This window comes from Stegodyphus dumicola, chromosome 5 (genome assembly GCF_044657685.1).
Source record: "Stegodyphus dumicola isolate Sdum_Otavi_A_Nest chromosome 5, ASM4465768v1".
Taxonomy (NCBI): Eukaryota; Metazoa; Arthropoda; class Arachnida; order Araneae; family Eresidae; genus Stegodyphus; species Stegodyphus dumicola.
Window position 1 is genome coordinate 186,503,981 of NC_140772.1, and position 50,964 is coordinate 186,554,944.

The window sequence follows — 50,964 nt, forward strand, 5'->3', positions numbered from 1 at the left end:
TTAAATCTTGAGAAAATTCAACCTAAGACTGATATTAATTTATTAGAAAAAATCTTTGGTGTTCGACAGAAATTGGTACGAGAAGCCCCTTCTTGAAGAAGCAAAAATATCAAGCGCATAATAAGCAAGAAACAATATACAATTTAAGCCAAAATTAAGGAGAATATTAAAAACTGAGCACTAAAGCACATACGTTTATGTCATTATAAGGAAAATTAATAACTCTTCTATCGCTAAACATTACTGAAACTGAAATCATTCTTTCCATTTCCATTAAAAATTACTCAAAAAGCTTCTTCGTTTGGCTAATCGATTCTCATGACGTTTCCTACGCTCATAAAAATCTGCTAACTTTAATTTTTATTTAAATTCTGCTCTTTCAAAACCATTCATAAGCAGCTTTATCTCGTACCTTTTTAACCACTTCACTTGTATTTTCTTGTACAGATGACATTATAATGGTATTGTCTGTCTTTAATTAATTGTTTATATCTATCTTTAATTTAAGTAATATACTATTTCCAGTTTATGACACAGAATTCACTGAAGGTAGGGAGGGTTAATAGAAGTAAAGAGATCTTATTCTAATTTCTTTTGAAATGCACAGTTTTTTCCCTATGAAATGCGAAATCCACATAAATCTAAAATTAAGTTTATTTTAAATTTAATACTGGCATGCTTTTGTTCCTCATCTTATGCTTCCATTATTGAAATATATCACAGATATGAAGTTTTTGAATAGGAAGTAAGGAATTTTATCTATTTCTTACAATTCACATTATCATACTCGAAATAATTGTGAGTGATAAGCAACTATCCACATGGCTTTCAAAAATTCCAACGAAAGTTAAAGACTTAAGTCAATAAGATAAGTCATATTATAAACATGTCACTTATTTGTTCACATGAATTTATTCACAATAAGTAGCAAGTTCTTTTAAACAATCAACATTCATCTATTGGTAAATCCCAAAATTATTGCAGCAAATGCATATTTTTAATATCCACAAGTAGTATTTATTTGAAAAGGTTAGTTTCGTACAAGATCAGTATTTGTTACAAATCGACGGTCGAGTTCTAAGATCTTTCATTTGACTGTAGTTCATTTGACTTTGTAGAAGAGAATCTTCATTTACAGTATAATTAAGTTTTCTTTGCTAATAAATAATCTAAGAATTGTTTTATGTGTATTTTTAATAATATTTTGCTAGATGTGTTGCTTTATACCAGAATTTCTTAAACTGGGGGTTGCGGGATCTACAGCATGGGGTCGCCAAACATTTTAGCAGTTTTGATATTTCTTTGACTTATTATAATAATTTTACAATTATTAAATATTTTTGCACAATGTATCTGAAAATAGATAAAGACAAGACAATACAGACAAAGAAAAAACGAAAACGTTTCGACGCACTCTTTTTATAATATAAACGCTCATTTTACTTGCTTTGCACATGATGCTCTCATTTCATCTGTTACTTACTTAAAATTTTCACATCGTTCTGTGTCTTAAAATTAGAAATTAAAGTTATTGACCTAAACTGCAATAGTATATTTACAGTACAAGTGAAAAAATTATCAGTTTCACAAACGTATGTGTCGGATTTGCGCAATGCTTATGGGGGGAATTGCACGATGTTCCACAAAATTTTCGTAAATATTATGGGGTCGAGAAAAAAATTTTAGTAATAAAAAATGGTCGCGACTGTTTAAGAAGCCCTGCTTAATATAACAAATAAAATATGCTTTTAATAATTGACTGCTACATTTCTAATTTATCGTTTTGTGTCTGCAACAAATATAAAATCTATCGGCAATGAAGAAATTTTACAGTTTTTTAATATTTTATTTTATTCTTCTCACAAACGGCAATACACATTTTTATAACTTGATTTTTTTTTCTATTTGTGTGTTTCAAAGTCAGCAATCATAACTGCTTTTTAAAAACGAATTTCTAACTTTTCATAGGCTGTTCGGAACCTCTTCTAGTTGCTCACTTGAGATAGTGCTTCACTTGCCTCATCCTTGACCTTACTTTGCTTTCAACTGTGGCTCCCACTAGAACCTTATAAGCTATTAATCTTATCTATAACTAGTATATTTGGTATGCACTCTATAATACCTACTTCGATTTACCAATGACCATATTAATTTACAAACAAAAACTGATATCTATTAGTTACAATATTACAAATTTAGTTTTACAATATGCTCTTTTGAAAATCTGCCACTCTGACTTCTGGCTAGGGTTGTCCCATTTCTTCCACTTCCTTCTCTAACTATCTAATTAATAGTTCACTTAATATCGGTTGACTATTCCCCTCGTGGTGAACAACTAAATCTCATTAATTGCATAGTATTTTCAGACCAAGTAGCAAAGATTTTCAGACTTAATATTTCATGTCTCAAAATACCAATGACTACCAACAACTTTCACTTGTTACAATCACTGCATTCACTAAACACTTCATAATATTAGTTCATTAAGTTATGATTCTGACAGAAGTTTTGCAAAGCTATCAGCAATTAAAACAATATCTGTCCACTTACAAATTAATATGCAAAGCAAAGAAATTTCTTTTCTTAGATCACAACTTCAGCAAAATTTTCCAAACATTTTTTAGGATATCTTAAAATGGCAGGAACAAAATGCCCCTCTTTCAGTACCTCAAATTTAATCATTGATGCAGAATAGGGATTCTTAGAATTTTCTACCTTATATTGAAGTTGGTACATCAACAGTATAAATTAACTTGCTTTAAAGATAATGTAAACAAATAATAACATTACACAATATGTAATACAAGGGGAAAAGCTCAGAATAGTCCAAATTTTTTCCCCTCCTGAGTTCTTCATTCTAAGTCCTTTTATTTTCAAAAATCTGAATAAAAGAATATGGATGAAAGTTTATGTTGTAAAGCTTATTCAAATTATTTTCTTTTCAAAACTAATATGAAAAATTATTACTTATTTTATACATTAAGAAAAAACAAAAGAAAACTTTTTTTGGGCATTACTAAGAAATTTTCTCAAATCTCTAAGTGATTCTGAAATTTCAAACTTCAGCTGCTCTTGTTGAATGTTACTTCAGTTAATTTGGTTTTTATAGAAGTCATTTCATTATCTGCAACAGAAAGTATTATTTTCAATTGCTTAACTAATAATTTCCACAGAGTTTTTGGTCACTCTATAATAATTTCTGATGATAATGCAGTTTTAAATATTATTCTAATATGAAAAGTTTCCCCCTCAATCCCTCTGATATCAACAGCAGAAGCTTTTTCTCAGTTTAATATTTTTTCGTTACTATTCAGATTCTTTATCTGTTGCTGCATATTATGTGTATGATTTTCTAATATGGTATAGCTAAGAACTTTTGGCAGAAGATTATGAAAGAAAATTGTACCATCATAATTTTTAACTAAATTGATACGTAAATTACTGCATCTGTAAATTACTGTATAAAAATGATCTGTCTTTTGTCACAATGATGTTATTAACTGAAAAACTCCTTTCAGATTATATTAGCTGCAAATCATAAAATCAAATATGCAATGACAGAAAGATATGGATAGTTCATATTACATTAAAGTTGCCATTATTAAATGAATCATTTCATCCTCAACAGATATTCAATGTCTGCCAAGAGATTGAATACTTTCTTTTTCAAGTTTCTAAACATTTGCATGAAGGATCTGTAAATACATTCAGATTCTCAGAAATCTGCACAACAAGGAATTTCAAAATCATTATAAAATAGTGTCTCAGACATCCAGAAACTTGGTGCCAATACCTATGGCATCCTAGTTTCTTAGTTTAATAAGAATGTCATATGCAGTGCAGTTTCTCTCTCCTAAACATCATAAAATATCATAATGAATGCAACTATTCGACAAGCATCCATGTTTTTTTAATGGCCTGATACTATCATTAAATGCCAACTAACCAAAAGAATATTATAAAGCTAAGCTTCCAAATGAACATTTTTAAGATATCTTTTTAAATGTACATGGGTGATGTAAAAATGTGGAATTTTAGCACCACTGAAAAACTAGGTCAGTTTAAAATATTTTCACAAAATTTTAGGATTATTAGGACAACTTTAAGCTTTTACACCTACCTTTCTCATCATCATATTAACTCTCAATTTTCAAAAGTCCATTTAAAACATTTTTGGTAAATTTAGGTTTTGAATCTTCACTGCCAATCTCTTTCTTATCTCACCTACTTCATGTTGCTCCTTGTAATTTATTTTTGAACATGGATTCACAAAATTTTTTCATTCATTGTAGATATTCCTGCATAACTAATTTCAGATAGTGGTCCAAAATTTCAAAGTTTGGATTTGCACAATTGTAAATAAAATTTCCATACAGAATTTAATAAATTACTTCATAATCTAGCTAATTCTGCATATAAATAATAATAAAAAATAATTTCAATGAAATAACTACAGATGTGCAATATAAATTTATTTATAATAAACATTCATACAAAAACTCTTAACCAATATCCAAGTCATAAATAATACATAGATATAGAGCAATAATAAATTTTAAACTTAGATATACAGCATTTTGAACTCATCGTTTCTCTAAACTTTTAAACTTTGCCTCTGAAAGAAACACATAAAAATTAATTAAATTAACTAAAATTAATAATAAATTAAAAAATATGTGTATAACTTATAACAACTGAGTGCAGAAATCCAACAAAGGGACTATATTTACTAATAAGCTTAAAACTGGATATTCAAACTTCATTTTCTAAATTAACAAGATACACATATATTACACAACATACTGTTTAAAACAGCTAGGACAGTGGTCAGCAAACTCATCAGTCAACACCCACACACACACATATATACATATATATATGAGAGAGTCGGAGTCAGCCATTTTCCCTACTGACTCCACAACCCTGCAGGGAACGAGATCATTGATGAGCTGGCTAGATGGTGTTGTGATCTCCTCGATTCCAGTACCACTCTCTTATGTCCTTCGGAAATTCAATCCTTCCACAGAGTTAAAGTGAATTCAACCTGGCAATCTCTCTCCTGTTTCCTACTGATATGCACTGCAGAGTCCCAGTCTCTGCAGTGCAGGAGAACTAGGGCACTCCATATGGCTTGGGCACAACTTTGTAGCAGACACCTTCATTGTATGAGCTTTGTTCAGAGGAAAAAATCTATCTCTGCTTGTATTTGTTCCCTCCCTGCTTCTCCTGCTCATCTCCTGAGCTGTATGTGCATTTCTCCGGGACAGTTAATGACAGAGCAAAATTTTGTTTGTGATCAGGGTTCATAGCCACATTTCAGTTAAAAAAATAAGCACCTATAAGCACTTTTCAAGCACATTTTAAGAAAAAAAAAAAAAAAAAAGCACCTGTCTTATTACATTATACACAACTACATAACCTTAAAAATGAGACTTGTAATTTAAAATATGAGAAATGCAGTATTTATTAAGAGGGAATAATCATTACCTCAACCATGGAAAATAATTGCTTTTTTTTTTAAATTTTAAATAACAGTTAAATTTACAGAACTAGATTACAATGAGAGAAAAAAAACTATGCAGGACTAAACTATATTACAAGATTTAATGATGAAATTTCAGTTCAAAATACAGAAAATAAATAATAACGCATATTTATTGTATTCGCTTGGAACCCAATAATAAATACAATTTATTTTTCCACTCATATTGATATTTAAATGATTTAAATCTAAATTCTGAACATTTTCTAAATTTTCATAGTATATCAGTTTTCCCTGAACAGATATTGAAAGCAAAGTAATTTAAGTAAAAAAGAGGAACATTTCTGAAATCAGAAGACAAATTTGCTTCATGCAGTCATCCTTTAATAGTAAAAGCTTAACTAACCCGCATACTTTGAAAATTGATGAATATTCGAACAGTTGAGCGTAACTTGAAAAAAGAAAGGGGGTAGACTGTAGCCGTTCTTTAGATTTTTCCGCTAAATAACTGCTTTTGACATTTTGATATGTGCATCATATAAAAAACCGGAACTGAAAAATATTCTGCTTAGCAAGCAACTCTTTTAAGTGTTCATAAACAAATCTCAAACTGAGCATCAAAATTAATTATCTCTGCAAAATATGGCAAACATTATTGCGCAATAAGTGCACGTAAGTCTTCCCTACCTGATATTACACAATCCAAATCAATAGCTGCTGGTATTGGGAGAATAAAGAACTAATAAAGGAAAAGAAAGAGACTTACAAATCTGGGATGTTTTTCATTAGACTGCGTTAAATTTCCGGAATAGAATCATTCTTCACTTGGGTTGGTAGACCGCAGAACTTTTAGTCCTATTCAATCCAGATTGGAAAGTGACAAAAAAAAAAAAAGTCCGTTGTTTTCCAGCGAACTGTAACTGTTTCAATATTCGAGATTTTGCGGAGAAAGGGGAGAACCTCCCAACCTTCGTACTGTATAATATATTGGCCAAAAAAAATGAAATTATTTTGACTATTTGATTACTTTCCCTTTATTTAACCCATTCCAAATATTATTGCCCAGCGGTAAAGTCTCTGAACACTGGTAGTTCGGTCCGAGGTTCGAATTCCGCGAACAGGCTGGCTGCATGGGTGTTTTCATGGTTTTTCCCATGTGTAACGTGTATACAAGCTAGTTTCACTTAGAAAGTCCTCCACGAAGGCATCCCTTCCCTTAGGCAGATAGCCCTAGTGTGCTTTGCCATAATTAAATACACCAACACCGAATATTATTCCTTAGAAAGCTAATCTGTGTTAAAACACAACCATTTTTGGAAGTTTACTATACTTCAGCAGTTACTGCATCTAATTTATTATAAACATTCCTACATATGCTCATAATATAAGCAAAACGATCATAATAAACACGAATATGAACTGACCAAGCGGAACGAGAATGCAAATTATTAAGATCTTGATAGAAATTCAAACGTGTGTAGTACTTGGGTGGGAGGAAAAGAATGCTGAATGTACGGGAATTTTCTACCGCTTTCGCAATTCTTTGCCCAATAGAATGACGGGCACCAGTCTGCACTCTCCGCGCACACCAAAGCTTATGTTAATGCAGAGAAAGGGGGGAAAGCTATTTCCGGGTGTATGATTCACCATCTGACATTCCATATTAGGAAGAAAAGTTGTTTATTTACGAGGCGTATTCGGAAACTAAGTACCGTTTTGAAAAAAAAAAAAAGTAAAACAAATTTTTTGAATCCAATTTTATTTTTACATGAAAATACATGTCTTAAACTATTTTTCAACATAGTTTCCGCCAATGATCAAACACTTGTCATAGCAGTTGACCAGTTTTTGTATACCATCGTCAAAGAAACTTCCCGCCAGTTTCGATAACCACGACTCCACAGTATTTTTCGTGTCATCGTCAGATCCAAAGCGCTTGCCACCAAGCTCGTGCTTCATGTGCAGGAACAAGTGAAAGTCAGACGGTGCCAAGTCCGGGCTGTACAGTGGGTTATCGAACTGCTCCCAATGAAACTGTCGAATTAACGATTGAGTGACACCAGCAGTATGAGGCCGAGCATTGTCATGGAGCAACACAATTCCTTTACTGAGCATTCCTCTTCATTTGTTTTGAATGGCACGCCTTAGTTTTATTAAAGTCTCACAATATCGTGCCGCATTAATGGTTTCACCTCTGGGAAGAAATTCAGTAAGCAAAACGCCTTTCCTATCCCAGAAGACAGTGCACATGATCTTTTGTGATGACATTGTCACTTTGAACTTTTGTTTTTTCAAAGAATGAGTGTGTCTCCACTCCATCGATTGTTGTTTCGATTCTGGTGTGAAATGACACACCCAAGTTTCATCACCTGTCACAATTTGGTTTAAAAAGTTTTCTGCCTCATCACTGTACCGCGTGAGAAATGTCAGGGCACTACCAAGTCGCTTTATTTTGTGAACATCAGTGAGCATTTTTGGAACCCATCGGGAACACAGTTTGCGATAATTCAAGCGGTCAGACACAATTTTGAACAAAACAGTACGTGAAATTTGTGAAAATGCCTCTGAAAAAGTTGTCATTGTGAAGCGTCTGTTCTCATGAATTGCTTCATCAACTTTCCTTACCAAATCATCGGTGACAACAGAAGGCCCACTCCGAGCCTCGGCGTGGACATTTGTTCCACCTGCATTAAACATTCTTACCTACTTTCTCACCATTCCATCACTTATCGCGTATTCACCATAAACTTCTGTCACTTGATGATAAATTTCGGACGGTTTAACATTCCTCGCGTTTAAAAATTTAATCACGGCACGAATCTCACAGTCAGCGGAAGAACTAATTGTCTTAAACATTTTGAATGTGGACATCAAGCTGAAAATACAACATAGAGCAACCAAAATGGTGACAATTGAAAGTCAGTGAACAAGAAAGACTAGTGTGCATGCGCGGGACGCCTACCATAGCGCTGCAACGGCGCTAGAATGAAACGGTACTTAGTTTCTGAATACGCTACGTAGTTTCGGCTTTGGTATGGGGGAAAATTGCTCGTTCATTAAAAAAATGAGCACTAAAAACAAAAACATAAGGGCTTTAAAGAAAAAATTAGCCCCTATAAGCGCCTTTATATTTTATTTTCAAATATAAGGACTTATAAGCACGTATAAGGATCGCTACGAACCCTGGTGATTCTCTATTGCAAAACTGTCATTTGGACTTGCTATAGGCTTCCCCACCACCATTAGGGGATTTGGAAACAATAACAAAAGTTCATTTAGTTTTCTTACAAGGATATTTCAAATAATAATACAGTACAAATTCCATAATCCGGACGTCCATTACCTGGAATGGTCTATAATCCGGACCTCAAAGCCACAAACTTTTTTTTTTGTATGCTTTACACATGCGTAAACACATAACGGTTTAATGTATAACAGATGGTATAAGCTAGGCTAAAATTATCTTTACCGATTCTAAGGCATTTCAGCTAGTGTTGCAGATTGCACTGTTCCTTAATCTTCTAATTGGATCCGGCTTATTATTTTTTGCAGACTGTTAAAGCAATCTTATAAAAATTAAGCTTGAACTTTCGATTATGTCAAAAAGACTTTCCAATTCTGGAGCTGCCAAAGGATCTACAAAGCGAAAGCATGTTTTGATGTATCGCTTCCGATACTGAAAAAAATGACAGAGAGGTTATTGAAAATGAAAGAATTTCCAAGTTTGGTATTCTCGACACAACAATTACAGGACTTGAACAGTGGAACTGAACAAGAAATTATGTCTGTTTATAGAATTAAAAAGAAAGTATTAGCACAAAAACGAAACAACTTACATTGAAAGAAATGTTTAATAAAGTAAACAAATAAATATTAAGCTTTTTTTGTAAATTTTGATACCCTTTAGATCATAATTGCTCTTTATTTCATAATTATGGTTTCATATTTGTAAATTTTGATACCCTTTAGATCATAATTGCTCTTTATTACATAATTACTGTTTCATATTTTTAATTGTATAATTTCTGCATGCCATCTTACCAGAATTAAATTGATGATCTATAATCTGGAAAAACCCCTAATCCGGAATTGCTGAAGTCCCGACGAATCCAGATTATGGACTTTGTACTGTAATAATAAAAGGCTTGCTCAGAGGGACATTGGAGGTAAGCTAGACTACTGGTATGTTGTGAATTTTTTTTATAATAGCAGTGCAGCACCTAATGTCTGGATGTGAGGCAAAATGCTACCGGCAATTTTTACAAATCATTGATACGTTGTAAAACCATACATTCTACTCATAGATAAATTGTGCTAGAAATTACAACTACTTAGTGAAGAACTCAGTCACATTATTTTTTGCTTAACATCAAAATATGTATGTCAGTGTTTCTTTGATATTCAAATAGTTTAAAATTTAAACACAATTGTAGTTAAAATTTTAGGACAGTTTTTTTTTTTTTTTTTTAAATATACGTGCATCACTAATACTGAAGATATATTAAATCACATATATATTTTTACTGTGTAATTATGCAATTACAACTAGATTATTATACTTGTAAAGATCAGCAATTGCTAATAAAAAGTACTTACAAAATGAGTTTTAAATAAATTATGAAGTGCCAGTACATTTGTATTACTAACATATATATAATATTTACCTAATCGCTTGGAATAGGCATCCATCATGTAAGCCACAGCTTCGAGCTTTGCAGTACTTTCATTAATTGAATCTACCATTTCTAGGTATGGTTTTAGGGCTGCATCTGAAACAAGAAATAGTTTAAAGATCAACTATCAATGTATCAAGCAAGTGAAAAGCCCAGGTGAAAAGTTAAAACACTTTTATTGTATATGTTTGCTTTTATGAAGTAATTTATGGTTTTAAAAGATTCCCCCCCCCCCGCTTTCAAAGATCAAAATTTTGGATCTTTAATCAGCAAAACATGAAAAACTGATATACTAGATGCACTTTTTTCTTTCTTTTCTCCGCTGGCATTCAAAACCAGGCCCTTTGGTTAGTGGTTAGGCTCCCCTAACCACTAAACCATATGGGCAGCCAGTTTGTTGTGGCCTTCATATGCAAGCTTGGGACTTGCATGAAAAGGGTTTTAGTGTTTGAGTCTATAGCTGCCTATTTTGCTATTTCACTGACTCTTTCATTACCGAAAATCCCAGTATGTGCACAAATGCGTTTGAGTTTCAGTCTCATGTTCTTCAGCATGGAGAACAGTAGTCTCTGAATCTCTTTCACTGTTTGAATTTTGCATTGTTAGCCCTGGATGGCCTGGAGACTGAATCACTATATATTGTTAAGGGCTGTTCTGTCTGGATGCAAAATTGTACCCTAGTAATTCACAGAGCCCGCTGCCTCTACTTTGCTCTCCTTTGGAGCCATATGTATACAAAGCATAATTTTCCAGTGTGGGTGATGGTTTCGGGTCAACTTGAATGTTAAATTCCGCTGGATGCCAGAGTGTTAACATGATATTTGATTCATAGTCTCTGTAAAATTAACTACAGTTCCACAGTGTTGTGTTGCATTTTAACCTCTGTGGCCAAACTACTGCACATTGTCTTTGCATCATGAGATAAAAGGGAGCAGCCCAGCCACCACATTCAAAGCACAAATGGGAGACATGGTATCCCCGACAGATGCTTAGTAAAAACTGTCATTATGTCGATCTAAGTTGTTTTATCATATGTGAACCTCACATGGAAACCTTGTGCAATGCTACTCTTTCTGCTATTACAGAATAGGGCAAATTTTGAGCATTGGGAGGATCCCCCCCCATTTATCTGCTTTTGCTCTGAGCACTGAATTCAATGATTTATTCAATCTTTACTCATTGTAGGAAATCTGCTGATGCTACATGAGTTTGTCATCTATAATTACATGTAGGTATCTGAGATGTTGAATGATTTTAATTTTAATCCTGCCTACTTTAATTCCTGGAATACAATTATATCTTATTATTATTATTATCACTAGTCTCCACATTTCAGCCATTAAAATTATGAGTTTGTGATCTCCTGACAAGTTGATAAATTTATCAACTGCATATTGGGCACGTTTTATATTTTCGTCTGCTGTGACCTCTGGCTATCAGCAAAAAGTTATCTGAGTAAGCAAGTATTTTAATGTTGTTGCTGTCATTGAAGAGCTCGAGAGCAGAATCAGTTACAAGGTTCTGAAGAAATGGTCCAAGGTATGACCCTTTTGGAAAGGTTTTGTTAATGCTTGAAGGACAGATGTCTTTGCCTGTTGTTGCCTAAACATGCCTGGTGCTTAGATAGATGTAAATTAAATAGTAAAGTGCTTTTGGGCATTCCATGTCCTTTATTGATTATTATTTAAAATCTCTTAATTATATGGCATAAAATATGAGGACTGGAGTTTTCAGTATTTCATAGAAGTTGGTCTCTTTATAATAAAGCCTTGCGAAATGCATTTTAGTATTCATAATGGAAAGCTGACAGGTACTCATCAAGTTAGCAACATTTCAGTTTCTTCTGATTATTCAGGAAGTTTGAACAGTGTTTATTTAGGCGAGTCTTCAGTTTTTAATATTTAGTCCTATAGACCACATCACAAATAGTATTATATATTGTGAAATTAAAAAATAAGAGCCTTATATAAACTTAAATTAACTTTCAGTCAAACTACACAAGTGTGGCTAGCCCCGCTTAATTTAACTGAAATTTAACTTTACTTCTCCATATCTGGTCCTTGACTAAGATAAGATTTTATCCAATTAAAAAGAATCCATAGATACTCAATAACTTAAATTCTCCACATTATATACAAGATGTTTCTGAAATTCATACTTTTCTCAATGCATTTAGTCTTTTTTATATGCATTCATTGTTTCCTAAAAAAAGAGCTAAACATTTTTACCACTATCCTCTTTGTAATTGACAAAAAATGCAAGCAAAAACAATAAGTATGTAGAGTCATTAGGTTTTCTGATGCTGGAACATGAAAAATGTGGAGTGCCCTTGCTGTGCTCAAACCCTAGACCTTTCGAATACACATCGAGTACACTTCCAATTACACTAGAAAGGCATATGGAAAGGAGGAAGAAAATAACCTTACATATTCCCCTTTTAATCGCAATTGGGGATTAGAGGACCCAATCGCCAAATCCTAGGTGTAACATATTATTGTCCAACAACTTTTAGTTCAGGGGCCACTTTAGAATAATTAGTTTATTTTGAAGGAGATGTGAAAAATGTGGAATGTCCTTGCTAGGATTGAAACTCTGGATGTTTTGAATATGCTTCCAATTACTCAATGAAGGCATGAGGTAAGGAGGTAGAAAAAACCTCATATGTAAAAAACTGTCGATGTATATATGTTTCTTGCAACAGTCACAAAAATCCATAGCACACATGAAGCAAAAGGATGAATCAGCTTTCCCCCAAAATTCAGAAATTTTCATCCCCAAATATTGTTTATAAAGGATACAAAAATAATCTTGCTTATAACAAGATAAATAATAAATTCTGGTTAAAATACCATGAGGGCTAGTTCCACCAGCTTGTTAATGGGATTCTGTGGGAGCAGCAGCGAAATAATGAATTAAAAATCTTGCACCCATTTACTAAGCAAATAGATATAACTCAGTGAGCCAAAGGGTAAACCATCTCTATCAACAAAAACTACTAACCATATAATAATACTTTGGAAGAATTTGCAATATCTTTAAAATAAATACCATACCAGTTTTACCATAAAGGCAGACAGTGATTTTTTACCTGTTCATTTAATCTTGAAAGAAACTGATCAAAACCTCCTCATACCATGCCTAAAATTCAATTTTGCTATGAAATCTGAGTACCGAAATTTGAATTTTTTAACAAATTTGATTTAAGAAAACAGTATGACCTTTTTTTTTTTGAGGGGGGTGGGGAATGCGTATGTGAAAATGTTTGACAAATTTCATAATGCTACAGAAAGCAACAAATATTTTAAAGTAAATTTTAGTGAGGATTTAAAAAAAAAGTCGAGTCTGGCCCAGATTGCCACATTTTTTGGGGATAGCATTTTTCATTTTATGTAGTTTTAATTTTGAACTATTTCTTTTATTTGCAGTAACTGCTAATTTTCATTGCTTAATTAATAGTTCTTTTTTTAAAACTATATTTATATATAAAGGAAAGGAGATGAAAATTAAATCTAAAAACAACTGTCGCTTTTTCCTGTCATACTATAATTTAAAATTCTTAAAAGTATAACTATAGCTAGGTGACTGCTTTATTTTTTATACTGTGGCAGCTGCAGTCTGAAAGTTCACCACAGAATCAACAATCAGTCTATATTGCTAAAAAAGTACTATTTTCCTCCCTTAAAAGATCCAGATCATTATTAATTTTTTTAATTTGTAATACATTTATATCAATGGATTCTTATGAAAATACTGAAAAGTATTTATTGTATTGCTTATGTATATTTGGTCAGAGCTGTGTAATTTAATGACATTGAGGTCACATATGAGGAATGAACACTTGAAACATGATTAATAAAAAGTATTTTCATTTGTAACTGGAATCTAAAGAAAAATGTTTTTCCTCACACATATTTGAAATCTTCCCATTCTGAATTGAAGCTCTTTTTGCATCAAATGTGTTCCAGTTTTAGACTTTTTAAAAGCTTAAAAAAATGGCTTTATTGTATGTACTACTATCTCTCTTATCAGGGATCTTTCTGTTTGAACTACTCAAAATAAATCTGCAGAAATTTTGGGAGTAAAAATAAAAAGAAAAGTTATCAAACACCTAAAATTGATAAAGTATTTGTCTGTGATATTTCCACAACACTCCCTATATTTTGCATAATGATCAAACAAAACAATGTTTATGCCATATTATAAAGTAAAATAAAGCTTGCTTCATTATTTTGTTGTTATTGAGACAAAAGCTAACCAACAGAAATATTTAAATAGGGATTTTTCAAAAAGCAGCTTAAAAATAAATTTGATGTGCAAATTTATTAGAGGTCAAGCATACATCTACTTGGTGGCCGGTCCACATGCTGACATTAAAAGATAAATTAGGTAAATACACCGAACAGTAATTACATTATGACCATCCTCCATCTATAACAATGGGCTCACTCAAGAACAAAACCACTGCACATGCGTGGCTATCATTGGAGTATATAAAGCAGCTATGCATTGCCTTTTCAAACATAGTGTGATTAGCGATATAATGGGAAAAGCAACTGATTTATCAGACTTCCATATAGGTCAAATCAATATGGCTCAGTGACTGGGAACATCAATATCCTAAATGGCACATTTAGTGGTTTGTTGTGTGCATATATTGAAAGTGGTCTACTGATTGTGAAACAACAAGCTGCCGGCCAGTAGTGCGTCATCAATGGTGCATTGATTCCAGAGGAGAGTGGAGATTGCTACACATTAGTCGCCGTGATCGAAGAACTACAACAGTGGCAACCCAGAGTGTTTCTCAACACACTGTGCAGTGTACAATGCTGCATATGGGCCTATACAGCTGATGCATGTTCCTGCACTGATGATACATCATCGCCAGCTGTATCTGCAATGGGCGAAGATACATCAAATTGGACATTAGAAGAATGAAAGAAAGCTGCATGGTCTGACGAATCATGTTTTCTGGTCCATCGTATCGACGGGGGTGTGCTAATATGCCAATTTCCAAATGAAACCCTGGCTCCCGGATTTACAGTTGGACAGAGACAAGTCGATGTCAATTTTGAGGGCTAAACTTGGTCGTACGTGTTATTAACATGGTGGTCATAATGTAATGGCTCTTCGGTGTAAGTGGCAAAGCACAGCTTATTCCATGTATAAATCACCGAGTTCAATTTGGCAGGTTAACATACAGCTCCTATTGCTGAGAATTATGTTATGTGTTAGGGATTCCCTGCAGGCTGCTCAATCAGAATTGAAAGGGAACTCAATTTTCTTTTATACTTTGCTAAAATTAAACACCGTATTTTTCTTTTCTCTTTTTCACTAATTTTACTGTCCAAAAATCAAGGGGGGGGAATCAACGCAAATAACTCAATTTGTAAAGGACACAGTTACAGTAAGAATATAACAAATGAAAAGTAGTCATGGATAAACTACAGGTTAATACCACAATAATTATTCATTTAAAAGAAATCTACATTTCAAAAAGAATAGTAATATTACCATTGCAATTAAGATATCTTCATTCATACTTCCCTGTAATTTGAATCACGGCCATTTTTATAATTGTCTTTGCTTCTACTTAAGCTTCAAATCATCCATAAATAATTAGAGATGGTTAATGTGCAGCTGAGTCATCGAAATGGTAGACTGAAGGTCACTTCATATTTGCTTTGCTGCAATCAGTGGACAAAAGTTATGAGGCAAGGGTTCGGCACGACCTTTGCAGGTAGTTTGCAAAGATGAAAATAATCAATACGTGGATGAATCCATTTTAAAATGTACGAAAGCTCATTCTCTGAATGCAATAAGGAAGGGGGAAGTTACACAAATATATACAGTCAAAAGTCGTTAATTCGGACACCCATAATACGGAATGATCTATAATCCGGACCTCAAAGCTAAAAACTTTCTGCACATGCGCCACGTTGACACATGCATATAGGCATTTATGCGTGCGCGTAAGACCTTTACGCGCACGTGCATATGCGTAAGTGCAGAATACGTTTTCGCGTGCACGTTTAACGTATAACGGACGGTATAAGCTAAAATTATACAATTATCTATTTCTGTTAATGTTGATGCTTGCGTTATTCCTTAATCTTCAAATTGGATGCAACTTATTATTTTTTGTAGACTGTAAGAGCAATTTTATAAAAGTAAACTTGAACTTTCGATTATGTCAATTTCCGATTCTGGAGCTCCCAAAGGATCTACAAAACGAAAGTATGTCTCGATGTCCGTCAAACAAAAAGTGGAATTGCTGCAAAAAATGGATAAAGACATGAAGAAGGTGACAGAGAAGTTAGTGAAAACGAAAAAATTTCGATTGACAAGTTAGTCAGTATTCTCGGCACAGCAATTACGGGACTTGAACAGCGGAGCTTTTTAACTGAACAAGAAATTACGTCTTTATAGAATTAAAGAGAAAGTATTATCACATAAAACGAAACAACTTGCATTGAAAGAAATGTTTAATAAAGTAAACAAATAAATATTAAGGTTCTTTTTTTGTAAATTTTGATACCCTTTAGATCATAATTGTTCTTTATTTCCTAAAATACGGTTTCATATTTTTGATTTTAGAATTTGTGCATGCCATCTTACGAGATTTAAACTGATGATCTATAATCCGGAATCGCCGAAGTCCTGATGAGTCCGGATTAACGACTTTTGACTGTATATATATTTTTAATTTCAGAACTTGGTGCTAAATAAGGCAGTGGAAAAAATATGTGATGAAATATGATAATCCAATACCTGTATGGGTATTGCAAAGCATTTGTTTACCCTGCTTTTCTTCAGCCCATCATTGAAATATTTAGATTCACTAGTCAAACTGTCAAATGTATAGTGAAAGTGAATGAAAAATATAGTCAAGCATTGAAAGAAAGTCTTAAGCCATATTTAATAGATAAGGAAAATGGATAGAGCATTGCTTGTTAATTATTATTTTTCTTCTAATGTTTTTGTAACCTACAGAAATCCATCCATCTAGAATGCTAAACTCAAATTCACCTTCAAAATTAAATATTTAGTTTAAAAGTATTTTTCGCTGAAAATAGGGATAAATTATCTAACAGTTTGAAGACTTTATATGAAAGAACTTTGTGACAATCCATGGATATAGTCAAGAATTATCGGGGCAGAAAGAAGAAACTTATAGCAGGTGAAGAAGAATCAAGATATAGTACTGAAATACGATATAAAACTAAATTGAAGATAAAAAATTTTTAAATTCTCAACATTGTGATCTAAGAAATAACCATGATATTTCTAAAATATCTTACTCTTCCTATGCCTTCCTTAGTCACTAAATCTTTACAACATAAATATGAATATCTGAATAAATAATGATTACCATGACATAAATAGGGAAGAATTCTTTGTTAACACAAAAAGAACTTTAGAATTTTATTTTCATTCCTCAAGATGAAACAGACATCAAAGAAAGTCTCTTTCAACTTATGCAGTTTATGCTAAAATACAGTAATACAGTCTATAGAACTCAGTTCCATATACTGTAATTACAACTATGAATTGTCCTTATGACTGTTCTAAATATAACTAATTGCAAGAAGAGTTTTCCCTAAGTAAAAATTGATTTAGTATTACCCAAGATCTATAAATGAGACTTAGCATTTATGAAATCTTACCATCCATGTACAGAACAACAAGTGAGTAATATAAAAAGGGACTTTATTTCACTACATAATACTTTGGCATTTTGTAAAATTTTTTATGTGCTCTCCATAGGATAGCAAATTCAAAGATTGCTCTGAGCACTAAAGGCTATGCCACTAGTCAATGATAGAAAAACTCAGTAGTTAAATTAATCTAAAAATACTTTGTCATATACTGCATTTAATAAAATAAAATTTAAAAAAATTATGCTTGAATTTTATTTCGATTATCCCAAGATTCTTTGTATGCCTCTTTATATACAGACAGAGGAAGGAAAAAAAAAAAGGAATCTTACGTTTTTCAGTCATTTCTTTTAGTTGTTTATTTAAATTTCCTCCTATTTTTCTTAGCCCTGCATAAGTCATGTCACATTCCCGATTCAAGTCAGTCAAAAGTTTGTAGTCATCTTGGGCAACTAAAAAATTCCATATAACATTATATCAGAATATGTTTCTACACATGCACACACACACATACATACATATAGGCGTTAACACTTTAAATTCTACTCAACATGCATCAGCATACCAAATGATGAAATCTATCATTAAAGACATGTGTTATAAATTTTGCCTGTCCCAATTTCATGCATATTTTTTACTTTTATTCATGCAAATTCTTTTACCTTTTTGCTTCAGTAAAAAAAAAAGGAAGGAGGGAATTACAGTATATAAAATATAACTTTATTTTACATTAATCTCAACAGTTACATTTACATAACATAAGGATTCCTATTATACTTTTTCAAATATTACAGTAAAACATGCTTTCACTAGATGCAATATTACACAAAATAAACTTTTTAGTAAAAACTTTCCAATTTGCAAATGCTGGAAAAAAGTTAACCAAATTAAAAGCACCTTTTCCCTCTCTTGAACTATATTAAATCCAAACCATTTTTCTCTAACATTGAAGTTTTTTATTTGAAACTAATTGCTGTATGAAAGTTAAACTAGTCTTCCTTCTGATTACAAAACTCATATGCAGGTCTTGAAACACACTGCATGTTATTGCATTCACTTGTTAACATTTACAGTTTAAGATGTGAAAGAGAAACACCCAAAATTGAAATTTAAAATTAATTAAAATTTAGTTTCAGATTAACTCTGGTTTTATACAAAAACTCTGCATTTTAAAGAAGCTTGACACTGGTACCACAAAACGTAGTTTTTCTGTAAATATCTATAGCATATCATCTTCTATAAATTTCTATAAATATCCGTCTTTTTCTCTAGATATCTATGTCAACATAATGATGAGCTTTCCCTTTTTAAATTTACAGCTTAATCTCAATAATTTATAATAATTCAATATTAAGCTTATTACCTAAGATAGGTCGATGTGTACATAGATAAAGTCAAGGGTGTGCGCAGTGCCATTTTTGTGCAATTCTAGGATTTTTTTTTTAAGTGAAAATGGGTCGATGTGCACATGGATACCGAGTATGTGCAATCCTTAAAAATGCGTCAAGCAGTGGGTGATTCTGCACTTTACCCAAAATTCTATTGCCGACTTTTTGTCATGGGCAATTTCCAAATTGTTAAATCCATAGGCTATCAAAAATGGATTTAAATCAAAAAAGGATTTAAAATTTAAACTACAGTCAAAAGTCATTAATTCGGACACCCATAATTCGGAACGATCTATAATCCGGACCTCAAAACTAAAAACTTTCTGCGCATGCGCCGCGTTGACACATGCGCATAGGCGTTTACATGTGCGCGTAAGACCTTTTACGACTGCGCATATGAGTGTGCGCAAGTGCAGAATACATTTTTGCGTGCGCGTTTTATGTATAATGGACGTATAAGCTAAAATTATCTAATTATCTATTTCAGTTAATGTTGATGATTGCGTTGATTTGCGCTTAATTTTCGAATTGGATCCGGCTTATTATTTTTTGCAGACTGTAAGAGCAATTTTATAAAAGTATGCTTAAACTTTCGATTATATCACATAGAATTTCCGATATATATTTGTTAATATGTAAAGGATCTAAAGCGAAAATATGTTTTGAAATCCGAAATCTGTTTATCAATTTCACGTTGCTCGGCGGGGGAACACCGCGGCGGGTGCGTAATGAATTGGAAGTTGATCTGTCAGCACTATCCTTATCTTCAGCGCAGATGTTTTTATTTTATTTGGCTTATAATTCCTTACCAAATGTAGTATTTCATCTCGATATGCTCCATCTTTGATATGATTTAAAACAAGTTCCTCGTCATTATAATTCGCTTCCGATAGCGAAGAAAGTGATAGAGGTTATTGAAAACGACAAAATTTCGATCGACAAATTAGTCGGTGTTCTCGCCACAGCAATTATAGGACTTGAACAGCGGAACTTTGTAACTGAACAAGAAATTATGTCTGTTTAATAGAATTAAAGAGAAAGTATTATCACATGAAACACATGAACGTTTAAGCAAAACTTAAACAACTTACATTGAAAGAAATGTTTAATAAAGTAAACAAATAAATATTAAAAGCTTTTTCTTTTTCAAATTTTGATACCCTTTAGATCATAATTGTTCTTTATTTCATAAATTACGGTTTCATATTTTTAATTTTAGAATTTCTGCATGCCATCTTATGAGATTTAAACTGATGATCTATAATCCGGAAAAATCGATACTGCGGAATCGCAGAAGTCCCGACGAGTCCGGATTAACGACTTTTGACTGTAGTATGTCAATGGCGTCTTAAGAAATATAGAACTATATAAACTTACGCAATGGGAAATCAACGCGTACACTAGATTTCGCACGCTGTAAAAAATGGGTGCGTTTGCTAGATTTGGCACTTTTGAGCATACATTTTCGCTGCAATTTTTTACGGCCCTCAAAACCGAATAGTACCCAAAATTTCTAGTTCCCAGTTCTCAAAAATGGCCAATCTTTGGAATATGGTAACAGGTAGTTTGGCGACATTTAGGTAAGGTGATAAAGGTTACTAGCCAGGACTTTAGCAGTGTACATGGATAAAGTCAAGAGTGTGCACAATGCCATTTTTGTGCAATTCTGGGATGTTTTTTTAAGTGAAAATAAGTCAACGTGTACATGGATGATACCGTGTATGTGCAATTCTTAAAAACGCGGCAAGCAGTGGGCAATTCTGCCCTTTCTCCCAATTTCGCACATAATCTTCGTCATGATTAAGCATTTTTCTTCCATAAAAGTTCTAGCATAAGCGTAATTCGGCTAGCAGATTGTTGGAAAAAAATGTTGAGTTTAAAAAAAAAAAAAAAAAAAAAAAAGCCTTAACTTTGTGAAAAGAAAATGGCGTCCAAACAAAAACTAGCAGGTTGCTGTAGCAGGGTTGCTCGCCAAATTTTCGCCAAGTTACCATAATCCAAAGATTAATTTCAAAAATTAAAAAGTCAGAAATCTGAAAATTTCACCTACCATCAATGAAGTATGCAATTACATTTTTTGCCCAATATTCTTATTTCTCAAAACTAAAATGACACTTTTATCAAAAAAGAGGCTGTCTTATGAACAGGGCTTTAATTGTCTGTTCAAAATGATGTAATGAAAGGTTATTTGAGTATGGCAAAGCACACGAGGACTATCAGCCTAAGAGAAGGAATGCTTTCATGGCAGCCCTTTTAAGGGAAACTGGTTTGTATGCACAATACACATAGGAAACACCATGAAAACATAAAAATATAGAACTATATAAACTTACACAATCTGAAATCAATGCATACGCTAGATTTGTCGCACTGTTAAATGGGCGCGTTTGCTAGATTTGGCACTTTTGCACATACATTTTCGATGCAGTTTTTTTACGGCCCTCAAAACCGAATAGTACCCAAAATTTCTAGTTCTCAATTCTCAAAAATTAAAAATTCAGAAATCTGAAAATTTCACCTACCATCAATGAAGTATGCAATTACATTTTTTGCCCAATATTCTCATTTCTCAAAACTAAAATGACACTTTTATCAAAAATGAGGCTGTCTTATGAACAGGGCTTTAATTGTCAGTTCAAAATGATGTAATGAAAGGTTATTTGAATATGGCAAAGCACACGAGGACTATCAGCCTGAGAGAAGGAATGCTTTCATGGCAGCTCTTTTAAGGGAAACTGGTTTGTATGCACGATACACATAGGAAACACCATGAAAACATAAAAATATAGAACTATATAAACTTACACAATATGAAATCAGCGCGTACGCTAGATTTGGCGCATTGTTAAATGGGCGCATTTGCTAGATTTGGCACTTTTGTGCATACATTTTTGCTCTAATTTTTTTACGGCCCTCGAAACCAAATATTACCTATATTATTTCACAGTGTCGTGAAAATTATTTAAGAGAATAAAATTTCAGTTACGGAAGTGTCAAATTAATCAATAATTTAAAAACAAAATTGCGAGAAAGAATTGATAACGATTATGTTCCTTTAGTTATTTGCAAGGACATCAGGTTGGAAGAACAAAGTGCGATTAAACGACCAGATTTTTTGGACAATCAGAAATTTTTATGACAACTGCTTGGAATACCTTGAAGAACGAACAGTTCAATTCGAGAACATTAAAAACTTTCATTGGGTGACTTTAAAAAAGGAGATTTTATGGGAATGTGTGGAAAAATCTTTTTAATATATTAGTAACCATTTTCCGAAAAATAATATTTGTGAAAATGATATTTTTGATGAGGTGCCATTAGTAAAAAAATACGTTATTACTGATGAAAAAATTAAATGCTGGTTGTCTGCAAATGTGGAAGCAGACAAAAAAATGGGTGGAGTTATTCCTTCATTTTAAACAGAATAATATTCCTTATGAAAATATTTTGAAAATTGGTGAACACGCGCTCTTCCTTCCAGACAAATGAGCAACAGTATGTGTTTTTTCTAAAATATGGACAATTGAAAAAACGCAGTTGAACATTAAAACTTTAAAATATGTATTAAGTGTAAAATATAATTTGACAAATTCATGTCAGAAATTTCATATTTTATTAAATGATCCGAATCTATTGCAAAGTATTCACTTGGATAAAAAAGGTGACCGTGAAAGAAAATCATAATTTTTTTAAATAAAATACTAAATTAATTAAGAAACATAATATTCAAATTATTGCTTTTTACAAATATTTTTATAGTTACCAATAGTTAATAATAAATATATTTTTGTATATTTATAGACAAGTATATGAATGTATACACTGACTACCAATAAGTACTTGGACACCTATGCAAATGACGATGTCTGCTGTCCTAAGGTACGTCATGGACTCCGCCGGTATATATTGTGTAGGAAACAGCATCGGCTTTAGTCGCATGCAAGATGCCTCGCAGTTTAGAGCTCTCTGATTTCGAGAAAGGTATAATTATCGGGTATCACAAATGTGGCCAATCCTTAAGGGACATATCTAGCGATCTGAAGTACCCAAAATCGACAGTGGCCTATGTGATTAAGAAGTGGAAGGTGAACGGTGATTGTCGGAATGTGCCCCGAGTCGGCAGACCAACGAAACTGGGAGATAGAGACCGACGAGTGCTGTCCAGAGAAATTCGGAAGAAACGCACCCAACCGATGGCCCTCATCCGCGAGGAGTTTCAACAGGCATCCGGGAGTATTGTTTCAATGAATGCCATCCGTAAGGAAGCACATCTGCTTGGTTTTCATGGTTGTGCTGCTGCCCAAAAGCCTTTGATCACAAAGTCCAACTGCGCTGCTCGGTTAATGTGGTGCAAAGCACATCGAAATTGGATCGTACATCAGTGGAAACAGGTTCTTTGGAGTGACGAATCAAGGTTCACCCTTTAGGTCAGACCAGACCAGACCAGACCAGGGTCTGGGTCTGGCGTCTACCTGGAGAACATCTCCTGCCAGAATGCATTGTGCCAACAGTCAAGTTCGGCGGAGGTGGAATTATGGTCTGGGGGTGTTTCTCCTGGTATGGGCTGGGACCCTTGGTTCCCATTCACAGTAAGCTCAACTCCGATGCCTACTGCACTATTTTGGATGACAATGTGCTTCCTAAGTTGTGGCAGTTTTACGGGTTGGACCCCTGTTACTTTCAGGATGACAATGCCAGTTGTCATCTCTCGACGTTAACCAAGGCTTGGTATGGTGGCAATGGAGTTCATCGAATGGACTGGCCTGCCCAGAGTCCAGACCTGAACCCTATCAAGAACCTCTGGGACGAGTTGCATCGCCGAATTCAGGGGTGCACTACCCGTGCAAAATCGGGAAAGGAACTTCTATGTCTTCTCCAAGCCGAGTGAGAGAAAATACCACTAGCTGTCATACAAAGACTTGTGAAAAGTATACCCTGGAGGGTCCACGCTGTAATTACCTCTCGTGGAGTCTCTACCAACTATTGATTTTGAATAAAGTTAGTTTTTCTTTTCTATCACAGGTGTCCAAATACTTATTGGTAGTCAGTGTATAATAAGATACATTTTTTTTGGATTATTGGTCTGCTTTCATAACTAAATTATAATTCTCATTTCATTCCATTTGTCCCGCTTTGTTTCAATAAAAATGTGGTCACTTTATATAGTATAACGTCATACATGATTAAAATATATTAAAAAAACTTTAAAAAAGCTTAATCATTTAAACAACATACATATAGATTTAATTATTTCAAATATAGGACATAATATATTACCTGCTAATTCTCCTCCAATATATTCTGCACTTTTCTGAAACATATCCACTGCTAACTCATTTAAATTTGGCTGAGCACTTGTGGGTGATTCAGCACCTTCCATTTCTTAAAAAAAGTACTTTTTAACTGAAAACAAAACATATAAAAAGTGATATTGAGTGAGGCTTTTTACCAAGAATACATTAATTATTTAATTCACATACAAACTTTTGATATTTAAAAAATTGTTTATCTATCATCAAAAACAGAATATATGTGCTAGACATAATTAATAAACAGAAATTAGTTTTATGCTCCTTTGTAAAAATAATTAAAACCCAAAAGTCAGATACAGAGTTTTTATAATATGAAGATATCTGCAAAAACCCCTGAACTATTGCATCACGAATTCTTGAAGGAGTATAATAAGCATGTGTTTTACATAAAATTTTCTCTCTCAGTTGTACAAATAGCTTTAAAAAATGTCAAGGTGAAATTAACTGAAACAGTTTAGAAAAACTTGAAGCACACTGATTAATTGTCTTAAATAACTTTAAATCTTACCAAAGCCTTAGCTAACCCGTATGTTAAAATACCGAACCGAACCAAAATTGTTTTTGACAATCACAGCAATCTCCTCCCCTCCCCATCCATTAACGCACAAAGAAGAGTGAAGATTTCAAATGCTACCCTTTTTACTTCTAAAAAATTAAGATAAAAAACCACAAATAAATCCTTTTAGGGTAAGCTGTCTAATAAACTGATACAATGCATTTGGGGAAACTGCACCTGCTACTGCTGGAAGAAACCAAAATCGGAATTTCGGCCCTTTGGGGCGGTTGTGGTCGTTTGAACGAAAGACCGTCTGGGCCGTTATGGTCTGCAAAGAATTAAATTAAAACTTTTTCCATTAATATTTTATAACATTGCACGGATATCCTATAACTGTATGTATAAAATAATTTTAAGTTTAGGAAACTGTTAGGAAATTTGAGTTTAGTAGGAAATGTCAATCCAATACAAGCTGTAAGAAAATACTTTTGATTTGGTCTCGCAATGAATAAAAATATTGTTTTAACGTTTCAATCTATAATAACAATTTTATACATCCTGTTAGCATATTCTATACCACAATGCAATTAACATAATCTAATTATTGTATCTTAACAAAAGTAAGTTATACCATACTTGTAGCAAATTTAACAGAAGTGAATTTATAAAATTTAGATGTGAGAAAAACCACACTTAAACTTTCGGTTTCTCAATCTCAGAGAAAATTTTTTCCTGTTTTGCACTTCAGCTACATCTTTTTACTTGCTATTCAAAACGAAAGTGGGGAAATAGTTTTAGATTTAACAGTTAAACAGTTTCAGAATGAATTTTAAAAAAATTTATTAACAATAAAATAACATAATATGATCATACAAGAGGAAAACTTTACAAATTAAGCTTTCTGTTTCTAAAATTTAATGGGAAACCGGTTAAGAATGTAAGAATGACATATAATTTTGAATCCGAGCTGAATATGAAAGTTAACCGTAGCCGTAAGTTAAAAACCGCGTAAATTTATTTAAATTATCGTGAGTGTCTGTAAGGTAATTTCTCCTCTCAGTGTTATATATAAACTCAAGCTTTTAGGCAACAATTCTGGTAATTTGTCATTTTAATTTCAACTAGAATAATATATATGCAACTGTGTTAAATTTTTAGTTTTATTCTTCAGCCTCAAATAAACTTAATTGAACTATGTAAACTTCAGATTTTTTTTTTCCTATCAAATTAATTTTAATTAATTTCTATCAATTCATTTTTGTCATTTAATTCTATCAATTCATTTCGGTTTAATCCTAGTATCCGGTGCACACGGGATTTGGCTACTTTATGATGAGCAGTAAACGGGTCATTTAAAAAATATATATAGTTATATTATTATCTATATACACACATAGTATATAGACGTTCTTTGTTTCATTTTTGGTGTTGGCGATAATTTTCAAAATCGCGCCAAGGCTGCTAGGATTTTACCTTCTCAATTAATTCTATCAAATTAATTTTCTTTGTGTAAGTATTTAAATAATTTTGTTATACATTCAGTCATTCCCATTTGACTTCAGTAGGAGTGGAATTTTGATTCATACAGTTTTTTAGTAATTTAGTGCTTTTTCGTTGTTGTTGTTGTTGATACTGTTTTTGTTATATTTGTTCGCTGATTTGTGGAGAATAAAATTTTTTACCATGGTATGATATGTGGTAGTTTTCAATGTAATGTGAATGCAGAGGCTGTTCGCACATTTTTTAGATGATTTTCCTTTGCTATAAAAAAATTCGTCTGCTTAGAAATTTGTTTAACTGTAGCTATATTTTTGAAAGAATTAATTATCATCTACTACCTGACAGTTTGTTTTCATGCAAATGGATCGAAGTCTATGTATGTGTCTTTCCGAAGAAAATTATTTCTATCTAGTTATTACAAAACACTGTGAAATCCATGGTTTTTCAAAATCCAAAGCTAGGATAGGTAGTCAACAAGAAAAGAAAAAAACGTCAAAGTGTTGCTTCAAGTAGAAAAATTGTTCCAAATAATAACCAAGGAAAAAATGGAATGTTTCGAATTTTACAAAGGTAAGATATTTAATGTTAAAAGAAACTTCACCAAGGGTCAGTAGCAAAATCATTAAAATGCTCACTGTCAACTAATACTGATTTGAATCTTAAAAAGGCGAGAAAATATAATATACGTTGTCTTTATGACATATCGCCGAATGCATGCAGAACGCACGGCAGAATTCTTTAGGAGAAACATTTATCTGGTCAAAAATGTTGTCAAAATAGATAGATCTTGGGTGTATTTAAATAACTGCAATAAAAAGAGATCTATTGTTATCTTCAAAGGACATTAGAAATCTCAAAACATGGTTCAAAGAATCTAAAGGAAGTTTTTCAAAGGGATTTATGATTGTTGCTGGTTTTTCATATAATGGGAAATTAAAAATAAAGAGTGTGGAGAAAAATGTTAATATCAGTTCTACATATTATCAGGAACATATGCACTTTTGGACTTTAAAAAAGCAGATTGTCCAAACATCGACCTACGATCCTCCTTGGACTTTGGAAAGCTGTTCAAAAGGAATGAGATAAAATACCTCTTCTGACACCATAAAAGGCTCTATTATTTTTTGAATTACGACAATGTAGAAAGGTAGTGAAAACATAAGGCTTATCAAACAGAACAATTGAAACACAAAAATTTTTGGTAAAATATTTTTTTATTACAAGGAAAATTTTCTAAAAAATGTACAAACAGCTTCTGTAATCCTGGAAAGGTGTGGATAACAAAAATCTTCATTTTTGAAGCATTAAAGAATATTTCTTGTTTCTGGAAGCCAGTGAGAAATTTAAATATTTAGTTGTATGAACTCAAGTCAATTTTAGTAATTCATATACTCCATGAAATTTAGATGTAATTGTTCAGTACTTCTGACTAGTACTAGTAGCCAAGTACTAGTCAGGCTGCACTAGTAGCCAAGTGGTGAAGACTGCTGAATACTGGAAGTTTGATCTGAGTTCTAATACAAACGGGCTGGCTGCATGGTTAGTTTTCATAGTGTTTCCTATGTGTATTGTGCATACAAACCAGCTTCCCTTAAAAGGGCTACCATGAAAGCATTCCTTCTCTTAGGCTGATAGTCCTCGTGTGCTTTGCCATATTCAAATAACCTTTCGTTACATCATTTTGAACTGACAATTAAAGCCCTGTTCATAAGACAGCCTCTTTTTTGATAAAAGTGTCATTTTAGTTTTGAGAAATAAGAATATTGGGCAAAAAATGTAATTGTATACTTCATTGATGGTAGGTGAAATTTTCAGATTTCTGAATTTTTAATTTTTGAGAATTGGGAACTAGAAATTTTGGATACTATTCGGTTTTGAGGGCCGTAAAAAATTGCAGCGAAAATGTATGCACAAAAGTGCCAAATCTAGCAAACACGGCCATTTAACAGCGTGCCAAATCTAGTGTATGCGTTGATTTTAGATTGTGTAAGTTTATATAGTTTTATATTTTTATGTTTTCATGGTGTTTCCTATGTGTATTGTGCATATAAACCAGTTTCCATTAAAAGGGCTGCCACGAAAGCATTCCTTCTCTTAGGCTGATAGTCCTCGTGTGCTTTGCCATATTCACATAACCGTTCAGTACATCATTTTGAACAGACAATTAAAGCCCTGTTCATAAGACAGCCTCTTTTTTGATAAAAGTGTCATTTTAGTTTTGAGAAATAAGAATATTAGGCAAAAAATGTAATTGCATGCTTCATTGATGGTAGGTGAAATTTTCAGATTTCTGATTTTTTAATTTTTGAGAATTGGGAATTAGAAATTTTGGGTACTATTCAGTTTTGAGGGCCGTAAAAAATTGCAGCGAAAGCGTATGCTCAAAAGCACCAAATCTAGCAAACGTACCCATTTTACAGCACGTCAAATCTAGCGTACGCGTTGATTGATTTCAGATTGTGTAAGTTTATATAGTTCTATATTTCTTAAAATGCCATTGACATACTAGTTTAATTCTTAAATCCTTTTTTGATATCCTATGGATTTAACAATTTGGGAATTGTCCATGACGAAAAGTCGGCAATAGAATTTTGGGTAAAGTGCAGAATCCCCCACTGCTTGACGCGTTTTTAAGAATTGCACAGACTCGGTATCCTTGTGCACATCAATCTATTTTCACTTAAAAAAATCCTAGAATTGCACAAAAATGGCACTGCGCACACCCTTGACTTTATCTATGTACACATCGACCTATCTTCACTTAAAAAGTAAAAGAAAATTGACAAAAATCCAATTGTTTTTAACATTTGTAAAAAGCGGCAATCAAATGAGTGGGCGATTCTGCACGTTACTGAGAATATTTTCAAAGAAAAGGCATCATTCATTATAGAAGATTACGTTTGAACAACCAACGAGATGAAATTATGCTTTAGCGATAAGTCGGTAGCGAAATAGTGATGCAGGCATCCATTCAGTTATGTTTAGCAATTTTTATACAAATTATAATAATGAACTGAAATAGCTATTTACTCTTATGCTTCCATTCAGTCATGTTTAGCCTTTTTCATATAAATTATAATAATAAAAAAAGTATATGAAATTAACCCTTTCATCTAAATTAAAACATCAATCTTAGATAGTTATTTACTATTATACTTCCTTTCTTGCCGCAATTATTTTTGTCAGCATTGGCATCAACAATAGTTTGGTGATTTTTTACAGCCCTCAAAACCGAATAGTACCAAATTTTGTATCCGGGAGGTTAGTAAAATAATTTTTTAATTTAATTTTATGATTTTTGTAATAATTACCATAACAATAACTGTTACTAATAATAAGACTATCATTTTGGGCATGTTCTTATTATACTTTTGTGTAAAATTTAAATAATGTAATTTATTTGGAACTTCTTAAATAACTCTTATCTTGCATTTAAAAATATATAATTTCCGATTTCAGTCATGAAATTAGCACAACTAATTAAATAATTTACTTTCAAGATGCATCCTATCAAGAGACATAGCAGAGCTAACAAAAGGTATCCATTTAAAAACTAAGAAAAATGATTACATTGATATAATTTACTGATATTCTTATGTGCATAAAATTATTTTCTTTGCACCTTTTTTTCCACCATTTCTATTCTACTTTCAGTACTCCTAAAAATTTAATCTATGTTTATTAAATGAAAATATTGTTAATTTGAAAATTAATATAATACTTCAAGAACATTGTATTCATTTCTTATACAATAAAGCTTTAAGGGACATAAAACGGAAATATTTGTTTTGTAGCAAATACACCAGATGTGAAAATATTTTTCATTTTATGTTAACATTGCTTAAGTTGTTATGAGCATGTCTACAAGCATCTGTTAATCAGGCATGGAAAAAAATCCATTCCTTTAAGTTCATTTTCTTCTTTAGAGAAACAAATTTTGGTACTCTTCTGTTATCAGGACCGGATTTTAAAAGATTCAAACATAACTATGAATTTAATATGAAAAAACACTTTAATTGCAGATATTTACAAAATTTAGAAGCAGTATATTTACAAAAACAATAGAGCTTATTTTGAAAACATAAAAAACTTGGACAGAATTGAGTTGTAACTGGTATTACTCAAACAACCTCCCGCTTTGAAACTTGTAGGACACCTTTAAATTGCTACAAAAGTTATAAATCAACTCTGTTGGGAATTTTAACACATCAACCAGCTTTAGTGACAAAATCTGGGAAATTGAGTGAAGAATCATCATCTTCACTGCAATCTGAACCATAGGCCGTAGAGACGCTTTCATCCCTTCAAGTATCTTGAGCAATGAATGGTAACTTTTCCAAACTATTGATTTCTAACAGATAAAGTATCTGGAATGGTCTTAACTTCTCTCCATCAGCTGTTCTCACTCTGGCAACTCTTGAGTGCCCACCTGCTCCAGAAAAGACTTCAATGACAATTTTTAAATTCTAGTTGATATGCTTGCCATCAGTTTCTAAGAGAACAACCTCCTAAAGATTCTTAAAGTTTCTTTCCGGCTCTTAGCTTTATGAAGCGACGTTGCTAAATACTTATTCCGAAATCTTATTCTTAAATCCCGCCTTAATTTTTGTGCAAAATACAATCTTATATTTAGGCTTTTACTGTCAATTTCATGTAAACCAGTTGTTTCACTGCTAAGAATACTTTGTAAGAAAGAAGCAAGCAGGAGTTAATGGCTTCAGACCTTCCGAATTGTCTTCAGTATACACTGAAGTGACAAAAGTCATGGGATACTTCCTAATTTTTTGTGTCATTCAGAAGTTATCAGTGAACTTAATGAGGAAAGGAAGGCATAGTTCATGTGATGTGAAACAACTGTAGGCAAACCGAGAGGCTTTCTCATGCTACTACTAACATATTTTCAGTCCTGTACTATTACTAATATATTTCAAAATAAACACTTATTTAAACAGATTTCATAAAATTTAATCCAGTCTTATTTAAAAATGTGTATGCTTACGACATAAAAAAAGAATATGTTAATGAAAACAGAAATTGAAATAATTATGGATAAAATGAAAAAAATAATATTGCAAACTGTTGTTAATGCAACCTGTTTTTATGCAATGTATTATTACTTTTTGTTTGTTTAATTCAATAACACAAAGCATGTGTTAGCTATTTGCTTAAGGGAAGGGATGCTTTAGTGAAGAACTCGAAGGAAACTGTCCTGTATTACAACTGGAAAAAAACATGCAAGCTTTCCGGCTCTTAGCTTTATGAAGCGACGTTGCTAAATACTTATTCCGAAATCTTATTCTTAAATCCCGCCTTAATTTTTGTGCAAAATACAATCTTATATTTAGGCTTTTACTGTCAATTTCATGTAAACCAGTTGTTTCACTGCTAAGAATACTTTGTAAGAAAGAAGCAAGCAGGAGTTAATGGCTTCAGACCTTCCGAATTGTCTTCAGTATACACTGAAGTGACAAAAGTCATGGGATACTTCCTAATTTTTTGTCGGTCCTCCTTTTGTCCGGTTAAGTGCAGCAACTCGACGTGGCATGGACTCAACAAGTCATTGGAAGTCCCCTGCAGGAATATTGAGCCATGCTGATTCTATAGATGTCCATAACTGTGAAAGTGTTGACGGTGCAGGGTTTTGGGCACGAACTGACCTCTCGATGATGTCCATAAATGTTCTATGGGATTTATGTCGAGCGATCTAGGTGGCCAGATCATTCACTGGAATTGTCCAGAATGTTCTTCTAACCAATCGCGAACAACTGTGGCCCGGTGACATGGCGCATTGTCATCCATAAAAATCGCATCGTTGTTTGAGTATGTGAAGTCCATGAATGGCTGTAAGTGATCTCCAAGTAGCTGAAGGTATCCATTTCCAGTCAATGATCGGTTCAGTTGCACCAAAGGCACAAAGGTCCATGCCATGTAAAAACAGCCCAGACCATTATGGTATCACCACCAGCTTGAACAGTGCCTTGTTGCCAACTTGAGTCCATGGCTTCGTGGGGTCTGCGGCACACTCGAACCCTACTATCAACTCTTACCAACTGAAATCGGGACTCATCTGACCAAGCCACGGTTTTCCATTCGTTTAGGGACCAACCTATGCTCACGAGCCCACGAGAGTCACTGCAGGCGATGTCGTGCTGTCAGTAAAGGCACTCGAGTCGGTATTCTGCTGGCATAGCCCAAGGAAGACAAATTTCACCACACTGTCCTATCAGACACGTCCCACATTGATTTCTGCGGTTATTTGACGCAGTGTTGCTTGTCTGTGAACATTGACAACTCTACGCAGATGTCGCTGGTCTCGGTCGTTAAGTGCAGGTGGTCGGCCACTGCGCTGCCCGTGGTGGGATGTTATGCCTGAAATTAGATACTCTCGGCACACTGTTGACACTGGATCTCGGAATGTTGAATTCCCTAACGATATCCGAAATGAAATGACCCATGCGTCTAGCTCCAACTACCATTCCGCGTTCAAAGTCTGTTAATTCTCGTCGTGCGGCCATAATCATGTCAAAGCCTCTTCACATGAATAACTTGAACACAAATGAAAGCCCTGCCAAAGCACTTCGCATTTATACGTTTTCTACGCGATACTACTGCCATCTGTATATTTGTATATTGCTATCCCATGACTTTTGTCACTTCAGTGTATGTAAGTGGCCTAGAGTTTATTGTAGCTTCTCAAACATAGTTTCCAACTGTTCATAGTCAAGACTTTTCCTGCCTAAAATTCTTCTTAGCATCTCTTTCAACATGCTAATCATGCGCTCCCACCATCCTCCTCACCAGGCGGCTGTTGGAGGGTTGAAATTCCATTTGATTTTCTTGATAGTGAAAAATGACATGACCTTCTCCCAATCCAAATTTCTTCAAGCATTGTCAATGAAGTTTGTATCATTGTCAGTGTAGATTATATTTACACACCTCTTTGAGAAAAGAATCTTCTAAAACCAAAATAAAAACTTCTGTATACAGACTAATTCAAGATGAACAGCCCTATAAATGGCACAGGTAAAAAGTACAACCCATGTCTTTTCACCAGAACCTGCGAGATCAATCCCTGAACCTTCGAAAACTGCAGCAGCCTTTATTCTGTCCCTATGAAAAGGTGGTTTTGTAGGTTTGGCTTTGAATCTTTTACATGAAATACCTAGAGCTAATTTGTTTTGCTAATTTATTGATCGAAATAATCCAGTAATTTTCTCTCAAATTGGCAATCAGAGCTCGAAGTCCTGCATGTTGTAGTTTACAATGCTTTTGCTTTACCAGTCAATAAATAATCTTATGGCTTCCGGGCAACAATATGGGGCACTTGAAATTTTCTTCTTCATCTCGCAAGAAAAGCTTTGTTCTAAGTCGAACAATGACATATTTCCATGTTTTTCAAGATTTTCATTTTTCTTCAGGCAACTTTCCTGCTAAATTAATTTTAGCAAACAGTTTTCAGCTGATTTAACTTCTTCATAAGTCAGCTCAGTTTTCTTAATTTTTTCTTTTCATTGGCAAATTTATAACCAAATTTCATTAGCAGTCATTTACAGCAGTTATTGGCATTTAAAGAGCCTTCACTAATTTCAGTGTTCAATTAAATATATTAAAATAGCTGAGAATCATTGTGTTACTGCAAAAGTATTTTCTGTGCAATTTGCATTTTTTTTTATATATAGAATGATTAATATGCACAACAGGATTTATGTGATAATTGTTTTAAGTCTTTATCATGTATTTCAAATCTTTATGTCTTTGCAAACACAGTCATATTACATACAGTGACATTTTCTATATGAAATCTCACATTCCAGGCAATTTTGCTTTTGTGTAGTACTGATCTTAAACAGTGTAAAATAGATATTTGTCTATAACCTGAGAAATATGGTTGATTTCAGAAATGGCTCAATAACAAGTTTTGTGCATTTTATAGGCACTATTTAATGTATTCCTTGTGTATACATTTTATTATACAATAAAAGATCCTATTTCATTCTTTCATCTCTAAAGAAATACAAATATAGTTTCTTTTACTTTTAAGTTATTTATACATTCTCTTTATGCTGTTTCTAGATCTGCTTAAGCTGACTGGGAAAAAAAAAAAAAAAAAAACCATTTTATTTATTTTAAATATAAGCTTATAAATACAGAAATCAAACTGTTTAAAACTTTACACTTAAATCCATCAGTTGTACTACAGTCAAAAGTCCTTAATTCGGACGCCCATAATTCGGAATGATCTATAATCCGGACCTCAAAGTTAAAAACTTTCTGCGCATGCGCCGCGTTGACACATGCGCATAGGCGTTTACGCGTGCGCGTAAGACCTCTTACGACTGCGCATTTGCGTGTGCGCAAGCGCAGAATACGTTTTCGCGTGCGCGTTTTATGTATAACGGACGGTGTAAGCTAAAATTATCTAATTATCTATTTCAGTTAATGTTGATGATTGCGTTGTTCCTTAATTTTCGAATTGGATCCGGCTTATTATTTTTTGCACACTGTAAGAGCAATACTATAAAAGTAAACTTGAACTTTTGATTATGTCAAATAGAATTTTTGATTCTGGAGCTCCCAAAGGATCGTACAAAACGAAAGTATGTTTCAATGTCCATCAAACAAAAAGTTGAATTGCTGCAAAAAATGGATAAAGACATGAAGAATGTGACAGAGAGGTTAGTGAAAACGAAAAAATTTCGATTGACAAGTTAGTCGGTATTCTCGGCACAGCAATTAACGGGACTTGAACACCGGAACTTTGTAAGTGAACAAAAAATTATGTCTGTTTATAGAATTAAAAAGAAAGTATTATCACATAAAACGAAGCAACTTAAACAACTTACATTGAAAGAAATGTTTAATAAAGTAAACAAATAAATATTAAGCTTTTTTTTGTAAATTTTGATACCCTTTAGATCATAATTGTTCTTTATTTCATAAATTACGGTTTCATATTTTTAATTTTAGAATTTCTGCATGCCATCTTACGCGATTTAAAGTGATGATCTATAATCCGGAAAAATCGATAATCCGGAATCGCCGAAGTCCCGACGAGTCCGGATTAACGACTTTTGACTGTATAAGTATTATTTTATTCTGTAGTTTTTGACATTTAGTTAAATCTATTTGTGTAATATTTTTATCATTATTACCTATAGTAATAGTAGAACAATCTTAATTTAGAATTCTAAATCTAGGCTACAAATATTTCTAATTTCACAAAAAAAGGTAAGGAAAAAATAGTTGAATAAGAATTAATGATCACTGGTGTCTTCTTTTTTTTTTTTTTTTTTTTTTTTTTTTTTTTTTTTTTTTTTTTGTCTTTGCAATCTCTTTTTTTTTTTTTCACAAATAAATAGCTTTCTATAACTGAGTTCAATACTGTGAATGATTTCTTTTGTGTCATTCAGAAGTTATCAGTGAACTTAATGAGGAAAGGAAGGCATAGTTCATGTGATGTGAAACAACTGTAGGCAAACCGAGAGGCTTTCTCATGCTACTACTAACATATTTTCAGTCCTGTACTATTACTAATATATTTCAAAATAAACACTTATTTAAACAGATTTCATAAAATTTAATCCAGTCTTATTTAAAAATGTGTATGCTTACGACATAAAAAAAGAATATGTTAATGAAAACAGAAATTGAAATAATTATGGATAAAATGAAAAAAATAATATTGCAAACTGTTGTTAATGCAACCTGTTTTTATGCAATGTATTATTACTTTTTGTTTGTTTAATTCAATAACACAAAGCATGTGTTAGCTATTTGCTTAAGGGAAGGGATGCTTTAGTGAAGAACTCGAAGGAAACTGTCCTGTATTACAACTGGAAAAAAACATGCAAGCACTCATGCAGACAGCCTCCTCAAAATTTGAACCTAAGTTGAACTATTGGTTTTCAACATTTTAATCATTTGGCTATTAATTTTTTATGCATTTTTGCAACAACAGTGTTTCTCCCCAGAAGCTGTGTTCTTCCAGCTTTATGACTAGCTTCAGTTTTCATGATTTCTAATAGTTTAATTTTTTTACAGGATTTGAAATGGCATTTACTTTATCTGGAACTCTAGCTGATTTTTCTGAAGTAACTTATAATGCTGATTATGAAACATTATACTCACCTGAAAATATACCATGGTTTGCATGCAAAGGAAGTAATTCTTACAGTTACTTAACCAGTGGCTACTTTCAGAGACTTTTAAATCAACAATTACACATACCTAAAGAAACTACAGTTATTTTGTTTGGTAAATGCTTTACAGCTCAGTGTACTATGTGGGTTAACATGCATCACATATTTGCAGAAATAAAAAGAACATTTTTTATAATTAAAGATATGGCCTTAGAAAATTCAAACTTTTCACAAAATATTAAGGATATTGAATGCTTACGAAAAAATGTATGCAAGTCCCTCATTTACATACAAACAAATATCCAACTTTTAAATGAAAAATTCTGCAACGGAACTCGTGAAATCTTGACAGAATCCTCTCATATACCAAGCTTTCTTGTAAAATTATTGAAAGAACTTAAAGGCTTACTGTTATTTGTTGGTCGTATAGGCAATATAGCTAATTTAAATCAGATTGGGGATTTTAATTCTGACATTAGTAAAAGTGCTTTTTATTATTATCATTATTTTCATTTATGCTTAGATATATGGTGGAATACTCTTGCAATTCTCTTGCTAATCAGTGAAGTGTTCCCGCCGAAAATGAGTCAAACTGAAATATTTTGTAATGATCTAGATGAATTAAATCCATTTATTCAAGTATCAATGATGATCGTGAGTGATTTCTTATGCAAAGCTGTTAGTATTTACCGAAATAGTTCTAGCATCAGTAACTCGCCATTCATGTGTAAATGTGTTGAAGAGTTCTGGCTCATGTTAATTTATATACTGGATAAAAATTATATAATTCTGGATGGGAATAAATTTTGGAATGTTTATTTAAATGCTATTCAAAGACTGTTTAAAACCAACTCCACTGAGTCTTCAAATGATAATTTATCAATCGATATATTTTATCTGAACAGCAAGCAAGTTAATTTTGATGACATTTTAGAGCCTTTCTTATGGCTCACAACTTATATTGCATCTCTTTACAAATATGATGCATATGGAAAATTATGTGAAGATAAAAGACCAAAAAGTGGATATATAGTAACCAAGTTTATAATGCAGAATTTGCTTTCAAATGGCTCAACTATCAGTGAAAAATCATTACGTTCTTTGCTGTCTTACTGTATTAAATTAGTTTTATTATGGGAGCCTACAGGAGACATCTTGTTGCCATTAACTGACTTCTATATTAGAAAATTTGATGAAATATTCTGTCTTTCTGGAGTTGAAGTGAAAGATCTTTCCTATTTGTTCCAGAGTTCATCCTCTTGGTTTGAATTTATAATTAATCTTGACTGTGCTAATTCTTCAACAGGAAATGAAAATAGTTATGCCCTGTATTTAAAAATACTAAGCATACTTCTTAAGAGTAATGTTCCTGACAGCAGTTTATGGCGTTCTTTAAAAGGGCGTATCTATAGCAAATTTTTTCCAAAAAAAATAAGAGATTTATCTGAAGTTGGATTACAGAACAGTTTTACTCTGCTTCTTGCAGTGGCTGCAGCTGGGCAAATGGAAGTGATTTCTAAAATATCTGAATTAGCTGCAATTGTTGAAACAACTTCTAACCCTCGGAAGCAAACAGTTTCATGGAAAGCATTATTTACTTTAATAACAATTTGTCAAAAAAAAAGTTATGATGTAGGAGAATCAGTTAAAAAAATTGCCCAGTTTTTTAATTCTGCTTGTGATGACTACGCTACTGTAATTAGAGACAGCATGCATAAAACAAACATCATGAATTTATTACTAGTCTATATTGATAATATGAGTGATATATTTGAAAAGAGTAGTTTAAATTTATCTGAATATCAACTTATTGGTTCTGGATTTTCTGTACTTCTATCATCTTGTGGTATAAGTGAATTAAATTATATTCTTGGTATTTTTGTCAGCATCGTTGAAAGAGTTAGAAATATTATAGGTAATAATAATATGGAGTCTACTACAACAGAAGCACAATATGTGGGATTTTTTCAATTTATTTTTAACAATATTTACCCATTTATTGAAAAGATAGCTATTACCAATACACCTCCTCCTGTTGTTGCTGATATTGCTGCCACATTAACAAGTTCAGTGTGCAAATATTCTTCAGTATTAGCAAACTGTATTTCTCATAATACTCTCAGCATCTTTTATTGTTTTGGAAGTAGAGAGAATATAAATAATTCAATAAAGTGTCGCTACTTATGTTTTATTTTAGATGATTTAAATTTGGTAAATGAATTAAAGTCAAAATTACCTGATTTTAATATCATAGTTTTTCAGTCATGGCTGAAATGTGTAATTTATACGCAATCACCCAGTGATAGTATGCAAGAATTGACAACCAAAACATTACAACAAAATGAAATTTTAAACTGTTTTCCTTTAACAAAAAATTTAATGTTTGGAATAGCCGATCATATTTATCTATCTATCAGATTTTTTCGTACAATTGGTGAGACATATGATAAATGTCAAAGTTTCCATGAAAAAAGTCTTTTGAAGAATAAGGTACAGCATTATTTTAAAAACTTTGTTCCTTGCATTGCTGCAAGAATAAAGCATGAATGTAACACTCAAGTTTTAGATCATATTTATCAACTTGCATCACATTTAGTTGAATATTGTTCTCCTGTTTTACATACATCTGGTGGTGAAAGTATCCTCGCTCAGCTTCTAGACAGAAGTGTTTTTCCACACACAATATTTCCTAAAGATAAAACCCTTCAGTCAATTTTATCTTGTTCAATTAAAGAATATTTACCAAGTTATTTCAGAGGTCTCTTTAAATTAGACTACAGGAATGATAAGTGCATTGAAAGAGAAATAAAGGATTTACTTGTTCATTACACTGGTTTATATCCAGCCATAAATAATCCAATAACAAAGCTCTGTATGAATACAATTTTGCAAAATCCAGAAGGCCTCAGTCTGGATGCATTTCATTTTATTTTAGATCTCATGAGAGTATATATACTTTCAAAAAAGACACCAAATACTTTAAATGGATTTGAAGTATGCTATGAAATATTTAAAATTACTCCTTCCATCCACAGAAAAGAAATAGTTACTGTCATTCTGAAAAATGCAATGGAACTTTATATGAAACATAATGATTCTTTAAGTGAATATCTGTGGAAATTAATGAGAAAAATATTTGCATGCTTCAAAGAAAACCTGGATTTAACTTATGTCAAAAGCCTATTAATACCAATTCTTGAGTGGTTTATTCTCGAAAAGCTTCAATGGTCTACAGCTAGAGGATTTAGTGTATTGGACAATATCACTGAATTTTTACCTGAAGTGATATCTGACATTGTACCTTTCCTTTCTAAATCAATTGAAGTGCTGGAAAAAAATAGAGGATTAGGGGAAGATATGTTACTGCGCGGTGGTTTGAGGAATACCATTGCAAAACTGCAGAAAAGACTTAATAACTGATTTAAATAAACAGCTTAGTCCCTTATCTACAGTAATTTTGTAAAATTATTTAAATGTACATATATAAATATAAAGCGATGCTATAGAATCATTACATGTTACATAATTAGAGATAAAGTGTGAATATTTGTTAAGCTATTTGACTGCTTAAAAATATTTTGTTATGAATTTATGTGTATATTCATAAGTTCTTCAAACACATGTTTTAATATTTTAGTAATTGGTATTTTTAATATGATAAAGATATTTTTAAATCATATAGTTATGATCTTGTTTTATACTTCAATCTTAATTGTACAGTATTATAAAACTTTCTTTTCAATAAAGAAATTATCAAATCCTGCAAAAAAATTTTTATGTTTTGTGAATTTCTAATAAGTGTGTAAATTCTCTTATTTTTTACATAACTTAATGTATAGTTATAGGATATTTTTACTTAACAAATAAAAGAATTTAATACAACTAAGTAAAAATTATATTATGAAGAGCATATTTTAAAGCTATCATTAGAAAATAAAATATTAATTAACAATACTTTATAACTTGCATTTCATAAAAGAATATATCACATTTCAATTTCTATCTCTAAAAAATGCATATTAAATTTCTTCCCAATTAAAAACCTTTTGCAAATTGAACACCAACTCATTTTTAATTTTAAAGTTATCTATTAATATTTTAAATAGAAGTGAGATGAATCCTAAACTTTTATCTAATCTACATCACAAAACATTATCAAATCTTTTATACAATTTTTCTAATTTAAATGTTTTTAATTAGAAAACAAAACATGGAGCAATGGAAAAGAATACAGTGGATTTCCCCGACAAGTGCTAATTTTTGTTCCAGGACAATGTCTGGCTGAGTGCTGCTGCTGTAGCATTGGTATAAAGCACTGTTGTGAAATGCCCAGCTGGCGGTAAGGTAAGCTTTCCCGCATAGGATCAGGGATGCCAGATTTTGTACAAAATTGCCCACTTGGAAATATGCCATTGAAAGAGTGAGAACATTCTAGAACACATTCTTGCTAGTTTTCCCCAGGACTGTTCTCAAAGCAAGAATAAAGCTATATATACCCTGCCTGTATGTGGAGAAGAGTATCTTGAATTCAGTAGCAGAGAGTATGCCGAGTTCAGAGATCAGCTTGAAAACGACCGAACCAAGTCGGATGCCAAATTTGGTGCTTTGCCATGAAGCTATCTCCTCCGTTGTAGCCTGAAGGCTGGCTCGCTGATTGTTCAGTGATTTATCATAGATTTTTGCCGACTGTAAACGTGTCTTTGGAAAATTCTCCTGTGTAATACTGGCGAATGAACTGTGTTTTGATTCTTCATCAAAAGTTATCATAAATTACTCCAAATCCGCGAACCTGTAGAATGCCACAATACAATACTGTAAAAAGTGTTCTTCAGGATTTTGGACTACCTTCAGAAGAAAGTAAGGTGAAGTGAATCTTTTATAAGGGTCATTTAAATAAAAGTGGCATTGCTGTAATAACTCTGCCATTTAAAGAGAAAGATGACTGCACATTTGCCTATAGAGGGCATAGTGCTGGGAGTGCAGGCAATATCGTCATATCCCGCCAGATGCATGTGTTAGCACCGGAACACATTAAAAGGCATTTTTCGCATCATGGATGCCTCCTAAGATTGTGAAAGCGTGGTTGTGCAATTTTTAACAACAGAAAATGCAAGCGCTTCTGAAATCTACCATTGAATGCAAAATGTGTATGGCATGAAATGTATGAAACGCAGATCGGTATTCCGATGGTGTAAGGATTTCATAATGGAAGAAGCATATACTGATGACAGGCGACCTGGTCAAGCGCATGCGGTGATCACCCATCAAGCAGTTGCAGATGCGACCGTCTCGTGAAAATGAATCAGTGAATAGTGGAAGAAGTGTCTATGAGCATAGGAAGTGTGCACACAGTACTGCCTGAAAAGTTGCAATACCGCAAAGTTTGTGCGCAATGGGTGTCAAAACATTTAATAGAGGAGCAGAAGATTCATTGCATGTCTGTTTCCATGTAACGCCTTATGTGGTACCACGAAATGGGGAACTAATTCCTTTCAAGGATCATTGCCGCTGATGAAACCATCACTTTGATTCAGCCAGCATGAGCATGGAATGGTGACACTCTTCATCCCACACCCAGCTAAGGCTCGTACGTCCACTAGAGCTGGTAAAGTCATGTTAATGTGCTTCTTTGATGTCGATGGCCCACTACTGTTGGAATAGCTACTACGGGCATGACTGTCACTGCTGCCACATTGCAGAAACAGAATTTAAAAAACCACCGATGTGGCATGCTGTTGCGCAGGGTTATCATCTTGCATGATAATGCTCATCCTTATGTGGCTATGGCATGCCAAACGTTATGGCAATTCCGCTGGGAGGTTCTCGAACATCACACTTAAGACCTCTGTGACTATCACATCTTTGGTCCACTCAAGAAATCTCTGAAGGGATGGTGATTTGCTGACGATAATGAGGTTCAAGCTGCCATTGAAAATTGGTTATACAGCCAAACCCTGAGCTTCTTCACCCAGGGTATCCATCGTCTCGTTAACCGCTGGGACACTTGTTTCAACCTACAAGGTGACTTTGTCTAGCCTGTCTGTTACATCTGTATTACTTATTTCTTTTGTATACTAATCAGGGCTGTGGAGTCGGTAGGGAAAATGACCGACTCCGACTCCCTCATATACAGTGGTGGCCAAAATTGTGGACACCTTTGGAAATTTTTATGTTTTTGAACTTTGTATACTTATAGAAAACATTACGTTTCACAAAATGTAAACTTGTATATATCATTTTAAAGAGAATTTATTACTGAATTCAATACAAAACATAAAATTCAATTATTTGCAATACAAAAAAAGTTAAACGATAATAGTTATCGATATACATTAGATAGTGATGATTGCAGTGAGTTCTCAGTAATTAGTAGGGTACCCTTTATTTTGGATTACAGCTTCACATCAACGTTTCATTGAGCCAACAAGAGTTTTAAGCTCTTCTTTCGTTATTGCATGATGCCAGGAAACAATTATAGCCTCAATTAGTTCCTTTTTATTTGATGGGCACCTCATTCGGACAAGAGTTTTCAAACGGTGCCACAAATTTTCAATAGGATTGAGGTCAGGACTGTTTCCTGGCCATGACAACAATTTAATGCTCTTTGTACGAAACTACTCTTTCGATATTTTGGTCGTGTGGCAAGGTGCAGAATCCTGCTGAAAAATAAACGAAGCATTGTTGGGAAAGAGATCTCTGATGGAAGGTAGAAGTTTTGGTTCTAGATTAGTGTCAATGTATTTTCTGGCATTCAGTGTCCCATCGATGACATGAAGGCGACCAATACCATCTGCTGACATGCATGACCAAATCATAATATTAACTGGGTTCTTGAAAGTTGCTTGAATGCAGTCAGGATGTAGTTCTTCTCCTATTCTACGTCTTACATATTTTCACCCATCACTACCGAATAACGGTATCTTAGTTTCATCACTCCATATAACTTGTGACCACTGATCATCTGTCCAATTAATGTGTTCCTTTGCCCACTGTAGTCTTTTTTTCTTTTTTTTTCGTTGCTGAAAATTAAGATAAGGCTGTTTTCGTGAAATTCTTCTTCTCAGTCCAACATCTGTTAATCTTCTCCTGATTGTTCTTGAACTGACAGAAACACCAGCATCGTTCAGATCACTTCAGATGGCCGCTGATGACATTTTTCTATCTTGGAGACACAGTCTTTATATTCTTCTGTCATCAATAGATGTGGTGCACCTTTTTTGGCCTTGTCCTTCTTTGTTTTTTATTGAATTTGTCTCCTGATATTGTAAACAAAACTTTCGGACTCCAGATGTAGTCACTGAACCACCCGTCTTGCAATTTCAGCATAGGAAAGACCACTTTCTCGTAACACAATAATATTACATCTCTTTCTAGGTGTCCAATCTACTCTTTTACTTGATGCCATTGCTTCTTGACTAAATATTAAAAGTTTTTACAAAAATTCCTACTTGTAATTGCAGTGTATAAGAAACAAGTCCTCCTTCTACAGAACAAAGCAAAATAACGAATTGTTTCAAGTGTAAACATGATGTCAGCTTCTACTGGCAGTTACTAACATTTGATTGGTTCTCAGAACAAGAACAGTGATTGGCCAGGAAAGCTAGACATTACAAACCACTTCATAACTGTGTTTTTTATTTATATTAAATTACATATAACGTTTTTTTTATTGCAAATAATTGAATGTTGTGTTTTGTATTGAATTCAGTAATAAATTCTCTTTAAAATGATATATACAAGTTTGCATTTTGCAAAACGTAACATTTTCTATAAGCATACAAAGTTAAAAAACATAAAAATTTTCAAAAGTGTCCACAATTTTGGCCACCACTGTATATATGTGTGTGTGCGCAAACATATACACATGGGTTACAGCTTATTTTTTAAATATAAAAGAAGTAATAGATGCTACAGAAAAAAAATTGATGTCATAACAAATTATTTATATTAATTAGCATTTATTCTGAAAAAAAAAACTGGCATTAGTTATTTCTAAGAAACAGTATAGCTTCGGCAAGAAAATTTTGTCGACGAAGTTGGAGGGCCATAGATCTGATTTGATAAAATTCAGAGCTGAGAAGAGACTTTCCATACTAACTTGAGTAGAAGGAAGAGCTGTTACTGTTAGAAGTACTTCTTTTAACTTTTCAGGACAGATTTTTATAAGTTCTAAAAGAGGTATATTGCAAGCGCAATCTTATTTCTCTAGTTCTTCAAAGGCCATGTAGAAATCTTGTTTGTGTATTTTTTCATTTTTATATCTAAAGGCTCTTTAGTTTCATTCGCTTTGCCTTAGTCCTTTCAATATTATCCAAAAATATTTCTCAAAATCTAACTCATCAGTGGAAGAGTATGATAGAGACTCAATTGCAATGTCTGCAGTTTGACTGTTCTGATTCAAATTCTCCAATTGTTCTGAGAATAATTTCATTCTTAATGAAAGTTTATAGATGGCTTTATTTGCCTTTTTAATTTGTTCGTCATCCAAGAAAATTCGGTGTTTCGGATCTACATATATTGAACCCAGCAAAATCTCATTGTCTAGCAAACTAGTTTCTCTTTTCTTCATTGATGATTCCTTCTGCAATAAACCCTCCAATCAGAAAGAACAGACATCACATTCTTCCATTCTCGTCTCCTGTCAATTCTTCAGATTGGAGGTTTTTTGTGGCTATATATGGTGTAAAGAAGAGTTTTCAATTCTGCAAGATCATTCCACAGTCTTTCTGTTAGTGAAACATTATGGTATCTACATCTTCTAAAAAAGTTCCTAATTCTAACATCTTTATTGTCAAATATGTCTCACATCTCTCTTTATCATCAAATATGTACTTCGTCATCCCGTTGCTTGATCAATAATTACTCCTTTTCCTGCTCGCTTCCTAAGAATGGCATCAATTTGGGGAGTTCTTGCTGCTTACCTAAATTTACCAGTGAGATTTGTAACTAAATGAAGCAACTAAATGAATCAGTTTAATCACTAATGACAAATATCACATCCATTCTCCTCCCTTATATTTATTTATTAATAAGTCAATAAAATAGAAAATAACTATTTATTAATGTATATAGTTCATAAATAAAAATAATAACTCAGCTTGTCATTATTTTTTTTCAATTCATTTTAATTTAATGTCAAATTCAAACTGTCCAACAAAAACTGGAGTCGAATTCAACCTATTTTTAGCGACTCCAGCTCCGACTCCTTTTACCCCAAAATATGTGTGACTCCACAGCCCTGATACTAATTTATATTAATATCATTAAAACTATTTCTCAAACTGACTGTAGTGCCACTTTCATTTGAATGATCCTTTATATATCAGAAGGAGAGTAAAAACTAATGTTAAAGGATTTTAGTTAAACCTTGGACTTCTATATGCTTTTGATTGTTTTTAACTAAACAAAATTTGAAATCTGCATTTTATGAAATATAAATTTTAAAATATGTTTTTTAAAAATATACCTATATTTAAGAAACAAAATTCAGTAAATGAAGTACATAATTAAAATCCGTGACTCTAGAGATTTATTTTCTCAATCTAAATTTAAAAAAAAAAAAAAAAAAAATTTAATAACAGTTAAAATTCCTTGTTTTTCAGAAATTTTTTACATAATTATAAATTTTATACTTAATTTTATAAAAGAGGTACAATTAAGTATACAATATTTATATTTATTTAGACAGTTTAGTATAATATACCTCATACATTATTGTATAAATAAGAAAATTACTTGAAATAATCACATAGATAAACACTAACACTAAACACTCTCCAGAAAATTTGGTTTATTTAATTATAGCAAAGCGCTCAAGCACTCTCTCTCTAAGGGAACCAGAAAATTAAAAGTGTGGCATTTAGGGCTGCTACGAGGTGATATTGGTCTATTGAAATCATAATTGCATTCTTTTTAAGCAAGGCTTCTATAGAGTGTCAATAAAATTAATCATTTCAACTTTGGTTGCATAAAGGTTGACTTTTTAGGCTAGAATTTGAATGATAAGAAAAGTTAGTTAAATATTTAAGTTCTTGAATCTTTCAAGATTTATGCGATTTGAGGCTTCAAATATACCTGCTTCTAGTTATAAGTCAATAAATACATTGAAGACGTTAATGAACTTCAAAACTTTGTATTTTTTATATTCATTTCATCATTGTACTTGAAAGTGGGAATAAGTATAAGCCAAATTTCATTCAATTAAAATTTTTATGATGCCATTTGAAAATTTTAAAAAATTTTCTTCATTTTCTCAGATTCCAATGTAATTACAGGAATATTTACGCTTTTATTCTACAGAGACATATATTCAGACTTTCCTTATGTTAAAATGTTTGCAGATTTGTGATAGTATTTAACAGCCTAAACCTTCCTTGAAATTCTTTCAACAGGGTTCATACACATTTCTGCACACAAAAATCAAGTATTTTTTAACAATATATGTTAAACAAATTTTTACTCTATTAAACTATACTATTAAAATCAAACTCTAACAAAAATTTCACAGTTTAAAATGCATATAATTTATGACATTGATTCTTAAACGATATTAACAACACTCAACAAAATATTTATGCATGTTTTTAAGGACCATTAATAAAAAAATTAAGGACCTAAGAGGAAATGGGAACTGAATAAATTCAATTAAAAATATTATCTATGTTAAACTTTACTTTTGTAATACCATCTAAAAATAAAATAGATCTGTAAGTAGAATGCATTGCTAAACATAACTTAGTTAACATAATTATTAAGAAGTTTATGACTACAGTCAAAAGTCGTTAATCCGGACTCGTCGGGACTTCGGCGATTCCGGATTATAGATCATCAGTTTAAATCTCGTAAGATGGCATGCAGAAATTCTAAAATTAAAAATATGAAACCGTAATTTATGAAATAAAGAACAATTATGATCTAAAGGGTATCAAAATTTACAAAAAAAAAAAAAAAAAAGCTTAATATTTATTTGTTTACTTTATTAAACATTTCTTTTAATGTAAGTTGTTTAAGTTGCTTCATTTTATGTGATAATACTTTCTCTTTAATTCTATAAACAGACATAATTTCTTGTTCAGTTACAAAGTCCCGCTGTTCAAGTCCCGTTAATTGCTGTGCCGAGAATACCGACTAACTTGTCAATCGAAATTTTTTCGTTTTCACTAACCTCTCTGTCACATTCTTCATGTCTTTATCCATTTTTTGCAGCAATTCCACTTTTTGTTTGTTGGACATCGAAACATACTTTCGTTTTGTAGATCCTTTGGAAGTTCCAGCATTGGAAATTCTATTTGACATAATCGAAAGTTCAAGTTTACTTTTATAAAATTGCTCTTACAGTCTGCAAAAAATAATAAGCGGGATCCAATTCGAAGATTAAGTAACAACGCAATCATTAACATTAACTGAAATAGATAATTAGATAATTTTAGCTTACACTGTCCGTTATACATTAAACGCGCAGGCGAAAACGTATTCTGCACTTGCGCACATGCATATGCGCAGTAGTCAAGGTCTTACGCGCACGCGTAAAACGCCTGTGCGCATGTGCCAACGCAGCACATGCGCAGAAAGTTTTTAGCTTAGGTCCGGATTATGGGTGTCCGAATTAACGACTTTTGACTGTATTATGTATGTACTATTTTTTAACAATATAGGTTAAAATGAAAAGTAAAATCATAATCAGCATGATTCATAACAAAAGAATAGCTGTTGTCACTGTTGCTGCTTACCTAGAGAGAGACCTGCTGATCAGAACAAACCTGAAACTCTGTTGTAGGCATGGTTGGCAAGTTTTGAAAGTTAATTGGGCTTTGTATGACACAGTTAGTGTTGTAGCTTTATGTAGAGTTCCAGGGGTTGTAAATCAATTAATATACTTTAAGATTCCAATAAGCTACTAAAGCACCAGAGGTGATAAGTTGTTTTATATTAAGTTTCACTAGATGCAAAAAGTTAAGTTTTACATTTTTGCGTTTTATATTGTGACCACAGTAAGCATTAATGAAAGGCAATAACTCGCTTTAATATGCAGAGACAATTTTTAAAGGTAATCAGCTAGTTATAAATAATTAAATTACGTAGTTAGATAACTTTAGTCATTATGGATTTACACGGCCACTATTAAATTTTATTTATTTTTTAACAATATATGTTAAAAAAATTATTACTCTATTAAACTATACTATTAAAATCAAACTCTAATAAAATTTCACATTTTAAACTGCATATAATTTATGACATTGATTCTTAAACAATATTAACAACACTCAACAAAATATTTTTGCATGTTTTTATTTTGAAGCCTTCCCACACATTTTGGCTAATTTATATAGACTTCCTTTTCTTTAAGCATCTTTTCTAACGATTAGAAATTTGTCCCAATACACAAACCAATATTCTCACTAGTTTCTGTGTATTTTATCAACTAACCTATCAAGCTCTCCACAATGTACCTATAAGGGTTTTTTAGTGAAAATTAAATAGTCCACCACCCGACAGGCATGAAAAAAATTATTGCTATGTCTGAAAGCAACTGAAAAATCAGACAAAGGTTTAAATAAGTCTCCTTATTTAAAAAGAACTTACAACATAAAGGCATGTTCTTATGTTTCTAACAGAGTCAATTACAGCTCGTGGTGATGCAATTAAGAAGAGTCAAATTCAAACTAAAAATGTGGACTAGTGGTCAAAAACTTTACAATTTAATTTTAATTTAAGGTGGCTCAGTAACTCTATCATCATAACAAATTCAAATGTTGGCAGCGATATTGCAAAGTTATTTTCATTCTGGTCAGGAAATAGAGATGGTCAATTATAATAAAGGCTGAAATTATAAGCAACTGGTCATTTTTAAAATAATAACTGTACATATCTTTGAAGAATAATTTTCTTTCTCTTTGTGTATTTTCTTTCTTCAACACCTTTCCTTTTCATTTTAGAATTTTCGGATTTCATTAAAGATTTTTGTTATTCTAAAAAATCAAAATGCATTTGGAATGCATAGAAAAAGCTGCTAATTTTATTTCTTTGGTAATATAAACATTCAGAAGAAATATGAAGCATATATGATAAGGGCCAGTTATAGAGCCGGTATGGCAGAAGTTTTAGAATTTAGTGACACACCAAGCAACAAAATCTACGAATGACATAATTTTTAGAATTTAGAACACTAGACAACATAATTTAAGATCCACAGAGATTGCATCAGGTGGGAAAATGCCTAGTGCCAGCCCTGTGTATGATGCATTAAGACATATTAGATGAATTGTTTAAATTGTCAGTTTTCAATTTCTTTATTAATAAAAAAATTCCTTTCTATAATATATGCATGTCCATGTTGATTAGAAGCATTTTTGATATTTTCTATGCCTGTGTCTAGAGAAAAGTTGGGAAAATAAAGGGAAGATGATCATGTTAAGAAAAAGATTCTACTGTCAGAAGTAAGGCATTCAAATATTATGTTTTCATTGTTCTGCCAGACGTTCTCCAAAAAGTAAAAAATTCATCGCAAACTTTCTGTAAAATGCATCCATTACGTGTAAATACCATGAAGACATTTTTCACTTTGCCACATTTTTCTGGAATGTTCTAGAAACGTAGGTCCATAAATCTTGCCTTCAAAATCCTTCTAAACTTTCCAAGCTGCAATGTCTAAAATCCTAAAGAAAAATTACCCCTACCAATTCTGTAATAGCAAAAAGGCAGAAATATTTTGAAAAAAAAAGAGGGAAAAGTGTAAAATTAATTATATAGAGAAAACTGATGCACTTTGAGACAATTACATGGGAAAGACTTTTATCATGAAAAAATTAAAAAGACATTTTCAATTAATTACACAGCTATTTTGCTTTTGCTAAGAACTGTTTGGTAGATTGTGCCTTGTTGCAATATACCTTGTTTATTTATCAATGTTACAATGTTTAAAAAAGAAAAAATTGGAAAATTCCCAGATCTCAGAATTAAAAATTTTCTAAAGAAACTGATCTCAGAATTGCCAAAATGTTGATAAACTTTCCAAATTTAGAACCGTTTAATAAAGGAATTCACATCCCCAAAAGTGAAACGTCGTTCAAGAGCTCTTCATTAGGAAAGATGAAATAATTTTGAAATGCTTATGTCTACTTCTTGCTCAGAACCTCGAGTATCCCACCATTTTTATATTAGAAATAGGAACAAATTATAACCCGTGAACTTATTTGCCCATTCAAATAATAACCATATTTAATCTTTGCCAAAAATATTCCTCCAAAATGCTAATTCACACTCAAAATGGCAGTCGTAAAAACAGACAGAAATTTCAGATTATTAAAATTAAGAACT

General features: G+C 32.5%; 2 protein-coding genes across 2 annotated transcripts; one reads left to right on the top strand and one right to left on the bottom strand.

Moving 5' to 3' along the window:
* Positions 1 to 4,451: 4,451 nt before the first annotated feature.
* Positions 4,452 to 25,769, bottom strand: Blos2 (biogenesis of lysosome-related organelles complex 1 subunit 2). The gene is made up of 5 exons (XM_085817456.1): positions 25,643 to 25,769; positions 24,476 to 24,601; positions 18,143 to 18,262; positions 10,147 to 10,251; positions 4,452 to 4,615 (listed from the first exon to the last, which is right to left on the bottom strand). Exons 2-5 carry the CDS (start codon positions 24,576 to 24,578, stop codon positions 4,584 to 4,586), a joined length of 360 nt encoding a protein of 119 aa, XP_085673582.1. The 5' UTR covers positions 24,579 to 24,601; positions 25,643 to 25,769; the 3' UTR covers positions 4,452 to 4,583.
* A 205-nt stretch (positions 25,770 to 25,974) lies between these two features.
* LOC118205389 (protein MMS22-like) lies at positions 25,975 to 40,403 on the top strand. Its single transcript, XM_035377679.2, has 2 exons — positions 25,975 to 26,104; positions 36,548 to 40,403. The coding sequence occupies exon 2, from the start codon at positions 36,556 to 36,558 to the stop codon at positions 40,063 to 40,065; it is 3,510 nt and encodes a 1,169-aa protein (XP_035233570.1). The 5' UTR covers positions 25,975 to 26,104; positions 36,548 to 36,555; the 3' UTR covers positions 40,066 to 40,403.
* The last annotated feature ends 10,561 nt before the right edge of the window (positions 40,404 to 50,964 follow it).

What these genes read in the sequence shown, in the direction of transcription:
- Blos2 (XM_085817456.1), bottom strand. Translation starts at nt 24,578, where the DNA reads ATGGAAGGTGCTGAATCACCCACAAGTGCTCAGCCAAATTTAAATGAG. An exon ending in TATTGGAGGAGAATTAGCAG is followed by an intron (nt 18,263 to 24,475) that starts GTAATATATTAT and finishes GGAATTTTTTAG; the next exon opens with TTGCCCAAGATGACTACAAA. An exon ending in TGCCTATTCCAAGCGATTAG is followed by an intron (nt 4,616 to 10,146) that starts GTAAATATTATA and finishes TGTTTCTTTCAG; the next exon opens with AGGCAAAGTTTAAAAGTTTA.
- LOC118205389 (XM_035377679.2), top strand. Translation starts at nt 36,556, where the DNA reads ATGGCATTTACTTTATCTGGAACTCTAGCTGATTTTTCTGAAGTAACT.